Here is a 72,089-nt window from a genome sequence, read left to right as displayed (position 1 = left end):
TCGGCTGTGACCACGGGGACCTTTGCCCAGGTTCGCCTGGTGCACCAATTGCGACCCTACCTGAAACGGGAGGCCCTTCAGACAGTCACTCACGCCCTTGTGACCTCAAGACTGGATTATTGTAACGCGCTCTACATGGGGCTGCCCTTGAAGAGTGTTCGAAGACTTCAGTTAGTCCAGAATGCAGCCGCGCGAGCGATTGTGGGTGCACCCAGGTACACCCACGTCACACCTATCCTCCGCGAGCTGCACTGGCTACCCATTAGTCTCTGGACCCGCTTCAAGGTGCTGGTCGTTACCTATAAAGCCCTACATGGCATTGGACCTGGGTACCTGAGAGATCGCCTCCTGCCGATTACCTCCCATAGACCGATTAGATCTCACAGGTTAGGTCTCCTCCGGATTCCATCCGCCAGCCAATGTTGGCTGGCGACCCCCCCTGGGGAGAGCCTCTGTTGCAGCTCCAGCCCTCTGGAATGACCTCCCCGTGGAGATCCGGACCCTCACTACCCTCCTGGCCTTCCGCAAAGCCACCAAGTCCTGGCTGCTCCAGCAGGCCGGGGGGCTTGTGAAACATCCACCCCCACGGAAACTGTGAATGTTGCATTTTTTTAAAAAGTGTTGTCTTTGTCTAATTATATTCCCCTTCCCTTGTCTATTGTGAGCCGCCCGGAGTCCTTCGGGAGTGGGCGGCATACAAGACAAATAAATACAATACAATACAATACAATACAATACACTGAAAGATAAACTAATTCTGCAGTGATGCTAGCTTTAACTCAGTGTATAATATTGACTTCAATAGGTCAGGAAGAAGCTTTACGGTCAATAGGACAAAAAGTTAAGCAAGCTGGCTGTTGCTGACATTACCTTGAGTGCTGTTGATGGACTGCTGATCATTTTCTAATAGCAGTTAAACATGTCTGACTGATTCAGTGCTCTTGTCGACCTAGCCGAGGCAGCTCACCAAGGCATTTAAGGAACTCAATTTCTAGAAAGTGAGCAAACAAGAACAACAAAGGTTTGCTGGCAAGGGAAATGCATCTTCAAATGAAGCAGCAACATTTCCTTTTCATCCTCTCTCTCTCTTGTATTAACAATATATGTAGCCCACTCCAATCCTGATGGAGTCTGGTCAGCGAACAAGAAAGAAAAGAAAATGAAAAACAAAACAGCACAGTAGTCAAACTTTCTATGATAACTACAATCCACTAGGTTGAAAAAAAATGCAAGGAGGGTTGATTGATTTTATTTTATTTTATTTTATTATATTTATATGCCGCCCTTTCCCCCCGAAGGGGACTCAGGGCGGCTCACAATTCAAATCAGAGAAGGGGGGTACAGACAGAAAATAAAAAAGATGAAACATAACAATACATAATTTAAAAACACACAACAGTCATACCATTCGAAACAGGGGCAACAGCCCTTTAGCCCCAGGCCTGTCGGAACAGCCAGGTTTTAAGGGCTTTGCGGAAGGCCTGGAGGGTGGTGAGCGTTCGAATCTCCACGGGGAGTTCGTTCCAGAGGGTCGGAGCAGCCACAGAGAAGGCTCTCCTCCAGGTAGTCGCCAGTCGGCATTGGCCGGCAGATGGAACTCGGAGGAGGCCTAATCTGTGGGATCTAATCGGTCTAGTGGAGGTGATTGGCAGCAGGCGGTCTCTCAAGTACCCAGGTCCAATACCATGAAGGGCTTTATAAGTGACGACTAGCGCCTTGAAGCATATCCGGAGACCAATAGGCAGCCAGTGCAGCTCCCGGAGGATAGGTGTTACGTGGGTGAACCGAGGTGCAACCACGATCGCTCGCGCAGCTGCATTCTGGACAAGCTGAAGTCTCCGAATGCTCTTCAAGGGCTGCCCCATGTAGAGCACGTTGGAATCACTCCTACACACATATATTATTTTAGAGATTTCTTACTAGTTCTGCATCCACTATGTGTTTTTTTTTTTCTGTTTTCCCTCCTTTTTTTCTGAAACTCAAGCTTGAATTGCTAATATTAATGTTAGTTATCAGAACTTAGGACTTGTTCTTTCTGTGCCAACTCAGAAAGTTCAAATTGCCCAAAGAGCTGCGGATTCTGTTCTACAGAGGAATGATTGAGTCTGTCATCTGCACCTCTTTAACTGCCTGGTTTGGCTCTGCAACCAAACAAGACAGACACGGACTTCGGAGGATAATCAGAACTGCAGAACAAAATAATTGCTGCCAATCTGCCTTCCGTTGAGGATCTGTATACTGCATGAGTCAAAAAGAGGGTTGTGAAAATATCTACAGATGCCCCCCCCCTCACATCCTGGACATAAACTGTTTCAACTTCTACTCTCAAAATGATGCTATAAGGCACTGCACAGCAGAATAATTAGACACAAGTTTTCCCCCGAATGCCACCACTCTGCTAAACAACTAATTTCCACAACACTGTCAAATTATCTAAGACTGTATTACTATTATTCTTCTCTTCCTTCCTAGTAAGGATCTCTTCTAGTACCTATCTCTTTCCACTTATGACTATAACCATGTTGCTTGTATCTTTAAATTTTATATTGTTTTATTTGTTTTCTAGTATAATTTGATAGCTTATTAGTAACCTATGGCTATCACTAAGTGTTGTATCTTATGATTCTTGATGAATGTATTCTACTTTATTTTTCTTTATGTACACTGAGAGCATATGCATCAAAGACAAATTCCTTGTGTGTCCAATCACTCTTGGTCAGTAAAGAATCCTATCCTATCCTATCCTATCCTATCCTATCCTATCCTATCCTATCCTATCCTATCCTATCCTATCCTATCCTATCCTATCCTATCCTATCCTATTCCATCCATTCCATCCATTGCATTGCATTGCATTGCATTGCATTGCATTCTATTCTATTCTTAGCTAGCCCTGTTTGAAACTGCTCTCCAGCTGTAGGGTGCAATGTACTTTCCCCCTCAGCCTGAGTTCTAGTCCTTTTTCAGTCCTCCCATTTCTTCTTGCCTTATTGCTGGCTGGTATCCTCTAGGTATTTTGCAAGTTTCTCTTGCCTTTAGCCTGAGCTGCTGTGGAGTCTTTTGGATCTCCCAGTTTCAGCTTGAAGGAGAAGAAGTTGCCGTTGCTTTAAAGGTTAGCTGGGCTTCAGGGCTCTGCCCCTCTGCTCCGTTTGCAACTGTGTGCACAAACAAGCCACTTCTACCTTTTCTGTGTCTCCATTTGCCCATTATTCACAAGCTCAGTGACTTGGAGGAGAGGATTGAGGGGCTGCTTATCAAGTTTGCAGATGACACAGTGCAGAAGGGAGAGAGAAAATATTCAGAAAGATACAGATAGGCTTAAGCAATGGATTGAAATGAATATGCTGTGCCTTAGCAATAGTCTATGTAAAAAGGATCTGGATGTTCTTGCAGAACATGCTAAACATGAATCATTAGTATGATGCAGCTGTTGAGTAAAAAATGCATTTAGAGGACCAGAGTTAAGATCATGAGAAGTAATTGTTCTATTCTCCCCTGCTGCATCCAGTTCTGGGCACTACAATTCAAAAACATGATAAATTGGTGCAATGTCTGTAACAACTGAGAGTAAATATGATAGCAGTCTTCAAATATCCAAAATATCCCACTGTCATATATTGCTAACACTACAAGAAAGTTGGCTTGGACCAGAGGTCAGGAACCAAATTCTTGATTGTATTAGCCGTCAATAAAATTCTAAGTTGCCACATTAGCTGGGGTTTTCTTTTATTAGAGATCTTCAACAGAAGCTTGGTGGGCATCTGTCAGAGTCTCAAATGGAGATCTTATTAGAGATCTTATTAAAGATCTTCAACAGAGGCTTGATGGGCATCTGTCAGAGTCTCAAATGGATTCTGAAGTGTTAACCGTGACTGTTTCATGTGTGATGAAAAAAGTACCCACAAATTATTAAAATGATCTTATTTAATTAAAGTTAGTTGAATTGCAGTACATAAAACACAGTGTTAATTCTTTTTGCAATATTAGGTCTCATTCAGAACAATTACAATTTTAGCACAAGTGCCTCAAAGAGTTCCATTGTAGGAGTAGTATATAATATTAGATTTCCATAGGAGTATTTTCTTTAACAATCAGAAAAGGCCAGAGATTTCTGACTTACAGCCCTGGTTTGGTGCCAGTGTTCCGTTTCGCCATGTAGTATTTGATCTATTAAGTAAGAAGTGTCTGGAAAAGACAGAAGAAATGCCACATGCAGATTGACAGGGGAGACAATTTGTGTGTATGAAGTTGCGCTCACACACTACACTCCCATAAGGGCATTTCCCTCAAGATGATGTCACATGCAGAAAACCCCATGTATAAACACATTAAAGGCCTGCAAAATACTTGTAGGTAAATAGACTAGCAATCAAGGGAACAACATTTAATTCTTTAAGTGAGTACATGAATGTAATTGATGCAAAACAGTGTTTAAAGCAAAATTTCAGTTCATTTTCTCGTGCTGAATTTAGGTTAAACAGAACTCTGCCTTTAACAGATTATCTTATTGTGGCAAACCTAACAGGGTATCATCAAATACAGTATTAAAATGTGTGTCCGTCCATAAAGCTATTGTTGAGCTTTATTAAAATGTGTTGTAGTTTCAATCTCCTGTGGGATTGATATAAAACTCTTAACTCAGAATTGCTCTAATAAAAATCCCTAAATCTATATAAAGTGCATTTGGAATAAGAATTTATCAGGTAAGGAGGTTCAAAAATTGTCTAAAGTAAATCCAATAAAAATGCTGTATCATTGTTTTTATTAAAACCGTAAAGATGGCGAAAAGGCATCATTTCAAATAAACAGAAAAGTGCTCAGTGGTGTTATTGATAGCATGATGTTCTTTTTTTTCTCTACAGAACATGATTGTGTTATATCGTTTATACAGGAAGCTTTGCACAAATAAAACTCAGGCAAATGGAACATTACTTGAATCCTGAACATTGTACAGAGATAAAGCAAAACCACAGGAGATAAAACTCAAAAGACAGAAACCTTTTAAAAAACAAAGCCAAATATATGATCTGGATTAGAGAGAGAACACTACAACACGAATGACGTTGGGTTTTCTTTATTTCTAAACAGTAAGTCTTTGAGCTAAACATGATTCCCAGATTGTGAATGTCTAACCAACAGTTTTCCACTGTTTACTCAGAACCAGGTCTTTCTGTTGTCAGCGGGACACTTTAGCACACGTGTGGCAAAAACACATCTACAGGCATGTTCGCTGACTGCAACATGCTGTACAATGTATAGTGCAGGAGTCCAAAGCCTAAAGTTAAATATTTCTAAAGTTGTCGAACCATACTTATTATCTTACGTTATTCGGACCAAATTAATTTAAACCAAAATGTCTGGTTCTTCCCTATGAACAAAGTATAGTTTCCCAGTTTCAATAAAAGCAGTGTCCTTTTTTAATAAACAAGATGTGCTTTTATAATGGTAGTTCACCGCGTGACCTGACAAAAGGGCGAACGTCAAAACCGCGCCCAACTAAACCGCGTCGCTAAAACCGCAACATCATCAATGCGGCGACAACAGCGTGGAGACAACAGCGCGGAGACAGAAGGGCGTTTTACAACAGCGCTTATAACTTAAGGTAAGGGTTAGGTTTAGGGTTAGGTTAAGGGTTAGGTTTAGCGTTACGTTTAGGGTTAGGGGTTAGGTTTAGGTTTAGTTTTACAGCGCGCTTCTGTCACCGTACTGTTGTTGGCGCGATTCAGCGCTCATTCTTCGGAGCGCTTTAGAACACGCGGTTTTGTCACCACGGTTTAGTCGGTCATGGTTTTGTCGTTCGCCCTTTTGTCGGTGAACCAGTTCACCGTACCATGGTGGGAGCCGTGAGACAACTTATTACTGGGAAAGTGTGACTTATTCCAACGTGGAACAGCCAATTGGAGGCGGATCTGTGTTTGTGGGAGGAAGACAGGGAAGAGCTCAGCCTGTTGAGCAGGTAACAGGAGTTAGAGAAAGGAAAATGCTTGGAAAATCAGCAGTAGGCTAGCACAGGGGTTCCCAACCTCCAGTTCATGGAGCAGCACCGGGGCGCAGCATGCCAAAAATCAGGCTGTGCAAACAAGAAAAGCCCCATCCGTGGGATGCAGGCAGCATGCAAAATCACACACCTTGTGTCCACGGAAAACCCTCCATGGAACAAATTCCCTTGTGCCCAAAAGGTTGGGAGCCACTGGGTTAACATATAAGACAATTCAGAAGACAAAGGGAAGGGATGGAGAAGAGGAAAGAGAGGTGAGGATCACTAATCTTGCCCGACTCACCTCATAAGAACCCTCCAGATCAGTGTTTCTCAACCTTGGCGACTTTAAGTCCTGTGGACTTCAACTCCCAGAATTCCCCAGACAGCTGTGGGAATTCTGGGAGTTGAAGTCCACAGGACTTAAAGTCACCAAGGTTGAGAAACACTGCTCCAGATTGCATTTGATTGGAACCTGGAAGAATCAAAATGTTCAGACTTTTGGTTCTCTCTCAAACCACACTCTACCAAGAACCATTTGTCCAAACTCCCAAAATACTATGAGTTGAAAGCAAAGCTCTTTGTGCATGCATGTGTGATGCACACCTCTTATTACACAATGAAGTGTATTATTAAATGACAAAAATGCATATCTAGTAGTTGAAACTTGAATATTCCAGTACTAAAGGAAAATCATTATGCCCTTGAAGTGTCATGCATTCTTTGGGGATTTTCTGATTTTTTTTGAACCCTGCCAATGTCTCAACTTCCACCAAGATGTATATGAGGTGCTGCAGAAGAAAATGTACCCACCAAGCACAAAAATACTTCTTGATTTTTTTTTTTTTTAAAAAAAGGGAAATTGTTTCCTGGTCATTGCATTTAAACCAAGGGGTCAGACAAGGTCATGTTGTTGACGCAGTTATTTTGAATGCAGATCTCTCTACTGTAACCAATTGCATTTCCCCCCAATTAACTCTCACCTCTATTTAAACCTCTCTGCTTTAATGACAGTGGTTGTTGCAAATAAACCAAACCATGCTACTTAAAATACAAAATGTAAACACAATGAATTCTCAATATCAAAACACAAAAGGAATCAAAGCAGCATTTAATGAGAATAAAGGCTTTGCACTTGCCATCCCTATGCCCAGAATAGATATGTCATTCGGATACAACACGCAGAAGCTTAGGTGCAATCACCATCAAGGAAACCAATTTTTGCCTGCTGCAGTAGCAGCACTGTTAGAATCACAAGCTGGTCTGATCTTAATTGATGGCGAACTATGCAGGAGAAATCTGCCTCCAGAAATAAAGGGGGATAAACAGAAATAAACAGCTAAGATTCTAAAGCTTAAAAATCAATATTTGAAGTCTGCACTTGAATCACAACACTGAGCCAGCAAAAATTGAAAATGAAATGGCATCATTTTTTTTTTTGTGAATGGGTAGGAGTGTGGGTGCATGTAACAGAAAGAGAGGGGGGATGTAATGTTTGATTAATAACTTCTAATATTCCTTTATTTAAGGAACCTTGTATTCTGCTACCATTTTAGAGGCTTGTTTTTGCTAGAGATTGCTGAATGCCAGCACTGAAAGGCAGCCAGGAAGTGACAGAGTATGAAGCATTCATCGAGTTTCTTGGTTTTAACACCCCCCCTTTCACCCCAAAAAGTCTGCAAGCTGCTTCGTGGTATACATGCTTGGCAAGCTTGTCTGCCACATGTATATAATCTAAAAGGATCACTATCAAAGCAGAATTTGTACCAATTCCCCACCTCCGTGCCATATGTTTGAAAAAACATCTACTAAGCCAGATCCAAAGACAGGAATACAATTTTAATTATACTTTTGACGTTAACGAGACAAAATTCAATCTGTGTGTTTTTTAAAAATTTGCACATTTCAAAAAGGCAGCATTGCTTATATTGAACGAAGATCTTAAGAAACGGGGATCCAATACTGTTATACAGTGATGCATGTAACCTGCAAGCTTGCAGAGAGAAGGCCATCCAATCACATTTGGCATACAGCAGTCGGTGCTGGCTGGTAGGATGGAAACAACATTTGCAACTGTTTTTTTTGTTTCTGTGCATCAACAAAAGGGATGCAAATATTCTCAGCACAGGTCCACAAAACCTTTGCTGCTGGCTCACTGAATTCCAGTAATTGACAACGCACTGGGCGTTGGAGTCAAGCTTTCTAAAAGCGGCATTCAAATTCTTTTAACAGAAGATGGTGCCAAAAGCAGAATTTTCTGGAAGAGGAGAGGGAATAGAGCTTAAGAGTACATTCCTTTTTTATTTATTCTTTTATTGAAAATTTTAAAATTTTACAACCTAAGTGCTGGAGATGTGACTATGTTGATGCTACTTACTTTCACATATGGTGGACTCAGGGGTGGGTTTCTCGCCCCGTTCCAACCAGTTCGGTTGGAACGGGGCTGGCGGCGTCCTCGTGCACGCGCGCGGTGCACGCATGCGTACTAGCGTCTGCACGATGCTCCAGCTGCTCCTGATCGCGCAGGCGCTGTATGCGTCCTGTGCATGCGTGGAAGCACAGAACTCGTCAAAACTGGGTAAGGACTGCTGGCGGGCGGGCGCACCCTTCGCCGTTCCCGGAAGTTACTTACTTCCGGGTTCGGCGACCAACCGGTTTGCAGGGACCGCCGTGAACCAGTTGAAAACCACCCCTGTGTGGACTTGCAAAAAGGTTAAAGCATTCTGGATAAAAATATGGTGGATTATGCAAAATGATCTAAAAAAAAGGATAAAGTTTACCCCCTCAGTTATTTTTGTTAGGTATAATTACTGATTGTACAGTTGTAGAGTTTAACTTGATTTTGCATTTAATAACCGCAGCTAGACTCTTGGTGGTGCAATACTGGAAGAAGGAAGGATTTGCCTACGATTCAAGAATGGACATTGAAAGTAACAAACCTAGCTGAGATGGCTAAAATATCTGCATATCTTAAGGACCACTCAAACGAGAGATATAAATTGGACTGGAAAAGATGGATTGATTATATTCAAAATAAATAAGGGATTAAGAAATTTCAGATAGCTTATGTTTAAAGAAATTAAGACTGATACAATCTGTTTAGAGAGCCTACCAAGGAGGAGTTAAAGCTCAAGTGAAAGATGTTATTAACTTTTTTCTTTTTAAGCTTATTTAGGCATGTTTTTGTTAAAGATTTATACCTTGTATTGGTTCTGGGAAGTCTGGGGGGGGGGAAGGTTGGGGAGGGGTTGGGGGGGGGAAGGGAAGCAAATATTTGTAAAAGCTTGTTTTTTAAAATTTTAAATAAAAAAAAAAGAGTACATTCCTATTATCTGGGAGCCTATTTACTTTTTCTACTAGATTATGGGTTTCAGGACCGATGAGCTGTGTTTGCATTGCAGTTAACCCAGCCCAGTGGTGGGATTCAAATAATTTAACAACTGGTTCTCTGACCTAATGACAAGCTGGGTAGGCGTGGCTCGGTGGTCATGTGATCATGTGGGCGTGGCCAACTCAATGTCACTCACATCGATGGGCGCTTCGCCTTAGCTGTTACAATGTAGCAAGGGTTAACAGGCGAGGCAGTTTCTGTAAGCAGGGCAATAAAAACTAAGCTAGAAACAACACCAGAATGTTTCCTTCCTGCCTTCCTTACAGGATTAGCCCTGTAAAGTGGGAAAAAAAACAAAATGGGATTTCTTCCAACAACCAGTTCTCTGAACTGCTAAGAAAGTTACCAACCGGTTCTCCCTAATAGGTGTGAACCAGCTGAATCCCACCACTGACCCAGCCTAATGCTACCTTTTTCTGAACTTCTCTAAACCAGCAGTAGATTACCAGTCAGGCAATAAGTCTCACTTCAATAAGTGACAATCACTTCCTGCTTTTTTTAACTGCAGATAGGGTCCTTTATGTCCATTTTATACTACACAGTTGCAATCTGAACGTTAGGGGCAGATAGAGTAAAAATAAGAACAAATAATCATAAAGATGTACGTAGAATGTGCCCGGACAGCGCAGCCAGCATGGGGACATATTTAATCCTCTTTTCCATGGCCACACTACAAGGCTGGCTTGGAGCACCTGGTTTATGACAAAACCACTATGGGATAGGTAAGTAGGACCACCAGTGTATTATTTATCTCTCAACCACCACCTATATTACTATTGCTGCTTCCCCTCTTACTTTGCAGTTAGTTCTCGATTTACGATCAGAATTCCCATCACTAAGCAGGATGGTTTTTAAGTGAGTCATGCTCTCCACTTTATGAATTTCTTTTGCCACAGCTGCTAAGCAAATCACTGCGGTTGTTGAAACGAATCATATGGACGTTAAGCAAAGACAGCTTTTCCCATTGACTTTGCTTGTTGCTTGCTCGCACGAATGACTGTAAATGCAACAATTGCTGAGTACCCCAATTTTGATTGCACGCTCACAGGAATGCTGCAACAGTTGTTAAGTACGAGGAGAAGTTGCAAATCACTTTACTTGATGAATTTGTAGCTTCAAATGATTTGGTAAACAAATGGTTTTAAATTGAGGACTACCTGTAGTTTAGCATGTCATGCCAACAGTCCTTGAGCTTGTGGGAGAAAAGTGCTAACACACACATACAAGCTCTATCTGCGAGACTGCCTCCTGCCACATACCTCCCAACGGCCGATAAGATCTTATAGGCTGGGCCTCCTCCGGGTACCGTCGACCGGGCAATGCTGGCTGGCGACCCCCCGGGGGAGGGCCTTCTCTGTAGCTGCTCCGGCCCTGTGGAACGATCTACCCGCAGAGGTCCGGACCCTTCCCACTCTCTTGGCCTTCCGAAAAGCCACCAAAACCTGGCTGTTCCGGCAGGCCTGGGGCTGCTGACCCCATAAATGAGGTCGAGCCCCATCTAGGTTTGAGTGCATGGTGTGTTGTTTTTAAATCTGTTTTTCTCTTTTCCCTATATTTTAGTTTGTTTTTTTTTATTCTTGTATTTGTAAGCCACCCGGAGTCCTACGGGATTGGGCCGCATATAAATTTATAAAATTACAATTACAATTTTAGCTCTTTCCTGTTCTTAACCCAAACTAGCGTCACAAATAATCCCAATCACATAGACCACTATTTTATCACATCTCTGCTCTTTTCTCCTACAAGGTCTTTTGATTTGGGGAAGGATAATTAAACTGTATATATTAAGAGTGTTACGACTTTGATAAGAGAGCAAGGTGCTGCATCAGCCGAGAGCCCAGGGAAGGGGTGGGGGTGTGGCCGCCGTCATCCGGGAGTCGTTAGTTCCTCGTAGGGTCCCTGCTCCGGAGATTGTCGGGTGTGAGTCTTTGCTGTTAAAGTTGGACCTCAAGGGTCAAGTGGGGTTGCTGCTAACGTACCTGCCTCCCAACAGCGTTGCAGCAGCCCTCCCCTCGCTCCTCGAGTCGGTAGCCGAGCTGGCAGTTGAGTTCCCTAGGCTGATGGTCCTGGGGGACTTTAACTTGCCATCGCTCGGTGAAAACTCTGATGGGGCGCAGGAGTTCATGGCTTCCATGACAGCCATGGGCTTGACCCAAGTAATTCGAGGCCCAACCCATTCAGCGGGACACATGCTTGACCTTGTATTTCTCTCGGAGCAGTGGATTTACGATCTTGGTCTGAGGGGGAGCGACATCATACCCCTGTCGTGGTCAGACCACTGCCTACTGAGGCTCGACTTCCGGAGGCCAAACCCTCACTGTAGGGAGGAGGAACCGACCAGGTGGTTCCGCCCCAGGCGCCTTATGGAGCCATCAAGGTTCCAGACAGAGCTTGGGGTTATTCCTGACACTTTCGCCCACAGTCCGGTGGAGACTCTGGCTGCTGCGTGGCACTTGGCAGCGTCAGAGGCCCTCGACCGGATTGCGCCACTGCGGCTCCTCCGAGGCGGCGGATCCCGGAGACCCCCTTGGTTTACTGAGGAGCTCCGGGAGATGAAGCGCCGGAGGAGATGCCTAGAGCACCGTTGGAGGTCCGATAAGTCCGAATCGAACCGAGCAATGGTAACCACCTGCACCAGGGAATATACTAGGGCACTTAGGTCAGCAAAAAGATCACACATAGCCACCCTGGTTGCATCCGCTGAGTCCCGCCCAGCCGCCCTGTTCAGGATAACCCGCTCCCTGTTGAACAAAAGGGAGACGGGGGAACCCCTGCAGGGCAGAGCTGAAGAATATGCCCAATTCTTAGCGGACAAAATTGCTCGGTTTCGGTCGGACTTGGACTCCACACCTGCAGTTCCAGCCGAGGCACAGGGGGATCAAGTAGAACAGCTCTGGGTTGAGTTTCAGGACGTTACCCCCGGGGATGTGGACAAGGCCATGAGAGCTGTAAGTTCCTCCACCTGTGCTCTGGATCCGTGTCCCTCATGGCTGGTTGTTAACTGCAGTGAGGTGACACGAGGCTGGATCCAGGCGGTTGTAACCGCCTCCCTTCGGGAGGGGAACTTCCCCGCCGCACTGAAAGCGGCGGTGGTGAGACCCCTCCTGAAGAAACCATCCTTGGATCCAGCTGTCCTCAATAGTTATCGCCCGGTCTCCAACCTTCCCTTCTTGGGGAAGGTTGTTGAGAAGGTGGTGGCCTTCCAGCTCCAACGGTCCTTGGAGGAAGCAAACTATCTAGACCCCTTCCAGTCAGGCTTCAGACCCGGTTACAGCACAGAAACCGCGTTGGTCGCATTGATGGATGATCTTTGGAGAGCCAGAGATGAAGGACATCCCTCCATCCTGGTCCTCCTTGACCTCTCAGCGGCTTTCGATACCATCGACCATGGTATCCTTCTGCGACGACTGCGGGAGGTGGGAGTGGGAGGCACCGTGCTACGGTGGTTCTCCTCCTACCTCTCGGACAGGTCGCAGTCGGTGTTAGTGGGAGGGGAGAGATCGTCCCCAAGGCCCCTAAATTATGGGGTGCCGCAAGGTTCGGTCTTATCCCCCCTACTATTCAACATCTACATGAAACCGCTGGGAGAGATCATCCGCAGGCACGGGATTAGATACCATCAATATGCGGACGATACTCAACTGTATCTGTCCGCCCCGTGCCAAATCAATGAAGCGGTTGACGTGATGGGCCGGGGTCTTGAGGCCGTTATGGACTGGATGAGGGTTAACAAGCTTGTGCTCAACCCAGAAAAGACCGAGTGGCTGTTGTGTTTCCCTCCCAAAGATTTGGCAAACATTCCAACACTCAGGCTGGGGGGTCAAATTCTACACCCCTCAGAGAGGGTTCGCAACTTGGGAGTCCTCCTGGATCCACAGCTGTCATTCGACCACCATTTAACGGCTGTGACCAGGGGGGCATTCGCCCAGGTACGCCTGGTGCGCCAGTTGCGACCCTACCTGGACCGGGAGGCCCTCACAACAGTCACTCGGGCCCTTGTGATCTCTAGGCTGGAATACTGCAATGTGCTCTACATGGGGCTGCCCTTGAGGAGCATCCGGCGACTTCAGCTAGTGCAGAACGCAGCCGCGCGAGTGATTGCGGGTGCCCCCCGATTCACCCGCATAACACCTATCCTCCGCGAGCTGCGCTGGCTACCTGTCGATCTCCGGATGCGCTTCAAGGTGCTATTAATCACCCATAAAGCCCTACATGGCAGTGGATCTGGATACTTGAGAGACCGCCTTCTGCCAATTACCTCCCTACGACCTATAAGATCCCATAGATTAGGCCTCCTCCGCATTCCATCGGCCAGCCAGTGTCGGCTGGCAACTACAAGGAGGAGGGCCTTCTCAGCAGTAGCCCCGACCCTTTGGAACGAGCTCCCCGTGGAGATTCGTACCCTCTCCACCGTCCAGGCCTTCCGCATAGCCTTGAAGAACTGGCTCGCCCGTCAGGCCTGGGGATAAGAATTGCTACCCCGCCCGAATGATGAATGAATGTTGCTTACTATTTTTATTATATGTTGTTGTCTTAATATTGTATTCCCCTCTCCCTGGTTTTCTGTGAGCCGCCCTGAGTCCCCTCAGGGAAAAGGGCGGCCTACAAATGCTAATAAACCAAACCAAACCAAACCAATGTTTGCTCACTAGGAGGCCCTGTGACTTTGAAAAAGAATTTCCCTAGCTCTCCCAACGTCTTCTGACTCCTTTTCATTAATAGACTTCAACTTTTAGACATGTCACTCCTTCCCTGGGAATACTTCCTGGGTCAGAGGTGAAGAGAGGGAGAAGCAAGGGAACAGCGCGATTCCTTGTCACAAATTAGATTAGATTAGATTAATTTGGCTTGTATGCCGCCCTATTCCCGGAAGACTCAGGGCGGCTAACAATAAGAAGGGAAGGGGGGGGGGGGTACAAAAAAGATAAAAAACAACAATTTAAAATTCAACAACAGTCGTAACGTCTGATGGGGCTGGATAATTCAACAGCCCCAGGCCTGCCGGAACAGCCAGGTCTTAGTTGCTTTGCGGAAGGCCGGAAGGGTAGTAAGGGTCCGGATCTCAGCGGGGAGATTGTTCCATCAGGCCAGAGCAGCCACAGAGAAGGCCCTCCCCCAGGGAGTCACCAGCCGACATTGGCCGGCAGATGGAATTCGGAGGAGGCCTAGTCTGTGGGATCTAATAGGTCTTTGGGATGTGAAAATATCAACATGCTTAGAAGGTTTCTCCTTCAGTAGATTCCCACAGTGAAATTATGGGTAGGAATTTTCAGGAAGGCTGGGAGAGAAAATAAGATGAAATCTCCTAGCTGTAAAGGGCTTTCTAAATCCGTTCTGAAATTATAGCAAGGTCATATTTAAAATAGTGTTTCTCTGCCCTAGAAAAGCTGCATACACAATTTTTTTTTTTGGGGGGGGGTCTTTTCAACGTTTAAATTTTCCTGTGTTTTATACCATGGGAATGAAACCTCTCAAGTCAAATGATTCCCTCCTACCAGTGATTGCTCCAGATACTGAAGCAGTGGTGGATTTCAATTTATTTTACTACTGGTTCACTTGTGCACATGTGCATGAGTATGCGCAGAAGCATCTGGCTGGGTGGGCGCAGCCTCCCGCTTCTGCCACTACCCGTTTTCCCAATCCGGGGTGAACCAGCAGAAACCCACCTCTGTACTGAAGTAAAACATGGACGAAATGCTTACCTTCATTCTCAGAGGTGTGCAACTCCATGCGAAGAACAACAACAAAAAGGAAGGGGGATGAAGCGAGATAACAAATAATGGAAAGCAGAAAGCATGCAAGCAGAATACAATTTTATCCCATTTTACATTCGCAAGAATTTTGCTGATGTATCATTAGGGTAAATGAGTATTCCCTGTCCAACTTTTCATTTGGAATATCACACCTGAGCTAGGTTTTAGTATTTTATTTAAAAAAAAACATTTAAAAACTGTACTCTTAACAGTTTGGAATCCAATTTTTCCCACACTTCACTCAGTACACTGTCTTAGAGGAGACATCAAGAAAAATGGCAATAACAAAACTGTAAGAGTATGTTTGGAGGCTGGTATGCAAATGGTAGCGATTTGCTATTTTGCTGCATTTTCTCATAATAACCCAGGGAAATTAATTACGGCTCCTTATAGTCAAGCTTGAAAAAGAGCTGAATTAATATAGTTTGCCCGTTGTGATTCAAGGCTGTGCTTGACTTTAGCTCAAGTCTCTGCGGTCCACTTTCTGTGTTAAATAAGAATACAGCTAAATTCCAATTTTTAAGCAGTGGTAGGCACTCTATAAACATTAGCATAGTTATCGGCTGAAGAGACGCTAACTTTGGCTCCTTGGAAGTCTACCTTGCATCCATATTTTGAAAACAAAACCTTAAAATTAATTAAGAGAGTTTAAATAAAATACATAATAAAAATCAATGTTGGATTTTTATGCATAGAAAACAGATTCAAAGGAAGTTGGTTTTTTTTTCTTAGACTTAAGCAATATGCAGTTTTGTAAGCTTAATACATAGCTGGGAGAAGTACAAACCGTAAACAAATTAAGGACGCCACAACCCCGACAAGGCTAAGCTGTTGTAGCCAGCGTTGGATCCAGTACCAAAGATCTCTTGTTCCTGAACAATTTTCTACAAGTGAAAAACCATTGTGCCATATGCAGGTAGAAGATTTCATTCTTTATTTCTTACAGATGAGCTCGCCAGGTTTTTATCCTTACATATATTGTCTTGCATATCGGATGATATATTTGTTGAATCGTTTTTAGTCTCACATGAATCTTTTTCTATGTCTTCCAAATGTTTACAGTCCTGGCTAACGTTCTCCTTGTTTTTGCCTTTATGTTTCTTTAAATGAGAAATAGTCTCCTTCTGATTCAAAGGCTCAACAATGTCCATTTTAGTGCTGTGACAGTCAGCACTACTATTTTTCACCATACTGCTCTGCTTAACAACTTCAGGGGAGCCTGTTTTCTTACTCTGGTCGCTATCTGTACCGTTTTTAATATGCTCTGTCTTTTTCTCGTCGTTTGTTTTATTCCTCGAGTTACAAATTTCGGATGCGTTCTTGAGATCTTTTGTCTTTTTATGTTTACAAGTGGAGCTGTTGCGAAGGGACACTGGTGAAGCCAGCTTTTTATTTGGTTTGCTTCCTTCCACCTTCGGCTTCCTTGGTGGGCCCCATATGAAGTGGTCAGAAGGGGTGTAGTGCTGTTGGGCAAACCGCAGAAGTTTCCTCCTCTCTCTTCGATCTCTTATGGTGTACACAAAATATTCCAGAGCGCTCTGTTTAATGTTGGGAATGGTTTCTTCCACCAGAGCCTCGTGTAGAATCAATTTCACGAGAGGAGGCTTGAAACTCTCATAACCAAGTTCACCAAGACTCTTCAGAATCCGGGTGATTCTCAGATAATTATGTTGGGATCTGCAAAGAAAGATACATCTGATTCAAAATGACCGAAAGAAAAAATAATTATCTCAGAGGAGGAAAAAAATTAGCTGAAAAAAATCATCGCTTGTACCCTTGATGAAAGAAGGATTGAATGTCAAATATCAAGTGAAAGGTCTTCTAGATAAGTTGTAACCATCAGTTATATGTTATGGAATATAAATCCATAAGTGACAAAAGTATCATTCCTCTTCACTGATTGTTTGATGGCCAGAAACCAATAAACAACAAAAAGAGAACCACACAATAAACCGAATCTGAAACAATTGGTACTAAAAAGGGGATATTAGGTGAATTTCTGCAAGCTATGGCTGTTGTTAAAAAGTTGGCAATCTTCTTAGTGGTTACCATATTTGGTCTTGCAGAGGGAAATCGGAAAGCTATTAGTCAAATGACTAAGATTTCTGGCAATCAGGTTTTTGCCAAATGCTATGAGTGACTGAATAGACAATTTAAAGAATATAATTCACCGACTCAACCTCTATGTCTGAACATACACAAATATAGTTATCATACGGAAGACTATACCTGCCTCGTGTCATCCTAATAGGCGAAGCATCAATTTAGGCCAATGTAAAAAAAAAAAAAAAAAACCTACTCCAGTGAGAAACTTGTAAGATGTTATAAAAATATCTAAGGATAGTCCAAGAGGTATGAATGATAATGAAAATGAGTAAATGTAGCTCTGTCATTTTGAAGACCTAAATGCCAAATCCTCCAAAATCAAAACTTTGATGGTCCGAAGAATGATATACAATGTACCAAACAGTGGTGGGATTCAGCCAGTTCGCACCTATTCGGGAGAACCGGTTGGTAACTTTCGAAGTAGTTCAGAGAACCGATTGTTAGAAGAAATCTCCTTTTGTTTTTTCCCCACTTTACAGGGCTAATCCTGTAAGGAAGGCAGGCAGGAAACATTCTAGTGTTGTTTCTAGCCTAATCTTTATTGACCTGCTTACAGAAACTGCCTCTCCGGTTAACCCTTATTACATTGTAACAGTTAAGGCGAAGCGTCCATCGACCTGAGTGACCTTGAGTTGGCCATGCCCACCCAGTCACATGACCACCGAGCCCCACCTACCCAGATGGTCATTAGGGCAGAGAACCGGTTGTTAAATTATTTGAATCCCACCACTGGTACCAAATCAGAGTCAGGTTGCTTGCCTAAAGGTGCTCTCTAGAACATTATTTTCAATGAGAAAGAGACATGGCATTTTCTTAGGCTGGCCCCAAGTGAGATACAGCCATACACAACACTTAAGAGCTTTTGAGGTTGAGAGAGGAATATAAAGAACAGTTTTTGGAAGTCTAGACTGAACAGCTCCCAAGAGAGAGGAGGAGTAAACCCATACCTGGGCACCATATATCAGCAAGTCCACAATCTTGGCTTTATATAATTTAAAGGCTGCAGGGATGCAATTATTGATCTGATGGTTTGTATATTTAAGAATCCCACTAGGGGCCTGGGGGGGATTCTAATTCAGCATTCATGTAATTGATTATTCCAACAGTGAAAAGTTAGGAATGAATGCTTAAATAGTAACATGCCAAGTCCTTAATTTGGTCAAATGCTCTATTATTAATTATTAATTGAGACCAAAACTTATTTTTGAATAGTTAACTTCAAGTGATGTCCTAAAGCCAAAGATCTCCAGTGCTGCTATAGAGCTGGTATGTGTCATAAATAGAATGGCCACATAATCTGCATGATTGTTTCTTGTAAATAAGAATGGAAATTGATCAATGGGCAAGAGTTGGAGGACAAAAATCTAGCTCGGCAAAAGCCAGGACTATGGTATGAATACAGAAGTTAAACAACAAAGTGTATAGGTAGAAGCAGTTGAATCAGATGCTTCTGGAAAACATTCTGGTCTCGGAACAGACAGAATTCAGATCAGGTGAGGTCCAGGTTTTGTAAAATTTAGCTGAGAAATAGTTTAGTCCTTCTAACTTTTAAGCTACTGCTGAGTCAAGGACAACACTTGATTTTACTCTTCCTAAAAATTTTTGGAGAAAATTAGCACCATTGATTCGTGCATTCCATCTGAAAGGTATCACTTCTTGAAACTGCCTTCCAACATCTGTTTATTCTAGGAACAGCCAATGATGCATAGACAACCAAAAGCTATGATAGCAACATCACTGTTCAAGCCAAATATCATAATCAACCAATGAGGGACAAGTACACAGGGACTCCATTATGGAAACAGTCTCATGTTTCCTAAAAGTGCCTTTCTAGTCTCGTACAGATATTTAATATGTATCAGTGCTATATTCATTGTATTCTACCTCTTGTTAAAACTGATATTACATCTTTCTTTCTACTTTATCTCTTTATTAATGTGGGAGAGAATGTTACTAAATGAAAAGGAGGATATTGGACTCAGAAAAAAAAAGGTGTGGAAACAAGATAAATCTTGCCTATTATGTATACTTTTCCTGCCTTTGATATCATTCAGCATCTCCATACATGTATTTGTCGACTTACGACTCTTTAAAGTTTTAACCTTGAGGCTACTGGATTTGAAGTTTGAAAAATTGTGTTACCCCCATGATCACAGGACCAAATTTTTGGCCATTCAGCAACATGTCCACATTTATGTTCATTTGTAGCATTCCAGTCACATTAGTACATTTTTGCCAAAAAATCGGCACTTAAATCCAGTTTTCAGCAAAACTGTGTCCGTAGTGAATCAGTGGTTTGCTTAATGACCACCACAAAAAAAGGTTGTAAAATTGAATTGGTCACATGACCACCCTATTTTACAACTATCACAACTTATAACCAAGAGGGAAGGAAAGCATGGTAACTGCTTAGAACAGTGTTTCTCAACCTTGGTAACTTGAAGATATCCGGACTTCAACTCCCAGAATTCCCCAGCCAGCGAATGCTTTCGCTGGCTGGGGAATTCTGGGAGTTGAAGTCCAGACATCTTCAAGTTGCCAAGGTTGAGAAACACTGGCTTAGAAAAACAAATCTGGAGAGAATTGTCTGGCTTTCAGTCCTCAAGCATTTTCTGAAGATATAACTTACTCATTCAAGTGTTGGAATCTTTCTTGCCAGTTAGCAGCTCGTGCTACATTCCCAGTTTTATCAATTAATTTTATCCCGAAAAACTCCAGCATCATTTTGTAAGCTAACAGGAATCTTCGAATGGCTTCTTTCGTTTTTTTGAACTCCTGTAACAGATTTTTTTTTTTTTTACAAAAACGCACAAACACCAAGAGCATTAAATATACAAAATTATTCTAGTTTAAATGATTAAGTATTAGCATTACATTATGAATTAGATGCTTTACCTCAATTTCACAGGTTGTTAATTCTTTTGCATAGAAATTCAGTCCTTGCTCTCTGAGTGGAAACAACCTACATTCAAAACAGATGTACAAGTTTTTTCCTGAAACTGAAATGGCTTTAACCAGTTTACTACAAAAGAAATTAAAAAGAATAAAAGGCACCAACCATTGTATGTAAGTGTGATTGTGTTCCAACTTTTCATAATCTCCTTTCCATTTATTCAGCACCTCTTCAATATAAACCCCTATAAATATACCAAAGGAACATAACTTTCTAAATACCATTCAGAAAGGAAGTATAAATATAAGTATAAAAATCTTTAAAAAGCATTTTTAGCATTAGTATTGATGGCTAAAATGAATACATTAATATTTTTTCTATAGTTGAAGGATAAGGAAATATATGAGGTTAACTGTTGCCAAAGATCAAACAATAAGTTCTTTGTCCTTCTTTACTGGTTGAAGACCTCCAAGGTCTCTTCCACCATCTATGATTAAATGATTCTAAGTACATAGACTGTCAGTGGTGCAAAGCTAACTTCAGAATCATGGTGTCACGAAGACCTTCAGAAGGGCATGAAATTTCCTGAGACTTCTAGGAAACCTAAGCTGAATCACACTGGAAGGATTTTTGAGCTCTTTCCTCCATTAAGTAGGACAGCAAATCCTCACTGCAGCCACATACATTGATGTTCTAAGTCTTAAACTCAGGGTAATGCCTCAAGGACCTATTTTGGGGGAGAAAATCATGATGAGAATCCTGGCAAACCAGATGATATGTCAGATAATATGTCTTACTTCTATGTCAATATGCATAAACTAGAGCTATAAAGTTAAATGCAAAGTGGAACTACTGTGGGCCATCTGATTTATATAGATCTGAAACTGAACCAGGGACGTGCAGTCAGGGGAGGCAGGGCCTCACCACTGTCATCATGAAAAGAAAAGAAAAATGTAAAAGATAAAAGGCTGAGGTAGTTGCTGCCAGAGTCAGTGGATGACTCTGCTTAGTGCTTAACTGTTTAAAAAAGCCTCTAAAAAACTACAGGAGGAGGCGGGAGAACGAGGTGCCTCATCTAGTCTGACTTTATGATCACTCGAGCAGAGCTAAGCAAGGGTTAAAAGCCGAAAAATTCCTGACGTAATGAGGCACGTCATTCTCCTGCCTCCTATAGAGGGCGGTTTTTTTAGAGGCTTTTTTAAACAGTTAAGCAGAATCATCCACACGGTGACTCTGTCAGAAACTAGCTCAGCCTTCAGCTCTTGTCTTTTTCCTTTTACATTTTTTTTCTTTTCATGATGGCAGGCAAGAGCAGAGTTGAAATCCTCTCTGAAACAGCTGGAAAAGGTATGTGATTGCATGCAGAGCCACGTTACCTTCTCTCTCTCTCTCTCTCTCTTTCTCTCTCTCTCTCTCTCTCTCTCTCTCTCTCTCACACACACACACACAGCTGGATAAAAGTATATAAGCCCAGCTTCACTGATTACAAGTTTGAAAAGGCAACGTGGCTCCACCTGCAATCAAAGGCTCGGATCGGAAGACAGCAGGGGAATTGGGGGAGGGGTATTGCAGAGGAGCTACTTTCAAGCCATTGGAAAATATATCCAATCCAACTTCTGTGTTTGTGTTTGTTTGAGATTGAGTGAGTGAGAGAGGGATCCAACTTCTCTGTGCATGTGTCTGTTTGAGAGAGGGGGAAGGGAGGGAGAGGGGGAGGAAGGAGAGGGAGGGAGAAGAAAAAGAATAGTGGAAAACTTTTTCGCAAAGGAGAAAAACAAATGCTGTCGCTTTAAATCGGAACTGAGTATGCCTGGTTGTGGAATTCTGGGAGTTGAAGTCCACAAGTCTAAAAAAATTTGAAACCCCTGTGTCAGTGCCTCACCAGCCATAAACCTCACCGCACGTCACTGAACTGAACTATGTACAAATGATACAATAATCACAGTACTGATTACTTACCATCAGGTTTAAAGGGAATTTTGTTCTTGTAAAAGCGGAGGTTGCATAAATCATTCTGGTATCTCAGTTCTTTAAAGTTCTGCTGAGCAGAAAGGAAGACAAATGCAACAATACTCCGTAAGAAATAGTCTGGAACTGAAATTATTACAGGTATGGTTTTTACATAATCCAAAATACAACTTTGCTAGACTAGAAACAAGATAAGATGGATAAAAATGGAACAAGGTAAATGGATTAAACATTTTAGAAAATTCATCGATATCACAGATAAGCCAATAAAATATAGTAATAGTAAATGTATAATATGAGTTACTAATAGAATATTTGTGGCTCAGGGTCGAATTGTGGGTTCCTTGGTGCTCTCTGGGCTTGGTGGTTTTCTTGTAGATGTTTAATTACTCAACTAGGTAACATCATCAGTGCTAGGAGGGAGAGGGGCTTGCTCTCTGTTTATATGCTCGTAGCATTTCCTGTCTGTTGGTGGGTATGCTCTTGATACAGGATATTGATCAGGGTATTTACTGCTTGATTGTTGGTCTAGTATTAATCTTGGAATATAGTATGAGCAGGGACGTGCAGTTACTAGAGGCAGGGGAGGCATGGCCTCACCAGTCATGAGAAAAAGGAAAGAATTTTAAAGAATTTTTTAAAAATAGTTAAAGCCAAGGTAGTTGCTACCAGATTCACAGTGACTTGGAACAGTGCTTTGTGTTAACCATAGGAGGAGGCCAGAGAAATGGGGGCCTCCTGTGCATAAGGAATTTTTCGCCTTTTAAGAGATAACCAAGGGTTAAAATGAGAAGAATTCCTTATGCAAATGAGGCACGTATTCTCTCGCCTCCTGTAAAGGGCATTTTTAGAGGCTTTTAAGAGTTCTCTGGGAGCAACTAGCTCAGTCTGACAGAGCTCTGGCCTTTCATGAGGGGAGGACAGGGCAGGGCAGGCAGAAGCAGAGTTGAAATCGTCTCTGAAACAGCTGGAAAAAGGTGCGTGTATGGGGAGTGGGGAGGAATTCAAAAAGTTTGATCGGAAGGCAGCAGGGGAAGGGGGGGTATGGCAGAGGAGCTGCTTTCAAGCCTTTGGAAAATATATCCAATCCAACTTCTGTGTTTGTTTGAGAGTGAGTGAAGGATCCAATTTCTCTGTGTACGTGTGTCTGTTTGAGAGGGGGGAGGGAGGGAGAGAGGGAGGAAGGAGGGGGAGGGAGAAGAAAAAAAATGGGAAAACTTATTTTGCAAGGGGGAAAAATGCTGTCGCTTTAAATCGGAACTGAGCATGCCTGGCTGTGGAATTCTGGGAGTTGAAGTCCACAAGTCTAAAAAGTGCCTCACCAGCCCTAAAACTGACCGCACGTCACTGAGTATGAGTTATTAGGCTACTATCCTATAGTCCCTTATTTAGAAGTGAATCTGAGTTGAGCAAGACTGATTTTTGAATAGTCACTTACAGTGTAGAATTGCCCTGTTCAGCTTTAAGTACAATCTCTTAAACAATGTCAGAAACATAAGAGTATATCTATGTGGTTGCTATGAGTTGAAAACAACTTGATGACACATAATCAATCAATCAATCAGTCTTAGACATGTTCAGGGAATAAAGAAAACCACCGAAGTTAAAGAAATCTTGCTGTCAAGTAAGCATATATTTCAAATAGCTGATACATAAAATAAATGGTAAAATGATTACAAGCTCTTTTCAGCTTCTCTTTTTTTTTAGTTTGTCATTTTTGGGATTTCCATATGATATGTAAAAGAAGCAAATTAGTAATTGCACTTTAAAGGTTGTGTTATATATATAGTTCATTTCATTTCTTAATTTTAAATCATGGGCTTTTCTGCAACAAACTTTTTTTTAAAAATCAACATGGAAGCTATAGTAAACTTTTGTAATTCAAAACCTAAGAAATTGTAACTGTTCCCCCAGTTGAGTTCTCTATGCAGTTATCATTAATAAAAACAATTAATGAATAAACATTTGAAATCAAATATAGGTGTATTTTAATAACACCTATCAAAATGGCAATTATAGGAGCCGGTAGAATTCACTAATATCTCCCATTATCCATCTTCCAATGCCACTATATTTTTTTCTAAAAAATTAAGAGTCTCCCATGGAACTGCAGCAGGACATAAGTTTAATACTGCTTTATTTTAATAAACGCTCCCCGAACACAAAATGTTCTTACTGGATATTGATGACGATATTTATATAAGTCTCTTGCAGCATAAAAACTTCTCTTTGGTTTAGCTGTCACATCAACTGAATCATCCCCCTGAAAGAACAAAAAAATCTCAGTGAGAAGCAGCAGAATGAGCATAACCATTTAATTTAAATCTTCCTACCAGGTAACAGAGGTGGGTTCCTACCAGTTCGCACCTATTCGGTAGAACCGGTTCGTCAAATCTACCGAACCGGTTAGAAGAGGTTCCACCAGTGGACCCGGAAAGCAGGCCACACCTACAGAAGAGGTTCCAAAAAATTTTAAAACCCACCACTGCCACAGAGAGAGAGAGAGAGAGAGAGAGAGGGAGAGAGGGAGAGAGAGAGAGAGGGAGAGAGAGAGACAGACTGAGAGAGAGAGAGAGAGAGAGAGAGAGAGAGAGAAAGAGAAATAAATAAATAAATAAATAAATAAAAAAGAAAGAAAAAGAGAGATGAAAGAAAAAAAGAAAAAAGGGACAGAGACAAAAGGAAGGAGAGAAAGACAGAGAGACAGAGACAGATAGACTGACAAAGAGAGAGAGAGAGAGAAATAAATAAATAAATAAAAAAGAAAGAAAAAGAGTGAGAGTTGAAAGAAAAAAAGAAAAAAAGGGACAGAGAGACAAAAGGAAGGAGAGAGAGAGAGAGAGAGAGAGAGAGAGAAAACACATGGCTGGCAAGCCACTCCCACTAGGTCACATGGCCAGCAAGCCACTCCCACAAAGGAGGCCACACCCACAGAGTAGGTTCCAAAATTTTTTGAAACCCACCACTGCCGGGTAATCTTCAATTTGCAATCACAATTGGGACTAGAATTCCCATTGCTAAGCAAGATTGAACCTGATTTGATGACCCTTTTTTTGCCATGATTGTTAAGAAAATGCTGCCGTTGTTAAGTGAATCACATGGTGACTTGTTTTTGCTTGTAGGAAGCTACAGCTAGGAAGATCACAAAGGTGACTCTGGAACAACCACAATCATCATAAACACAAACCAGTTGTCACAAGTCTGAATTTTGATCACATGAGAGTAGGGCAGTGTTTCTCAACCTTGTCAACTTGAAGATGTCTGGACTTCAACCCCCAGAATTCCCCAGCCAGCGAATGCTGGCTGGGGAATTCTGGGGGTTGAAGTCCAAACATCTTCAAGTTGACAAGGTTGAGAAACACTGCAGTAGGGAATACTGTAGCAAGCTTAAGTGTGAGAATCGGTCATAAGTAACTTTTTTCAGTGCCATTGTAACTTCAAACAATCACTAAAAGAATGGTTGTAAATTGAGGACTACCTGTATATGGCGGCATGAATTTATATTATTTCCACATCTCTATTTGAATTATTTGGATATTCCATTCCACTCCGGGTTTTTTTTCCTCTTGCTTTTGAGATCCTCTCCAACCATGATTCTTACATCTTCCACCCCAGATCTCCTGAAGCTTAGAAGATCTTCCAAAAGAACTCTACTTAATGTTTACCAGTTCCAGGTATGACTGCCACCGAAAATGTTAATGAATAACACAAATAGGCAACATTGAAGTTTTACAGCCATATATATCAGTAAGCTTTTTCAAGGAATCTTATTTGTCTTCAAGACTAAGATTTGATGTTTCCCATTTGATGGATCTGATAACAAGCAATGACACTATTCAATCAGGTTACCTCTCTCCAAAAATTACTCGAATGAACTACCTTGGGTTAAGTTTACACATTGTGTTAAGTCACATACAACGCTTATAATCCAGATTGTAACATACTAAGGTAAACACTATAACAGAGTCTTTGATTGAGATGGATGGTTATAGAAACTGAATAAATAATTGTTTGAGAACAACTGTCTCAATCTAGGGGGGAACTTAAGCAGGGAGTTAGTCCGGACTCATTATGTAAGCACAAAAGGCCAATATATATATATCTCTCTCTCCTCCCCCCCCCCCCCCCCCACAAACACATCTAAATGCATTTTAATCTTATTCCCAATGAAAGCTGCCAGGATGGGGAGATTCCTCTGAAATAGTCATAAAACAATAAAGTAGCTAGACAATCAGATATGAGGGTCTGTTTTTTCACGCCTGACATGAACCCAGTTTTTATACAAACCCAGTTTGTATATAAACAAAAGTATAGATGTAAATGTTATAGGTTTTATTGTGATGTTCCTACTTTTTGAAACAATTGTCATTACGGAAATGAGAGGGCCTATATGAATATAATTAATATAGTAAGAACTATCACATAGACATTGTCATATAATTTTCATATAACTCTGAACTTTGCAGGCAATCCTATAAACTTCTGTGATGATTAAGTTGGAACAACTACCATATGATATATAAATACGCACGATTTTTGAATCATCACTGACCAATTGTATTAAAAGAATGAAACCATTCTGTATTGCAAGTTAAAAAGCTAAGTTTGCAAAACTGTATCTCAGTTTAAAAAGCAGATAAAGTTAAGATCAGTAGGAGATAAAAGGGGTTTTTTTGTGCCAGTCAATAGCTAGAGAACAGCTAGACGTTTGTAAAACAATATTCAAATATATAGAATTGGCAGTGAAATCTCAGAGCAATCTTTGGAATGTCACTGTGTACCATATCAGCAGTCACTAATAATCATGCCTCATAGTCTGAGCAATACTTTAAAAGTGTTAGAACTGTTCACATGCAGAGAAAGCTATTACATGAACCTTGAAACACAGAACTGCAATATACCTCAGTGTACCTGTTCCCCTACTCAAAGCTAACTTGAATAAACTATCACATAAAACATAAAACAACGGGTAGAAGTAGTTTTACTGTGGACAGGTAGTTCACACAGGAGTATTTCATTTCCTTATGATACTGGAGAATCTCATTTTAATATGTACAGTATGTTGATGAGTGTAGGATTGAAACATTGGACCAAAACATTAACTATAGCAATTCCAAACCAATTCAAATGTTCAAAAATTTCCTATTCTATACACACACACACACACAATTACCTGTAACTTCACATTAATTTTTGTAATTGTCCTTGGGATCACCAAATATTTTCTTGACAGTACCTATAGAACAGGGGTGTCAAACTCCATGACCCGACAAAAGGGCGAACGAAAAAACCGCAACCGACTAAACCGCGTCGCTGACGTCATCAACGCGGCGACAACAGCCAGCAGGGAGAAAGAAGGGCGCTTTAAATAGCGCGTTGAAAGAAAGCCGATTCAACTTAAGGTAAGGGTTAGGTTTAGGGTTAAGTTTAGGGTTAGGTTTAGGGTTAGGTTTAGGGTTAGGTTTAGGGTTAGGTTTAGGGTTAGGTTTAGGGTTAGGTTTAGGGTTAGGTTTAGGGTTAGGTTTAGGGTTAGGTTTAGGGTTAGGGGTTAAGTTTAGGTTTAGGGTTTACAGCGTGCTTCTGTCTCCGCGCTGTTGTCGCCCTGTTGATGACGTCAGCGACGCAGTTTAGTCGGGCGCGGTTTTGTCGTTCGCCCTTTTGTCGGTGAACCGTCAAACTCAAGGCCCAGGGGCTGCATCCAACCTGTGGGTACCAAGCTCTGTTTTCATGGCAGAGGGTTGCAGGAGGTTGTGGCAGCCGAAAATGGAGATTGGGAGCCTGCTTCTTCTGGCAGAGCACTTGGGTCACCACAGGCACCTCTGACATGAGTGACATCGAGCTGGCCACGCCCCCCCGAGGTAAAAAACAACCCTCAATGAAATCAAGTTTGACACCCGTGATAGAGAATACAACATTATAAAAATAGGTATTTTTAAAATCTTGTATTTGTGAGAATCTGCTTAACTATGTGATGCTACTGCAATCTCCTGTACTCAGCTGATATAGGCAGGATTGGTCAGGAGATCACTAAAAAGAAACAAGGTTGTAGGCTAGATTGCAAACATTAAAAACCTATCCAAGAAAACAACCAATGGGAACCAAATTATGTTCAGTTGCCAAGAAAATTGCATTAATGTGGCTATGAACTTGCCAGTGGAATTTGATTTGAAGTAACTTTTCCTCTTAACAAGAATGATGTTGCCTATATTTTATCCAGCAAGAAGAAAAGATCTCTAAACAAAGTAATGTACCATAAATGTTCTAATGACTGAATCCATCTCTTTCCCTATCTTTCATACCGAGCATGTGGGACTGATGATGAAACAATCAAAGTAGGTTTCCTAAACTACAGGTAGTCCTCAACTTACAACCATTTGTTAGTGACCATTTAAAGTTACTAAAAAAAGTGACTTATGACCGTTCTACACACTCACGACCACTATAGTATACCTGTAGTTAGAGGACCAAAATTCAGGCACATGACAATTGGTTCATATTTTTGTTATAAGAGCCGAGGTGGCGCAGTGGTTAGGGTGCAGTACTGCAGGCCACTTCAGCTGACTGCTATCTGCAGTTCAGCAGTTCTAATCTCACCGGCTCAAGGTTGACTCAGCCTTCCATCCTTCCGAGGTGGGTAAAATGAGGACCCGGATTCTTGGGGGCAATATGCTGACTCTGTAAACCGCTTAGAGAGGGCTGAAAGCCCTATGAAGCGGTATATAAGTCTAACTGCTATTGCTATTGCTATTTAGGATGGTTGCTGTGTCCTGGGGTCAGTCATGTATCACCTCCTGAATGTGCTGACAAGCAAAGTCAATGGGGAAGCCAGATTCACTTAATAAGTGTGTCACTAACTTAACTGCAGTGATTCTCTTAGCAACTGTGGCAAGAAAGGCAAGAAATGGAGCAAAACTGTTTTAACAACTGTCACGCTTAGCCAGAGATATTTTGGGCTCAACTATAGTTATAAGTCAAGGACTACCTGCATTAGCTATTCTGATGGTTGCAAGACAGTGTGTGTGTGTGTGTGTGTGTGTGTGTGTGTGTAAGTCAAATCTGTCCGGTGACTTAAACTCGTGACCCGTCAAAACCGCGGTCCACAAAAGCGCGATCGACGAAAGCGCGCATTTGACGTCATCACAGCGCGACGAAACAATTAAAAATTGAAATAAAAATTAAATTAAAGCAAGCCGATTCACATAAAGGTAAGGGTTAGGTTTAGGTTTAGGGTTAGGGTTAGGTTAAGGGTTAGGGTTAGGTTTAGAGCGTTAGGGTTACGTTTAGCATTAGGTTAAGGGTTAACGTTAGGTTTAGCGTTACGTTAATGGTTAGGTATAGGGTTAGATTTAGGGTTAGGTTAAGGGTTAGGTTTAGGGTTAGGTTTGGGGGGGTTAGGGTAAGGTTTTCACTTTATTTTTACATTTTTCGATCACAGCGCGATGTTTTCGTCACGCTGTGATGATGTCAAATGCGCGCTTTCGTCGACCGCGATTTTGTCGTCCGCGGTTTTGTGGTGGAACCACTTAAACTAACACTAATCCAAGAAATACTTTTGAGTAAAATATTTGTAAATATTAAACGAACTTGAATGAAGACTTTAAATGATCAAAATAACTATTTATGTTTAAGGAAGAACCTGCAAACTGCATATCCAGAATCAGGGCTGATGTTTTCTGATGTTTAGTAGCATTCATATAAACTTCAGCTGGGGTTTGGTTCGGAGCTGCAGATTAGGAAATAATAAGCACCCTTACAGTGCAATCCTACATTCGGTATATCTATTCAGAAATCAGTCACATTGTTTTCAAGAAGGCTTACTCCCACGTAAGTGCACACAGGCTGGCATCCATTCTGTTTTAGTGGCTCTTCTTTTCATTAGTCATACTTCTATTCTTAACCACATTGTATTAGATAAAGCACTTTAATCATTATCCATCATTTTGAAAGATTGGAGCCTCCTAGAGCAGTGTTTTTCAACCTTGGCAACTTGAAGATGTCCGGACTTCAACTCCCAGAATTCCCCAGCCAGCATTCGCTGGCTGGGGAATTCTGGGAGTTGAAGTCCGGACATCTTCAAGTTGCCAAGGTTGAGAAACACTGTCCTAGAGTACCCTGAATAAAGCTGAGAGCGAAATTTGCATCTCTGCATCTCAACAATATTCATCTAATTAGGAACTTTACCAACTACATAAGAAGATACTCAGGCAAACTAATAACAATGGCATTGTTACTTTATTGTATATTGCATTGCACTTCATTCTTACTATTTCTGTAATCGTTTTATTATACTTCCTTTATAATTAACACTAATTATTTTTCTCATTATCTAGAGTTGGGCAACACTGAATTAAAATAACTAATGATCTATCTGTCTATCTCAAACACCTTGGAATGAATGCTTTTATGCATGTGTTTTAGACACTTTCTTGGGGATGCATCTTTTTAGGAATATATAGCTTTTGATAAAGACATAGGTAATACCAATCGTTAGCTATAAACTGTATTTTATTTTCTCTGGGCAATGGTTATTTTCAGTGGTCAGGTTTCTACTAGCATACAAACTAGTATGTAGTAAATGAAATAAATGACTGAGGTTTACAACAATATGATTCTAGGACCATTAATATTACACAAATGGATTTAAAATGATTACTGAAATACAAGCATGTGCCAGGAGAGAGGTAGCAAATTTATAATGCTAGACTAAGTTTTGCCTGAATAATCCCAAAGTCCTTGAGCCTAATGCAAATTCCAGAAATTCCAGAGGTCCAGAGATTATTTGCTATAGTCAACTCAAGTCAAATGCAAGTTGAGTTCAAATCTTGAAGACTTTGTTCACTCATCTAGGAAATTTTCTCAATAGCAACTCTGTACGTCGATATACATGTATATCCTGCCTTTCTACCTATGACCAAAAGGTGAACTATTTAAAGCATCTATAATGTTAAAAAAAAGAGGACGCAGTAACTTAAATACACTGATGAGAGCTAGGAAAAGTAGTTGCAAAGGAAATCATAATTCAGTGCAGAAGTTATATTTTCAAAATTACATTTTCTTACACCTAAAATTCAAATTTAGAAACTACATTATAGTTTGAAAACTGTGTATTATAATTTTCAAGTTTAATAAAAACAAAAACCAAAGTAGATGCACAGAGAAGAGACAACTGCTGGAAAATAATTATTAAATAAAAACAGTGAAGAGTTTACAGTATAGTCTTTATAAAATGTTTTTCTTTCCATATTTTAAGAGAAAATGGTACTCTGAATTTTATCAACACACAAAATAATACAGATTTATTACTATATATTTTGCCCTTTGCTAAATTTCAGAAATGTTTTAATTAAACATACGTATATATCTCTATTTAAAGACATCATTTATGTGTATGTCCATTAAATTTAGCGGGACTATCTGTTGGGATATATATATAGGATTGCACTGGAAAACACATTGGAATGATTTCAGAAAACAAATCCAGGCATATGTTAATGTGCAAACAGAAAACACACACACACACACATACATCTTGAATGGAGTGTGTGTGTGTGTGTGTGTGTGTGTGTGTGTGTGTGTGTGTGTGAGAGAGAGAGAGAGAGAGAGAGAGAGAGAGAGAGAGAGAGAATGAATGAATCAATCTTGAATGTAATGGAATGATTTCAGAAAACAAATCCAGGCATATGTAAATGTGCAAACAGAAAACACACACACACACATCTTGAATGTTGTGTGTGTGTGTGTGTGTGTGTGTGTGTGTGAGAGAGAGAGAGAGAGAGAGAGAGAGAGAGAGAGAGAGAGAGAGAGAGAGAATGAATGAATGAATGAATGAATCTTGAATGTAAAGCTCTCTGAAATTTGGCCCTGTGTCCTAACTCCTATACTTTTACAGGAGTCATTCTATGGTAGCATACAATACTACCGTCAAAACAGTCAAAATGGGCACATTGCAATGATTTTTTCTTTTAACACGATATTAAGCTTGTGAATTGGAAACAGTATTGAAAGCTGATCTCTGGCTAGAGAGTTTCCCAGAAGAGAATAAAAAATATATCCATTCTAAGTTTTTTTTTCCCTAAAGAAAAGAAACCATCAGAGAATTGGATAAAAGCAGAAGTAGGGTACAGCAATACATCTATTTCTTGAAGCCTCTTCCGATAAGTTATTTCAGTTGTAGACAGGGAAACTCCTGCAAAAGCCTAGAAAGGGTTGCTCTCAATGGGACCCTCAAGCAAATCTACTTCTGAAAACGGCATTTTTTGCCTTCAATCGCGTCGTTCTCTGAAGCGGAGGTTGCAGAGGGAAAGCAACTTGGATTAGGCAAGTCTTGTGATTCTTAATGTTAACAATCATCACAATCTTTTCGAGAGAGAACACCAGGCCGGCTTGTTCAGTCTGCCAAGGAGGAATGCAACAAACCCCAGCCTTTCTTAACACAGCTCCGCTTTCTCCAACCATGCCCCGGACGCAACAGGAAAGGAAAAAACCAAACCGAGGCGGGATGACTAAGCCGGGGCAAGAGGTGGCCAACTAACCCGCTGCTCCCGGTGTGTTTCCCTCCACCTCGCCTACCCGTCCAGCCCGTTTTCTAACACCCGGGGTGGGTGGGGAGGCCGTAGTAGGCACGCCTAGCTTCCAACTCACCAAAGCAGGGAAATATTGAAAGGGGTGCGGAGGGAAGGCAGCGAAAGGGGGGCAAAGCCAGGGCCGAGGGGGGAAACGGAGCCAGAAACGCTTTGGTAACCTTGGCTTCCACCAGCCTCCCATCTGCGCTCCCGTTCCAGGAAAGCCAGGCTCAACCTTGGAAGAGAGCGCGGCGCTGGCCAAGGTGAGCGCCGACGGTCCCGTCCAAGAGATCCCGCACGCCCCCCGCCCCTAGCCCGCCAACCTCCCCGGCAGAAGTTTGCAAGGGGTCCCGGGTTACCTGTTCGGGCCCGGGGGCTTCGCTCTCTCCCTGCTCCTTGCCCTCCGTTTCGTCTTCTTCGTTCAGCCCGTCTCCTCCTCCTCCTCCTTCCTCCTTCTTTTCCTCCCCCTTCTCCTTCTTCTCCTCCGCCACCACCACCTGCTCCTCCTCCGCCTCCTCTTCCTCGGCAGCCCCTTCGCGCTTCTCGGCGGCGGTGGCGGCGGCTTCCGGCCGGCCGCCTGCCGCAGGGAGCGGTTCCTCTGGCGGCGGCTGCTGCTGCTGCCGGTCAGCCGCTGGGTCGTCGCCGTCGTTGCTGCTGCTGCCACCGCCCGCCTGCTCCAACGGTGGCCCTTCTCCCCCGCCGGGGTCCTGAAGCTCGGGCTCGGGCTCGGAATCCGTCTCCCAGGTCGAGTCACAGTCCTCCACCGTGGTGGGCTCCTTGAAGCTGACTCCGCTCAGCAAACTGCCCATCGGGGAAGCGCTGCGGGGACCCGAAGATCCCCCCCTTCCTTGCTTTTTTTGCCTTCCCCCTCCCCGAAGACGCAAAGGGGGTGTAGATCGTCCGGCTCGGAAGAAGGCTGCTCCTGGAGGCCGGCGGTGGGTGGGTGGGTGGGTGGGTGGCCGCGCCGGGACGCCACAGCCCAGCGGCAGAAAGCGACGAGGAGGTCGGGGAGGAGGAGGAGGCTGGGGAAGGAGGGGGGGGGCGGTCAGACGCAGAAGGCAGAAGCGACAACAGCCAACGCGCTCCGCTCCTTCCTCCCTTCCTCAATCCCCAGCCCGCAAAACACGCGCGGGGGTGGCGGAGGAATCGAGAGGAGGAGCTGAAGGCTCCGGGATTTCCACAGGAAACACTGAAGCCGGCCCTCCCTTTGGCCGCTGCGGCAGCAGGTGCCGCCAGAAGGAGGAGAGCCGAACGGAGCGCCTCGCCCGCCGAGCAAGCGTGGCGAGTTTGGCCACACGCGTGCCGCCGTGTCCGCCTTCAGGAACTTCTCTTCCGCGGCTGTTGCCTTCAGGCTGGGGTTGTAGGCCTCTGCTAAGCCTCGGAGAGCCCGAGAGAGGAAGGGAGGGAGGACGGGAGGAGGCGGCGTTGCCAACACCCATCAGCCCCTCAGCAATAGCAAGAGCAGTTAGACTTATATACCGCTTCATAGGCCTCTCCAAGCGGTTTACAGAGTCAGCGTATCGCCCCCAACAATCCGGGTCCTCATTTTACCCACCTCGGAAGGATGGAAGGCTGAGTCAACCCTGAGCCGGTGAGATTTGAACCGCCGAACTAGCAGTCAGCTAAAGTAGCCTGCAGTACTGCACTCTAACCACTGCGCCACCTCGGCAAGCTGGCTCCCTCCTCCTTGAATCGCGTGGATTTTTAGCAATAGCAATAGCAGTAGACTTATATACTGCTTCATAGGGCTTTCAGCCCTCTCTAAGCGGTTTACAGAGAGTCAGCATATTGCCCCCAACAATCCGGGTCCTCATTTTACCCACCTCGGAAGGATGGAAGTCTGAATCAACCCTGAGCCGGTGAGATTTGAACCGCTGAACTGCTGATCTAGCAGTAGCCTGCAGTGCTGCATTTAACCACTGTGCCACCTCGGCTCTTTAGGAAAAGACCCACGGATGCCGCGCAGAGGGGAGCGCGGGGGCGCCTAGTGGGACGCTTGATCCTTCGGGTGGTCGAGTTTTGAGTGGGGGGGTGGGGAGATGCTGGGAACTGAAATGCAGTTTAACTTTGGAGGCAAAAAGGCAGCAGGAGCCCCTTTTTATTGGCAAGGGCTCTTCCCGCGCCTCCCTCTAACTCGGTGGGTGGGGAATCAACAGGTGCGTCTTCGTGCTCGGGAAAGAAGAGTTGGTTGTTAACCTACAGCTGGTTAAAATGTGGGGAGCTCTGCGTGCCTCCCAAATATTGCCTTTTAATTAATGGCCTGCTGTAACTGACCCGCTACTCCTTCAGCAGCAATAACAATTCATTACAAAAACTGGAGTGGGTTGAGTCTGTTCCAATATGCAGATTTTTCTCCCCAAGCCTTGTCACGCAGGAAAAGGGAACTCTAGGAAGATTGTGGAAATACGGGCACCCTTTATGATACTCCTGGGTTCAAAATAGCTGGCAAGTCAGAAAGGTATTTAAGAAATTGGGCAAGATTGGACTAGATAGATATTTGGACTATCATCTAATCCCAAGGTTGGGTTGGAAACTAAAAAGACCCTCCCCCTCCCCTTTCATTGGTATGCCCGTGAAGCCGCCAGATGTCAAACTATTTAGTAGGCAGCTGCTGGAATGCCTGTTAAAACACAGAAAGCAGATAACGTTTACCTGGCATGATGATAATGGAGAGTTCCACATTAAGAAATCCTCACATCAGCTCTGAATACCATCTTCACTACTGCTGATGTGGCCTAGAATCCATCGGTAACCTAGAGAGTATATAAGATGACCTTGATGGAAATCTGTAAAAAAAACTGTTACCTAGATAAACAGGGCTGAAATAGTTTGTACATCCAGAGCAATGAGGTTAGTCTCTGTTCTCAAAATTACATTTTCTTACACCTAAAATAAAATGTATAATTCAGTAAATATCTAACCTTGCTTTGACCCCTGTCTTCTGTTTTCCTGCCTAGAGGAAGGATGCTATCGTATGGTTTGTGGAAGAACATGCCAAAAAAAATATGATAATTTGGATATCTTTTTCTATAGGTAGAGAACAGTGGTAGGTTTCAAAAAAAATTTCGAACCTACCCTGTGGGTGTGGCTTACTGGCCATGTGACCTGGTGGGAGTGGCTTGCCGACCATGTGTTCTCTCTCTCTCTCTCTCTCTCTCTCTCTCTCTCTCTCTCTCTCTCTCTCCCCTTCCTTTTGTCTCTCTGTCCCTTTTTCCTTTTTTTCTTTCATCTCTCACTTTTTCTTTCTTTTTTATTTATTTCTTCCTTTCTTTCTCTTTCTCTCTCTGTGTGAGTCTCTCTGTGTGTGTTTTCTTTCTCTCTCTCTCTCTCTCCTTCCTTTTGTCTCTCTGTCCCTTTTTCCTTTTTTTCTTTCATCTCTCACTTTTTCTTTCTTTTTTATTTATTTCTTCCTTTCTTTCTCTTTCTCTCTCTGTGTGAGTCTCTCTGTGTTTGTTTTCTTTCTCTCTCTCTCTCTCTCCTTCCATTTGTCTCTCTGTCCCTTTTTCCTTTTTTCTTTCATCTCTCACTTTTTCTTTTTTATTTATTTATTTATTTCTTCCTTTCTTTCTCTCTCTCTCTCTCTCTCTCTCTCTCTCTCTCTCTCTCTCTCTGTGTGTGTGTGTGTGTGTGTGTGAGTGGTGGGTTTCAAAAAATTTTGGAACCTCTTCTGTAGGTGTGGCCTGCTTTCCGAGTCCACTGATGGAACCTCTTCTAACCGGTTCGGTTGATTTGACGAACCGGTTCTACCGAACTGGTGCGAACTGGTAGGAACCCACCTCTGGTAGAGAAAGAGAGATCTACCAACCTTGCAAGTCTCTTCTGGAAGACTTGAATCTGGAAGGGAGGGAGGGAGGGAGGGAGGGAGGAAAGAAGGAAGACATTGTCTTCTACAGATAATATTTGTCTTGCTTGAAACAATGAAACAACATTTCAAAAACATTGCGCTACAGTTACAATTCTTCCACTTAATTTATTCAGTTACTAGATATTGTGTTTTATATAGATTAGCAGTTCCTTAAATGCTAAACAATAAAATGAAATCTGAGAAGGAATATATGGTTTGTAATGCTTAGGAACAATTTGAGATGTTATTAAGAAGCTTTTGTAAAGTCAGGGTAACTATGAATCAAATAAGATCTTTAAGTTACATTTGGACACCTACTGTTAGCTTTGTGAAATCTGCAAAAGACAGGGATGTCCCATAGTTGTTTGGAAAATCAATGGCCATCGTTATCGGGATGCTTGCGTTTTTATTGGTCTTTATGTTGTGAACCAATAGTACCAGGAGTCATTTTTATTGAATTTGTTAATATAGAAACACAATGAGTAAATAAAGAAATAAGTGTGTACACACAGCGGTAAGAAGTAGATGATTATACAATAAAAAATTATATCCATATGAAGGAATAGGGAGACAATAATACATTGTTAAATATGTTCATTTAAAAGAAATAGTCTCCAAGTCAGGTTTTTTTTTTTTTTTTTTACTCTGGATGACTGCATGGACAAGTCCTTGAAATTTTCTTGGCAAGGTTTTTCAGTAATGTTTTTCCATTGCCACTATTCTGGGGCTGATGGGAACGAGTGGCCCAAGATCATTCAATTGGTTTTGTGCTTAAGGTAGAATTAAAATTCATTGTCTCCTGGTTCCTAGCCTTATGCCTTAAACACTACATCAAGCTGGCTTTCTAGCATGTGCTCTAACCTGATAGAATTTGTTAATACAATTTTTACACAATTGCGAGAGATACTAAATGCAGCACTAAGAAATGATACTGTATTATGATAGATAATTACATGCAAATTTTGGAATAATAGAAGAATTTTTAGTCACATAAACATTTGGATAGAGCCAATGCAACAACGCAGGCAGTAAGTCATTAGAATTTTATTAAGATTATTCTTTATCATAGTAAATATTTCAAACAGTGTAGACAAACTGTACACATGAACATCACTAAATGACATTAGAATCAAGATGGATATATAAAAAAAACAAGTGAAGAAATTCAATCCATTCAGCTAAGACGCTTCCAGGGCACTAGACCATGACTTGCTAATGTAAAAATATTTAAGTTAAATTAAGACGTATCTGGGGGCACACGTGTAGTCAATGTGTAGAGCCCTACTGGAATATTAAAACAAAATGTGGAATATCACTCACAAAAAATGATAAAGTACTATAAGAAAATAAGATTAAAAAATAAGTGGTTCAAAACAAAGAAGGATGCATATTGTTTCCACATCTTGGTACCTTATTGCAGTAAACATAAGAATCACAAGTTTGGAAGAGATGACAACTTGAATCAAAATTAGAGGTCAAAAATATAATTATTGGGAATACATAAATGACATCAGCTTGTTATCTGAAAATAAAGAAGAATTAGAGAAGCTCATTAGGTAAACAATGAAAAGTGAAACCCCGAGATTAATATTAAAAATTAAGGTGACAAATGTGATGTCAATCAGCAAGCTTAGTCGATTCACAGTTGACAATGTGGGAATGAAGATGCTAGACAATTTTGTTTTTAAGATGCTAGACAATTTTATTTTCTCGAGTCAAGAATGTTAAAAAATGGACAGTATGTTAAAAAAGGAAAGAGAAATAATTCCTTGAGGAATCCAATGACAGACAAGATAATAGATGATACAATGTTTAATTGGCAGCAGACAGTGTTTAAAGTACTGATTTTTCCAATGGTACCATATGGTTGTAAAAAATGAACATTGAAAAAAGAATGAAAGAAAGAAGATAGGATGTCTTTAGATTATGATTTTGGAGACACTCACCAAGACTACCATGGACTGCAAGAACGAAACAATGGCTAAGATGAATCCATTGAATGTCTGGAAGGACTGTGAGTTATTGTTAGGGAATACTATTAAGTATTCAGGTTTTGTAGTATCTGCAATCAATTGCACATTGTGTATTTTTCAATAGTTATGTTCTTATCCTTTTTTTTTTTGGTTCTGTTCTAAGGTAAGATTACCCTTTATTTCCAAATCACAAATAGTTTTTTTAAAGGAATAAAACCTTCATCTTCCTTTTGGGTAAATGTTGTATCCTGAGGTCGTCTGGTTGCAGTCTTTGCTTTTTAAGAAATAGAAAATAAAATAAATTTTAACTTGATCTTGACATATCCTTTTTGATGGCTGGGTTCGCTCAGCCTATTGAATTCCACTCATGTCCATCTTCATGTCCACCCAAACTATTGCGTGAATTCGATATTTTAATATGACACGTTTTCATTAAATTGTTATGATCTCATCTCCAGCGCACAACTGAGCCAGATTAAAGTTTTCAACTACCATTTTTTAAAATACCATTTTTTAAAATATTGTCTCATGCAGTTTTTGTTGTCAACACAATCTAGCATGCTTCATCTACAATGTGATTGATGATGCAGTAAGGAATTGGGATCTGCCTAGTTCTATTTGTCATTCTAGGCTACTGTCAGCTCTTGAGGTAGGCCAAGTCGTGGAACAGACAATGCATGGACTACCGGAACTCTCTAGGGATGTGTGATGGCTCAGCAGTTTAAAGACACAGAGTTTGTCAGCTGGAAAGTTGATAGCTCAGGTTTGAGACACTGTGAGACATTTACTTGACTCAGCTTCTGCCAACTTAGCAGTTCAAAAGTATGCAAATGCGAGTAGATAAATAACTATCACTTTCAGAGGTGGTATTCAGCAGGTTCTGACCAATTCTGGAGAACCAGTAGCAGAAATTTTGAGTAGTTTGGAGAACCGGTAAATACCACCTCTGACTGGCTCCGCCCCCTTCTAGTCTGCCTCCCGAGTCGCAGCTGATCGGGAGGAAATGGGGATTTTGCAGTAACCTTCCCCTGGAGTGTGGAAGGAATAGGGATTTTACAGTATCCTTCCCCTGCCACATCCACCAAGCCACACCCACCAAGCCATGCCACACCCACCAAAGCCACGCCCACAGAACCGGTAGTAACATTTTTGAATCCCACCATTTTGGATAAACCACTTTGGTTGGAAGGTAACAACATTCCGTGTGCTTTGACATAGAGTCATCCTAACTACATGACCATGGAAGCACCTTTGGACAATGCTGGCTTCCTTCACTAAGAAATGGAGCACCATCCTCTATAGTCGGACACAAGTGGACTGGAGAATCCTTTATTTGAACTCTATTGTTATAGGGTACAGTAACCAAGTCTCAAAAGCCTGCCAGTTTTTCTTGCCCCCTCTGAAACCAAACAGAATCAAGGTCTGGTTATTCTAAGTATTTTTTCTCATTTGCTCTCGGTATGGAGTTGTCATTTATCCCAAAGGTGCTTTTTCAAGAGCCGAGGTGGCGCAGTGGTTAAATGCAGCACTGCAGGCTACTTCAGCTGACTGCAGTTCTGCAGTTTGGCTGTTCAAATCTCACCGGCTCAGGGTTGACTCAGCCTTCCATCCTTCCGAGGTGGGTAAAATGAGGACCCAGATTGTTGTTGGGGGCGATATGCTGACTCTGTAAACCGCTTAGAGAGGGCTGAAAGCCCTATGAAGCGGTATATAAGTCTAGCTGCTATTGCTATTTCAAGAGGCAACTGGACTTTCTGCTTTTTCTTTGAATACGTTTCACTTCTTATACAAGAAGCTTCTGCAGTTCTGACTGGATGGTGGAGGAATGGAAGGATTTATATTCCTTGCAGACAGCTGTCCATTTGCATTCTTTTAGAGAGTCATTGAGGCCACATCTGTGTCCTCAGGGTCACCTGGGTGATGCAAATGAGCTTTCTTGGAACTTCTGAAAGGAGTGTGTTATAAAGTGGAGATAGATGATATTGTGTCCCCCCCCCCTTCTGTTCAGAGAGGGCTGTTCAATTTTGACATAGATGGCCTCTGACCTATCTTTCAAACCAGCAGTCTTCTCTCTCCAAAATGTGACCTGTGAACCAGAGGGTAAAGAGGGTAGCTTGGTAGCTCTAAAGGAGTACAGAAATATGCAAAATGTGGATAATATCATTTTATCTTAAAGTTCATTGCATGGAAAGCCAGAATGTTCAGATTGGATTTGGCATTCTTATCACCTATTAAGGGCTTCCCAAGAAACTGGTATAAGCAGATGTTGATGTTTGCTAGAGGTATTGTTGCAGGATGTAAGCTGTTCCAAATAAAGCTGCCTTTTGCAATTAATTTAATTTAATTTAATTTATTAGATTTGTAGGCCGCCCAATCCCGGAGGACTCAATTGATTGACGATGAATTTGACAATGCAAATGGTGCACTATTATTATTATTATATATGATTGTTTCCATGCCATATTGCTTGTTGCATGGAGTAATATACACATTAAGGTGTGGTTCATCTTTAAACTGCAACCTATTTTCCCCCCAAGTTTGACAGCTAAATACTATCTCTGCCATACAAGGTTAAACCAAACAACTGATTATTTTTCTTATTAGTAAGTAGAAGGAAAAGAAAGTTGGGAATTCATCAATTGTTTTTCTTCCTTGTCCTTCATTAAACAGTAAGAATGGAGCCACCCAGAAGTCTCAAGACATAGGAGGCGTTGGCAAAGAGGGCACCACAATTTATTTTGGCATAATTTTCTGCCAGTGTACAGACCAAATGAGAGCATTTTAACAGAAGCCAAATGGCTGCACCCTTAGATGACATAGAGAATTAAAGCATTCCATTCTGTTGATTTCTTTATTTGTTGTGAAGACATAATGAGTTGTGGGTTTATTTAATCTTAGATCATTTTCAGGTTGTATTTATTCCTGCTTATGTGCATCTGTATAAAGTATGTGCACATGTTTATACTGTAAATGAAGTTACATTGTTTTGTGTTAGCAGTTAGATTTACTGTGTCACTATTGCTAATTAATATGCAAAGATTAATTTCCAAATGAATGTATTTACATTAACCAAACCATTACTTAAAAATAAAACATAGCAAGAATGAATTAATCGTATTAAGCAATATAATCAATGGCTTATTCTCTCTGCGTGCATCTGAGCCTCTGTGTGGGGGGGTTATTTACACTGCAGCATCTTCTCACAATTGTTTAAAATTACCCCAGGTTCCTCAATGATCATAAAACCATGTAGAGTATTGAACAATTGCTAAGATACAGTTAGTCCTTGCAGTGGTGGGTACCTATCGGTTCAGACCAGTTCGGCTGAACCGGTAGTGGTTTGGCAGCCTGGGTCGGTGGAACCGGCAGCAACCCAGACCTGCCATTCCCCCGAACCGGTTCTCTGTAGGCATCTTGTTTTTTGCTTCTGCGCATGCATATTATATATGCATGCAGAGCACGCATGGCGCACCAACGAGCAAACTGGCAGTAGTGACTGCCGGAATCCATCCCTGAGTCCTTAGATTACAATGGCCATTGAAAGCAGAATTTTCATCACTAAGCAATACGGTCATAAAGTACAATGGCACATGACCACAGTGGATAGCAACCGCATCCCCGTTACTGTTCTTATCCCAAGACTGTGCAGGCCTTTAAGTGGAAAGACATGGGAGTACCAGTCAAGGAGGCTGACAGATGCAGAGGTGCTGCAGGCAAGCTCTATAGAGCACATGGGCAAGTGTGTGGGTATTGTGAGCAATTCTGTGGGGAAAGCACTACAGAACATAGGTGGGCAAAAAAAAAAGTTGGGAAGGAGCCAATGTCACGACGATACATCATGTGGACTCAGTCTGTCTGCCGATGACACTTTTGCCCCTGGACAGTCCGGTAGGACCTAAACCGTCCCGAAGAGACGGTGACTAGGAAGACAAAACCTTGCTGTCGCAGGGACACAGCAAAGTCCTTGGTCGACCCAAGGAAAGCGCTTCCAACAAGCAGCCCCCAGGCTGACATAGTTGGAGATGGCTCCGGAAGGAAAGAAGAAGTGAAAGTATTCCATCTGGTGGGGTTTTTTTTTTCTTTTACTTTCAGAAGATTGCCCTAAGAAAATGTTTTTCTTTTAAAGATATTAGTCCTCTAAGTAAGAATAAAACGGCGAATTTAATCCTTATTGGACTGTCTTAAAAAACTCTTTACTTTTGCTTGTAACAATCTTTTGTGGATTGAAGTGATTGCAACATTTCCTCTTTCTCCGCTTAAAGTGAATGGACTGCTTTTTTCCTTATTTTTTACTACCTTAATTCAATGATTTCTGACTTCCTGCCATCTTCTTCATTGACTTTACAGGTCGTCCTTGGCTGACGACCATTCATTTGGGATATAATAGAATAGAATTCTTTATTGGCCAAGTGTGATTGGACACACAAGGAATTTGTCTCTGGTGCATATGCTCTCAGTGTACATAAAAGGAAAAAAAGAGAGGAAAAAATACATTCATCAAGAATCATAAGATACAACAATTATTGATAGTCATAGATTATTAATAAGCAATCAAATCAGACTAGGAAACAATGGAACAATATAAATCGTAAAAATACAAGCAACATGGTTATAGTCATAAGTGGGAGGAGATAGGTAATAGGAAGGATGAGAAGAATAATAGTAAATTATTATTTATAGTAATAATTACTATAATATATATATATATATAATATAATAAATAATAATATAATACTATAGTATAATTATAGTATAGTAATATATAATAAATAGTAATAGTAATTATTTAGCAACCGTTCAAAGTTATACACTATAACTTAGTGGCACTGTAGAAGGTGACTTACATCTGATCCTCGTACTTTTGACCATCCCAGTGTCCCCACTGTCATGTGATGAAAATTCGGGCACTTGGCAACCCACTCGTTGGTGGGTTGCAGCATCCTGGGTCACAAAAACTCCATTTATGTCCTTCCCAGGGGGTTTCCGGCAAGCGAAGTCAATGGTGGAAGGCCAGTTTCACTTGTTTGTTTGTTTGTTTGTTTGTAGTTTATTTATAGGCCGCCCTTTTCCCTGAGGGGACTCAGGGCGGCTTACAATCAAAAAAGGAAGGGGAGTGTAGGACAATACAAAAAAAGAAATGTGCACAAAGTAAATTAAACAATAAAACTCAACATTCACTCAGCATTCGGGAGGGGCAAAATAAGATTATCCCCAGGCCTGACGGGTTAGCCAGTTCTTGAGGGCTGTACGGAAGGCCTGGACGGTGGTGAGGGTACGAATCTCCACGGGGAGATTGTTCCATAGTGTCGGAGCCGCAACAGAGAAGGCTCTCCTCCGAGTAGTCGCCAGTCGGCACTGACTGGCGGATGGAATACGGAGGAGGCCAACTCTATGCGATCTGATGGGACGCAGGGAGGTAATTGGCAGAAGGCGGTCTCTCAAATAGCCAGATCCACTACCATGGAGCGCTTTATAGGTGGTGAGTAAGACCTTGAAGTGCACCCGGAGACCAACAGGTAGCCAGTGCAGCTCACGGAGGATCGGTGTTATGTGGGCGAACCGTGGTGCGCCCACGATCACTCGCGCGGCCGCATTCTGGACTAGCTGAAGTCTTCGGATGCTCTTCAAGGGCAGCCCCATGTAGAGCACATTACAGTATTCCAGCCTAGAGATCACAAGGGCTCGAGTGACTGTTGTGAGGGCCTCCCGATTCAGGTAGGGCCGCAACTGGCGCACCAGGCGAACCTGGGCAAATGCCCCCCTGGTCACAGCTGACAAATGATGGTCAAAAGTTAGCTGTGAATCCAGGAGGACTCCCAAGTTGCGGGCCCTTTCTGAGGGGTTTAAATTTTGTCCCCCCAGCCTGAGTGATGGTATGGTGGTCAAATTTTTGGGAGGGAAACACAACAGCCACTCGGTCTTGTCTGGGTTGAGTATCAGCTTGTTCGCTCTCATCCAGTCTTTAACGGCTTCCAGTCCCCGGTTCATCACGTCCACCGCTTCATTGAGTTGGCACGGGGCGGACAGATACAACTGTGTATCGTCCGCATATTGGTGATATTTTATCCCGTGCCTTCGGATGATCTCACCCAGCGGTTTCATGTAAATGTTAAATAGTAGGGGGGATAGGACCGACCCCTGCGGCACCCCATAGGTTAGGGGCCTCAGGGACGATCTCTGCCCCCCCACTAACACCGACTGCGACCTGTCCGAGAGATAGGAGGAGAACCACTGCAAGACAGTGCCGCCCACCCCTATCTCCCGCAGTCGTCGCAGAAGGATACCATGGTCGATGGTATCGAAAGCCGCTGAGAGGTCCAGGAGAACTAGGATGGAAGCATGGCCTCCATCCCTAGCTCTCCAGAGATCATCAGTCAATGCGACCAAAGCGGTTTCTGTGCTGTAACCGGGTCTGAAGCCAGACTGGAAGGGGTCAAGATAGTTAGCTTCCTCCAAGGTACGCTGAAGCTGGAGAGCCACCACCTTCTCAACAACCTTCCCTACAAAGGGAAGGTTGGAGACTGGACGATAGTTATTAAGAATAGCTGGATCCAAAGACGGCTTCTTCAGGAGGGGTCTCACCACCGCTGTCTTAAGCGCGGTGGGAAAGTACCCCTCCCGAAGAGAAGCGGTAACAACCGCCTGGATCCAGCCTCGTGTCACCTCACTGCTGTTGGCAACCAGCCAGGAGGGGCACGGGTCCAGTATGCAGGTGGAGGCACTCACAGCTCGCATAGCCTTGTCCACATCCCCAGAGGCAACTTCCTGAAACTCAACCCAGAGATGGTTTGCCAAGTTTTCTCCTTGTGTCTCGGCTGGATCTACTGGGGTGGAGTCCAGGTCCGCTCGAAACCGGGCAACTTTGTCCGCCAAGAACTGGACATATTCCTCAGCCTTACCCTGTAAGGAGTCCCCCGTCTCCCTCCTATTTAGGAGGGAGCGGGTTATCCTAAACAGGGCGGCTGGGCGGGACTCGGCGGACGCTACCAAGGAGGCAATGTATGTTCTTTTTGTTGTTCTTAGGGTCCGAATATACTCCTTGGTGCATGCTGTCAAAAGTGCCCGTTTCGACTCGGACCTATCGGACCTCCACGAGTGCTCTAGGCAATGAAACTTAATGAAATTCGTGTGATTCATTTAAACAATTGGGACGATTCGCTTAACACCTGTGACAAAAAAGGTCATAAAATTGGGTGCACCTCACTTAGCAACCGCTCGCCTAGCAATGGAAGTTCCAGTCTCTATTGTGATCATAAGTCAAGGACTCCCTGCACTTGTGAGAAGTTGGCAGAGAAGACTGGAGATTGTGAGTATCTAATGATCACAGTTTGCCGCAACTCAACAAACACTGAGTGTCACATAACTGCAGAGATGCTGCGATGGCTGGGACCACAAGGACTGGTTGTAAGTCCCCCTTGTTCGACCCTGATGTAACTTTAAACAGTTTCTAAATGAATGGGCATAACCCAAGGACCACTAGTGATGTATTCAATTACAATACATCTAAGAGAATCGTACTGATTTAAGCTACATGCTTTGCTTATTTCACCATTAATAAACTTGTCAGTTCACAAGTATCTATAGAAATAAGGATAACTGACAAAATCATTTTCTGCATGATTAATTTATACAAGGCTCGGTTAATATGTCGTTCTTTGATAAGATGGTATAGCATAAAGGTTTGTAATGCATTTCATATTGAATATAGCAGTTCTCCTGGGCAAGCTAATAATATTCGTATTTGATGGAGCTGCTGTCAAATAGATACAAAATGGGAGTAAAATTAAACAGTGTAATTATGTATTGTGCACTGACTAGTTGAAAGATGTCAAATGGGCTTCTGAAAAGAATATCAAGGATCACTGATTCATTAACAACGTGGAAGGTGAAGAGAGGAATTGCATGGATCCAATAATAAAATGATAAAAAGCTACCGATAATGAGAGATTCCATGAAGGGTAGGAGCAGAATACAACGAATTTGGAGCAAATTGGAGAAATTCAATATATCAAGTCTCGACAGAGTGAGATTTAATCAAGCTCATGCAAATTTACTTCTAAGATACTAAAATACCAAGCTCTAAGGCATGTTTGATAAACCGTGTAGAGTTACAAAAAGAAAAAAAATGCACAAGGGCTATTGTAACTCACTTTATCTTAGAAGCAGTAATCTGAAGGATCATCATTCTCCTCCTCCTCCTCCTCCTCCTCCTCCTCCTCCTCCTCTTCCTCCTCCTCCTCCTCCTCCACCACTACCACCTCCACCTCCTCCTTACCATGTCTGTTTTCTGCACATAGTACAGTTTACATACATGAATACATACATGCACACACAACTATAAAAAATACATGCAATATTTCAGCAGAAATATTGTAATTTCTTTAAGTTTATAATTTGGTACTCAGATATCTTCTGTTTTCTGTTTAAAAATTTGCAATGTTTTAAACACTCGATCTGAACCCTAGGAATAAAATATTCATTTTAAAAAATGAATGAATATTTATATCCTACTCTTGTTGAGTCTACATCTGTCTCTAGCACAATTATTACATTGCATTGCATGAAAAAAAGGGTTATGACCATGTTTTACTATTTTAAAACTGACCGGAGGTTTTCGCCAAATAGCAATGCTTAATTTAACTTTTATTTACAAAGATTTTCACTGCTAATTGGACTTGCAAATTTTTAATCTTACTAAGACTGTAAGAGTGAAGGAATAAAGCAGAACAGGTGCACTTTTTCATCTCCATTCTGAATGCAGCATCTTATGACTTAACTGGGGACTTCACTTCCAAAAAGTCACCCTCCTTCGTTCCTCTGCTCGGCAGGAATGAAAAAAACATGTGAAACAATGAACTTCATCACAAATGTAACATGATCATTCAATAATTGTCAAACAATAGTTTTCTCCAAAATGATGCAAAGCGTAAGTCGAATATCTCAGATCGCTTTCACTGAGGATTCTGTTCCTTTGAATTCCATATGATACAAATATAGGTAGGCCTCAGTTTATGACCATTGTTTCAATGATGGTTTGATTTTGCTGAAAAATAGAACCATTGCATCATCCTTGTTAACTGAATTCTCAGCTGCCTTCTGACAAGCCAAAGCATGGGGGGAAGCTAGATTCAGTTAACAACTGTGGTAAAAATGGTCATAAAATCAAGTCTGATCACATGAAGAATCACGTAAGCACTTTGCTTAGCGATTGTGGAATGTGAAAGTAATCTGGAATACTTTGAATATGGCCGTTATTCTTTTGGGATAAGAATTCTCAGCTGCATTATAGTCTAGATGATTTTTCTATATTCCTGTTGTCATATTCTGAAATATTTCCCTCAGGTCACGACATCATTTAAAATATTTCTCCATCAGAGGCAGCCCATAGAGTGGAATACAGTATGAAGCAGTTAGCCCTCGTATTCTGAATTAACTGGAAACAATGCTCATAGATGTTACAACAAGGAAAATTTACTACTGAAATGCCATGTTGGCATTATCCGTTTGCAGCAAAAGTGGTGGATCCCCTTTTTAATCCATTCCTTCTAAGGAATTGAGCAATTTGGCAACATCACGTCTTCCGTACTTCAGAAAAACGAATTCATCGAATTTGCATAGCAGCTATAATTGGGCAGAATATGCAAACAAAAAAAATATGATTTAGCAGAAAATTTAAACAAAAAAATGGACAGATGGCTTCCCAATTAATATTAACATTTTCATAAATATTTTTTCTATTGAATTGTTTTCTGACATATAAGAAGAAACAAATGTTATGACATGTCGCCAAAATGTAATTGGCAATAGTGTTTAGGACACTATTTTCCCTTCTGTATTAATGATACTTTTCTGCTCTTTAATTCCCTGAAACTGATTATTAATAACTGGACCACCCTTGCCCTGTTGGCTTCAGACCCGGTTACAGCACAGAAACCGCTTTGGTCGCATTGACTGATGATCTCTGGAGAGCTAGGGATGGAGGCCATGCTTCCATCCTAGTTCTCCTGGACCTCTCAGCGGCTTTCGATACCATCGACCATGGTATCCTTCTGCGACGACTGCGGGAGATAGGGGTGGGCGGCACTGTCTTGCAGTGGTTCTCCTCCTATCTCTCGGACAGGTCGCAGTCGGTGTTAGTGGGGGGGCAGAGATCGTCCCTGAGGCCCCTAACCTATGGGGTGCCGCAGGGGTCGGTCCTATCCCCCCTACTATTTAACATTTACATGAAACCGCTGGGCGAGATCATCCGAAGGCACGGGATAAAATACCACCAATATGCGGACGATACACAGTTGTATCTGTCCGCCCCGTGCCAACTCAATGAAGCGGTGGACGTGATGAACCGGGGACTGGAAGCCGTTAAAGACTGGATGAGAGCAAACAAGCTGATACTCAACCCAGACAAGACCGAGTGGCTGTTGTGTTTCCCTCCCAAAAATTTGACCAACGTACCATCACTCAGGCTGGGGGGGCAAAATTTATACCCCTCAGAAAGGGCCCGCAACTTGGGAGTCCTCCTGGATTCACAGCTAACTTTTGACCACCATCTCTCAGCTGTGTCCAGGGGGGCATTTGCCCAGGTTCGCCTGGTCCGCCAGTTGCGGCCCTATCTGAATCGGGAGGCTCTCACAACAGTCACTCGAGCCCTTGTGATCTCTAGGCTGGAATACTGTAATGTGCTCTACATGGGGCTGCCCTTGAAGAGCATCCGAAGACTTCAGCTAGTCCAGAATGCGGCCGCGCGAGTGATCGTGGGCGCACCACGGTTCGCCCACATAACACCGATCCTCCGTGAGCTGCACTGGCTACCTGTTGGTCTCCGGGTGCACTTCAAGGTCTTACTCACCACCTATAAAGCGCTCCATGGTAGTGGATCTGGCTATTTGAGAGACCGCCTTCTGCCAATTACCTCCCTGCGTCCCATCAGATCGCATAGAGTTGGCCTCCTCCGTATCCCATCCGCCAGTCAGTGCCGACTGGCGACTACTCGGAGGAGAGCCTTCTCTGTTGCGGCTCCGACACTATGGAACAATCTCCCCGTGGAGATTCGTACCCTCACCACCGTCCAGGCCTTCCGCACAGCCCTCAAGAACTGGCTAGCCCGTCAGGCCTGGGGATAATCTTATTTTCGCCCCTCCCGAATGCTGAGTGAATGTTGAGTTTTACTGTCTAATTTACTTTGTGCACATCTTTTTTTGGTATTGTCCTACACTCCCCTTCCCTTTTTTGATTGTAAGCCGCCCTGAGTCCCCTCAGGGAAAAGGGCGGCCTATAAATAAACAAATCTAAATCTAAATCTAAATCATTGTTTCAGAGATATTATCTTAGCAGATTCCTCAATGTGTTTCAATGGCGAGAGTTTCTGGTGTACTGCCTTTTGCAATGAAAAGAACTTAAAACATTTCTGGAGATGTTCAGAGATGTATCTGACTTGAAAATACCCTATGTTGAACTGAATGCTATAGTACAGTGATGGCGAACCTTTTCGGCACTGAGTACCAAAAGGCGTGTGTGTGTGCGCTCATCACCCGTGCAACCTGGAAGAGGAGCTGCAGAGGGGGCATGTGTGTGCATGAGCCTGCCAGGAAATGAACATCTGGTTTCCAGCGCGCACATGCGCACCAGTCACCTAGTCAGTCAAATTTTTTAGAACCTCTTCTGTAGGTGTGGCCTGCTTTATGGGAGTGGCTTGCCAGCCATGTGACTGAGCGGGAGTGGCTTGGCAGTCATGTGACTGGGTGGGCATGGCCCAACTTGTAAAATGTGGTGAAACTCACTTAACAATGCTCTTGCTTAGCAACCAAAATGTTGGCTCAGGAACTCTGGCATTGAAGTGTGCAAGTCTTAAAGCTGTCAAGTTACAAGACCCTTGCACCCCCAACCCTTTAGGAAAAAAACCCAGCGGTGTTCAAACTTGACAGCTTTAAAACTTGTGGACTTCAACTCCCAGAATTCCTCCTCCAGTCATGTTGGCTCAGGAACTCTGGCATTGAAGAACTCAAGTCTTAAAGCTGTCAAGTTACAAGATCCTTGCACCCCTAACCCTTTGGGGAAAAAACCCAGGGGTGTTCAAACGTGACAGCTTTAAGACTTGTGGACTTCAACTCCCAGAATTCCTCATCTTGCTCTTTATCTTGATGACGTGCAGACGGGCGGCAGGGGGGGGAGCTGGAACCGGTTCTAAACAGCACTGTAGATTTGTGGAACCTCTTCTATAGAAGAGGTTAGAACTGGCAGGAACCCACCCCTGCACCTAGTCTTCCAGTTACTGGCTCGCATGCATGTACCCCAATCAGCTGGTTGGTGTGCATGCTGCCAGCACTACTGCAAGCACAAAGGCCAGCTGATCATCGCATGCACGTGCGTGCCACAAACCCGGAAGAGGAACAGACAACACCATGTGTGCTAGGCGAAATGGCTCCACGTGCCACTTTGGGCACGTATGCCCTTGGTTCACCATCACGGCGATAGCACATATAGTATTGAACTGTACACAGCAGCTTTAGTTGGTGTGGCCACATTTGGTTGTTCTTCATTCTTGGTTCTAAATCTGGAGGTCCAAAGGAGGTGTCAATCATAGATTTAACAACAATGGGCACTAATTGTAATTTAGGAACTCTTCTGTAATCTCAAATCTAATTTATAGGTGGTATCCAGGTTTGATGGTTTCTAGGGGGTTAGGTGGCTTTCCAAGTTTCCTAAATCTCATCATACTACAATATATCCAGTTTAAAACACTCAGATGCCTCTCTTAGCCCAGGATACTGGACAGTTACTGACCAGCAGGAAAGGCATTACTGGCCAATACATATATCAGTTTCCTTTGTTCTCCTTGAGAGCAAGATATTTTATTTTCATTTCCCCCCTCTTCAATTTTATAAATATGACTTGTTTTTCTCCTGAAAGTTTCCTCCTTAAAAAAAAAGAAAACCTGCTATGTTGGAGAAGTGATAGGAGGAAATTCAACTTCTAAAATTCTATGAGGAGCATAGGAAGTCTGCCCGGGAAGAAATGGCTGCGCTGAAGAAGTTTATCTGGTGCAGCATATTGTGCAGGGATGAGAGGTAATTTATCAGTAAAGGCCTTTATCGGTGAAGATATGCTGACCAGACGCTTTGTTAATAAATGGGTTAGCTTTTCTTGACTTTGTTGAAGTAGTATTGTATTGCTCCTAGCATTCAAACCTTGCTTTGAAATATAAATGATTGGTATATGACCGTATATCCCTAAATATAACACAGACTTGATATATAATCATGGTGAACTCAGTGCTGTGAGTATAGAGCCAACGCGGCAATTCAGTCTGGATGATGGAGAAAAAGCAGGGTTATAAAGAACAGCCGGGAATCTATATCGGAGTTGAACAGCTTGGCTCAGATTGAGAATTACACTCGGCTGTTTGGATAGCATGCAGAGAACTGCCCTCCAAAACTTAAAACAAAGCCAGGACAAAATGCAATTTACATGTAAATTAAACTAATACAGCTAATATGATTACTGTCCATGTAGTTTTTATCACAATAGCAATTACCGCTTGGTGGTAACATTTGAAGGACTCTGAAGGCTACATCCAAGGCTTTGAGGAGCTATTTCTGGACTATGTAATGGGAAGAGATCTCTCTAATTAGCTGGTGATCTTCCTCAAAGACTACAGGCTACGCCTCAATAGCATCATCTACCTTCTATTCCAGTGGTGGGATTCAAATAATTTAACAACCGGTTCTCTGCCCTAATGACCATCTGGGTAGGGAAGCCACTCAACATCACTCAGGTCGATGGGTGCTTCGCCTTGGCTGTTACAATGTAATAGGAGTTAACCGGAGAGGCAGTTTCTGTAAGCAGGGCAATAAAGATTAGGCTAGAAACAACACCAGAATGTTTCCTTCCTGCCTTCCTTACAGGATTAGCCCTGTAAAGTGGGGAAAAAAAACAAAAGCAGATTTCTTCCAACAATCCCACGAGGCCATGCAAAGGTAACTTTGTAGGTTGTGTTTTGAGTCCCAAGCTTGGTTGAGCCTTGCTGGTTGAGGATGTAATGAAGGGGCTTTGAGTAATTCCTCCTATGGCTCTGCCTGAAGGAGATAGATCTTCGTTATGTAGAATAGACTGGCCTAGGCCTTAATAAGCCATTGGCAATGGTGGGGGTCGGGGCTGAGTTTCTGCCACCCTTTTAGGGAGAATATTCTGTCCTTTTAATAATTCCTAAAATATTTCATTTTTCTAGGAGAGGGGTGGGTGCTAACTTCCCACAAATGTTTTAATTAATTAGGATGGATTTTTTTTAAAAAAAAATGAGATATGTACTGATATTAAGGTTTAAGTTAGTTTTGCATTTATAAAATGTGTGTATATGTATATGCATGCATGCCGGTTCTTGAAGTAATGCTGAATAATATTTCAAAGTTTGTAAAATATTATGGACTAGAATTGAAAATATGAGAATAAATGATACATTAATCTCCCAAAACGAAGAGAAACAGAGATTGGTTAAACGGATTCTTTTATCCAAATAAGAGATTATATTTAATTTTGTCTCTATTTTGAAATTGCTTCTGGATTTTGTGTTTGCAAGGGGAAAAAACCCGAAACTTTGATTTTGATTTTGTGAACTAGACAGGCTTATTGTTTTAGAAATGGCTTGTACATACTATTGTGTAAAAGCAAAAAAGGTGTGGTTGTCATTGTGTTACTTTCTACTGTGATAAAGAGAGTCAGAAGTCGGTGCCTTTTTCTTTTTTTTTCTCCCATTACACTATCTCCCCTCTTTCCCCCTCTTCTTTCTTTTCAATGTTTTTTGCCTTGTATTTTATACTTTGATAAACTAATAAGAAGTTAAATGAGAAAGAATGTGAGTAACTTGTAACTAGTCCAAAGGGCCCTGGAGGATTATCTGCCTCTATCAGTTTGGATTTAGGCTGATATGTATGTATGTATGTATGTATGTATGTATGTATGTATGTTTGTACGTTTGTACGTTTGTACGTTTGTACGTTTGTACGTTTGTATGTTTGTATGTATGTATCAGTGGTGGGATTCAGCCAGTTTGCACCTATTCGGGAGAACCGGTTGGTAACTTTCTAAGTAGTTCAGAGAACCGATTGTTGGAAGAAATCTTTTGTTTTTTTTCCACTTTACAGGGCTAATCCTGTAAGGAAGGCAGGAAGGAAACATTCTGGTCTTGTTTCTAGCCTAATCCTTATTGCCCTGCTTACAGAAACTGCCTCTCCGGCAGGGGTGGGTTTCAGGCGGTTCGTGGCGGTCCCCGCGAATCAGTTGGTCGGCGAACCCAGAAGTAAGTAACTTCCGGGAACGCCGAAGGATCCACCCGCCTGCCCGCGTTTCTTACCCGGTTTTGACGAGTTCTGCGCTTCCACGCATGCGCAGAACGCATACAGCGCCTGCGCAATCCTCCAGGAGCAGCTGGAGCATCGCACAGGCACTAGTACGCATGCGTGCACTGCGCGCGTGCATGAGGACGCCGCCAGCCCCGTTCCAACTGAACCGGTTGGAACGGGGCGAGAAACCCACCCCTGCTCTCTGGTTAACCCTTATTACATTGTAACAGCTAAGGCGAAGCGCCCATCGACCTGAGTGACCTTGAGTTGGCCACGCCCACCCAATCACATGACCACCGAGCCTCACCTACCTAGATGGTCATTGGGGCAGAGAACCGGTTGTTAAATTATTTGAATCCCACCACTGGTATGTATGTATATCAATCACACCCACAGCACCCAATCATAGTGTCAATAGCCTCAGCACTCTCCAACCAATCAACTACCACTGGGTATTCAGGCCCAATTTTACACTTTACTGTTCCAGCTACTAAATTAAATATCCCAGCAGTGCATCGTCGTATGCCCATGTGGCACCATTACTTCGCAAGCTGCACTGGCTACTGATAAGCCATTCAAGCTACTAGTTACATGGCACAGGATGGAGTTATCAGCAGGACTATCTTGATCTGCTTATTCCACATGTTTCTGATAGAATAGGCATGTTACCTGAAGAGACTTAAGTGGGGTGGGTGCCTCTTCCACTATAGCAGCAATGGCGAACCTTTGTTGGCTTGTGTGCCATATGTGGGGGGAGCGCAGCGGGGGTCGTGTGCAGGCATGCCATACCCATAATGCAATGTGCAACTCCCCAGTGGGCAGGAGAGGCGCTCTCCATTTTTTGCATGCTTTTTTTTGTCCTCCGCAGACTCCAGAGGCTTTATAGGAGCCTGGGGAGGGTGAAAACAGCCTCTCCTCCCCTCCCGGAGGCCCTCCAGAGGCTTCAGGAACCATCAGGAGGCTTCCCTGAAGGCTCTGGAGGACTAAAAATGACCCTATGAGCAAACCGGAAGTGACTTCCGGAACTTCCGGTTTGCCCATAGGGCCAGGTGTTAGATCGGCAGTATGAAGAGACGGAGGCGTCTGAGGTAACAGTAACCATTTATTGTAACAAGAATGAATAGCAACAGTAACTGTAGTAGATCGGATAGCCTCTGGAGTTGTGTGAGGTAGATCGGATAGCCTCCGGAGTTGTGCAGCCTTTTATACTCGGCTGTCAAACTGTTAAGCCAATCAGCTCGCGTATGACAGCCCGGCAACCGGCAGGCGCGTCTGATTGGCTAAGATGCGCCTGGCTGCTGCCGAGCTGTCATTCGTAAGTGTGAGGACTTACGAGGCTATTCAACACCAGGGTTTGTTTTTTTTTGCTCCAGAGGCTTTAGGGAAGCTCCTGAAGCCTCCGGAGGGCCTCTGGGCGGGAGAAGCTCTTTTCACCCTCCCCAGGCTCCTATAAAGCCTCTGGAGCCTGGGGAAGGCGAAAAATGGCTTTAAAAAAGGCTGAACTCAGCTGGCCCACTGCGCACATGCGTGCTGGCCAGTTGACAGGGCAACGCCTCTCGTGCCCTGACAAATGGCTCCGTGTGCCACCTATGGCATGCCTGCTATAAGTTCACCATCTCGGCACTATAGCATCTGCCTTCAGGAATGATCTTCCTCCCCACAGGTCCCTGGTTGGCCCTAATGTTTTGGGCCTTTAGAAGTGCATTAAAAACTTGATTCTGCATGTCGGGATCAGGATGATAGAAGTTCTGTTTGCGAGTGCAATGCAGTGGTGAAATTCAATTTTTTTTTACTACCAGTTGTGTGGGTGTGGCTAGGTGGGCATGGCAGGGGAAGGATACTACAAAATCTCCATTCCCAACCCCCTCTGGGGCCAGCCAGAGGTGGTATTTGCTGGTTCTCTGAACTTCTCAAAATTTCCGCTACCTGTTCTCCAGAACTTGTCAGAACCTGCTGAATTTGCGTCCCTACCTGAACCAGGAGGCTCTCACAACAGTCACTCATGCCCTTGTGACCTCTAGGCTGGAGTACTGCAACGTGCTCTACATGGGGCTGCCCTTGAAGAGTATTCGGCGACTTCAGCTAGTCCAGAATGCGGCCGCGCGAGCGATTGTGGGTGCACCTCGTTTCACCCACGTAACACCTATCCTCCGCGAGCTGCACTGGCTGCCTGTTGATCTCCGGGTACGTTTCAAGGTGCTAGTTGTCACCTACAAAGCCCTTCATGGTATTGGATCTGGGTACTTGAGAGACCGCCTACTGCCAATTATCTCCACTCGACCAATTAGAGCCCACAGATTAGGCCTCCTCCGAGTTCCATCAGCCAGTCAATGTCGACTGGCAACCACGCGGAGGAGAGCCTTCTCTGTGGCAGCTCTGACCCTATGGAACGAACTCCCCGTGGAGATTCGTACCCTCACCACCCTCCAGACCTTCCGCATAGCCCTCAAAACCTGGCTGTCCTGACAGGCCTGGGGCTAAAGACCTCACCGTACCCGAATAGTATGAATGTTGTGTTTTTTTAACGAAGTACTGTCCTATATGTAACTTGGTTTGTCTCCCCCTCCTTCTGAATTGTGAGCCGCCCTGAGTCCCCCCAGGGAAAAGGGCGGCATACAAATATTAATAAATACCAAATACCAAATACCAAATTTCACCTCCGGTGCAATGCATATTGTGAGTTTCTGATTATTAATTGTGGCTGCTGTGATTTTAACCGGAATTATATTTTTGTTTCTTTCAGAAAACAAACTGGGCAGCCCTATAAATGTCTTAAATAAATTAAATTAGTAAATGCTTGGAGAGTCAAACCCTCGTAGGCTACCTCATTACACAGCTGACTTTGTAAGCAAAAGATAACTGGTTGCCTCTGACATGTTCCATTAAATAAAAGGAACAGCTTATATGTTGCATTGTGGCATATATGTATATTATTAGACTTAGGATGGGTCTTTAATTAAGTTAATTAAACAATTATTGTTTAAGCAACTGAATGAGGAATTATAGTCTTCTGGTTGTCTTGTCACTTGGGGAAATATATGCTACAGATTGTTTAGTGTATGTCTGAAAGCAACTGCAGCATACTTATTATTCAAAGGATTAAATCCCCTTCAGATGAATGCACAAATTTGTGTACATATTTTTAATATGGAGCATACAGGCATTTTTGGTAATCTGTCGTATCTAAAGCTTAATAAATAACATTATGAAAATTGATTGCTTTAAGGAATGTGGGCGCAATGTTCAAGCGACAGAAAATAACGATGTAATTTCCATTTTATTTTTAACTGAGCAGAATAATGTCTTTTGATGTGCACGATAAGACTTAGACAAACCAACTTCTTCTTTTTAAACCAAAGATATACTTTGAATTCTCAGTAACGGCAGATGTATAAAAGATGAGAATATTTACATAATGGAAAGAAAGAGAAGTTGCATTCACATATCAGGCAAATGCAAACTAGAACCTAAATACACACGATTAATCTTATACGGATGCATTTCTGTGCAACTGTATCTAATAACTCTATTCAAAGAATCTTGGAGATGTAAGCTAGTGCAAACCAAGAATGGTATCTAAGGTAAAAAACAAGCTATAGCTGGGCCAAAAGGTTTTAAACGCCATTAAAACGGCTGTATCATAGACTTGGTTGACTGCGTTGAAACAACCAAGAATAATTGTCTCACTACCTAATAATAAGCTGGGCCACACTTCATAAACAGCACAAACAGGAAGAAAGAGGATGGGGAAAATGACTAGAAAGTTAAGCAACATCTGAGGCCGGATCTCCAGAATTAGAGCCAATCCATATTACAGAGAGATATCCTGCGTGACCCAACAAATGTGCACACGACAAAAGCGCGCCGATGAAACTGCGGCGATAAAACCGCGACGTCATACACGCTCCCACAACAACGCACCGACAAAACCGCACCCACAAAAGTGTGATTTAAGTTAAGGTAAGGGAAGCGCGATTTAAGTTAAGGTAAGGGTTAGGGTTAGGGTTAGGGTTAGGTTCAGGGTTAGGTTCAGGGTTAGGTTTAGGGTTAAGTTCAGGTTTAGGTTCAGGTTTAGGTTCAGGGTTAGGTTCAGGGTTAGGTTCAGGGTTAGAGTTAGGGTTAGGGTTAGGTTCAGGGTTAGGTTACTTATTGTTCGTTGAAGGGGCGCTTTTGTCAGCACACTGTTGTCGGTGCACTTCTGCGCTCATTCGTCGGTGCGATTTCAAACACGTGGTTTTCTCGACGCAGTTTCATCGGTCGCGCTTTTGTCGAGTGCGCATTTGTCAGTGAATCGATATCCTGGACATCCCATAATGCTTTTTTAAAAAATTGCAGCCAAAAGAATTGTTGCAGGTGTCCGGAACCTTTAAAGTAAGGGTGTCCAACCTTGGCAACTTTATACCTGTGGACTTCAACTTCCAGAATGCCACATCCTGGCTGAGGAATTCTGGGAGTTGGAGTCCACAAGTCTTAAAGTTGCCAAGGCTGGACAGCTGTGTTTTAAATCATTGTTTCCAGAATCTGGAAGAAGAGAAGGGGTGACTCCAACTACAGCTTCCCCAGTGGTCTTGTTGCTGCAATTCAAAACAAAGCCAGCCAAGTTGCTGTCCTCTCAGGAGGTTCAGGTTGCCACCAGTTGCTATGAGGGAGATGTGGAAGTAATGGGAGGCGCAGGGAAGAGAAGGGAAATTAGGAGAGTGAAGGAACTTCATCAGAGGTGAGTTTCTGCCAGTAGTGGCGGCGGTGGGAGTCTTCTGTGCACGAGCAAACTGGTAGTAAAATAAATTGAAACCCACCACTGATCTTCATCCAGTTTTTTTCCATTAGCATAAGCAGAAACTTACTAAAGAAGAGACTAACCAAAAAGCAGGGCTTGATGGTAGGAATAGTAACTGTTCTGACCCCCTCGTCCTACACCAAAGCACGCCGAGACAAAGATACTTCAAGGATTTATTAACACACAGACTAACTTTGACAGCAATCCAGCCTGCCAAGCTAGCCTCAAGAGTTCTCCAGCTCTAGTAAAAATGTTGATTCCTGCAACGAGCGTGTGGAACATCATTCCTTTTATAGTCTTGAGAGGAGCCTAATTACCACCAGCTGAGTTCAATTATCTCCTGTAACTGCGTAACTGTTCTTTATGCTTATTAGCCCTCCGTTGCCGGCCATCCAGGACCAACTCCCTTGTCTCCTCCCCACTGCTCCAATGCATGACATCAGGATCACACTCCCTTGTCTCCTCCCCACTGCTCCAGGGCTCAGGTGCCTCCTGGTGGCCAACCAGCCTCTCTGCGCCCTGTTCAGAGTCGGAACCCTGTCCAGGGTCCTCCACATCCTCCAGAGCCAACTCATAGGGCCCCTCGCTGTCGGAGTCTGGTGGCAGCTCTAATGGCTCCTGCTGGGCTACAACACTAACCCTGTGGATTACTTCTACAACACCCTATTCCTGCTAAGATGAACAAAAAGAAAGTCCTAGTTGGCGGAGAGGTTTTGTTCTTCATAGCAGCCCAAGCAGAAATGGCCATGGAGGTAGAGACCACCGCAGCCAAATAGGAGAGGGCAATCTCACAGCAACCATGCAGGCCACTCTTTTCCTCAGGCTGCTCCTCCAGATGAATCAGAATATTTTCATAGATGCTTGCTGCATGTTTTCCAATTGAAAACATTGCTTTCCTGCAGCACCACTGTGGCAGAAGCTAGCTTCTATAATAATTCTATGACATATCTTCCACAAGTGGTTAGGAGGCTGCCTCAGTGCCAGTAGAATTTGTAGATGAAGTTGTAGAGCCTTGGAGTGAAATTGCTGGTAGGCAAGTGCTTCAACAGATACATATTTCCAAGGTTTTGTTTAAAGCAGAGGGATTTTTCTGAGAATTGCTTATTAATAGGGTTAGGGGGGCATGTTGGAGAAGAAATGGAAATTTTATTTCAGAACAAAAGTACCTTGAAAGTTTTCCTGACACAAAATATACCGCATTTTTCTCACTATAAGATGCACTGGACCATAAGATGCGCATTAGCTTTAGAGGAGGAAAACAAGGGGGAAAAAATCTGCTTCTGCCTCCCAGCATTCAGTCGGTTCATCTGGCTAGTTCCTTGCAGCAAACAGCAAATAGCCTGGTCAGCTTAAGCATGTTATCACAGTCCTAGCACATGGCTCATTAGGGCTCTGGTCTGTTGTGCTCACCACCAATCAACTGAGCTGAACTGCCGCCGCTGCCAGGCAACACTGGAGCCTTCGCTGCTGAGCAGCTGATTGGTGGTTGGATCAGCCTCACAGAATACTGCTGATCAGCTGTTCTAGGCGGCGGGGATCGCTGCCTATTGTTGCCGCTGCCTATCGCCGCTACCTATTCGTCACCTATTGCTGCCGCCGCCTATCACTGCTGCCATCTATCGGTGGTGATTGGCAGCAGCGGTGACGCCAATTGGCAGTGGCAGTGATCCCCGCTGCCTAGAACAGCTGATCAGCGGTATTCAGGGAGTCCACTCCAACTGCTGATCAGCTGCTCGGCAGCAAAGGCTCCAGCATCCCCCCAGCAGCAGCAAAGCCAACATCAACAGCGGTGAGAGGTGGTGGCAGTGACAGGCTGCCTTCGCACCAACCCCCCTCCCCCCCCACAGTATTCTCTCTATAAGACGCACAGACCCACTTTCCATCCACTTTGAGGGGGGAGGGGAAGTGGGTCTTATAATGCGAAACATACGGTAATCTTTATTTTTTTTAAAAAAGAATCCCTCTCAAATTTGGCTTCCTCCATACTTAAAGCCTTAAAGACTTTGCTAGTTAGCTCTGGTGATTTGGGAATAAATTCTGTCAAAAGGGTGGTGTGGTACCATATGCCTTTGGAAGCCAACTTTTTCTTGGAAGCCCAATCCTGATTTCAATCCAGTAATATAGGGAATTGGTCCTTACAGAAATCCATATAACACTGGTCATACCCGCACTAGGCTGTCTTCTTTTATTTGCATAGGCCCAGGCCTTGGTGATGAAAGAAATGTCCTTCTGGGTTCGGCTCCAAGTGGGGAAAAAGACACTGGAGACATGGAGGCTGCTTGGAAAGATGGTTTATTGTTGGACGGGGCCACATGGCTTGAGTCCTGAACAGAAAAGGTGATCACATGCTTCAATGTTGGTGGAGAAGAAGAGAAGGGAAGAAGGAGGGGCTTGCTAGGCTTTTTATAACCTGTTCAGTCCCACCTCTCTGTTTCCTGTTCCTGTGTAAGAAATGTATTCTGATTGGTTGTCAGACTCCCATCGGGCCATGCAGGGGCAACTCTCTAGGCTGTGTTTTGAATCCAGGTTTAGTTGAATTCTCAGATGCCATGTGGTCAGTTGAGTAAAGGGCCAATATTATCATGCCTTTACTCCCATCCCCCCTGGTACTGCAGTGGAGAAGTCTTTATTATGTAAGTGGACTATCTTGGCCTTCTTAATCGCCCATTAACAGTGGGGATGGGCAGGAAGCTACAGGCAACTATTCTGTCTTTTAAAACATGTTTCTTTCTTTTCATATCCAGAGAAATATTCTGCCTTTTCAATATTTCCTAGGATATTTCATTTTTCTGGGAGAGGGCTGGGTGATAACTTCCCACATTGGAATTAGAATGCCAGAGGGGGCTGCATGGGGAAGGAAACCCAAGCATTGATGATAAAATAATAGAAGCAAAAGCAAGTTAAGGATGAAGATTATGCTAGAAGCTGGCATCTGCTTTGCAGCATATCTCCCTCCCACACCACATACAAGAGAAAGACCAAATGGGAGACATTGTCTCTGTGTAAGAGAGACAGAGACAGAAGGACCGAGCATGGGATTGAGAGAATGGGAGGGTGAATGAGAGAGAGGGGGGGAGGGAGGGAGGGAGAGAGGGAGGGAGGGAGCGGGAGAGGGAGAGGGAGAGAGGAAGAGGGAGGGAGGGAGAGAGACAGAGTTGGGAGCAGAGGTGGGTTCCTACCAGTTCGCACCAGTTCGGTAGAACCGGTTCATCAAATCTACTGAACCGGTTAGAAGAGGTTCCACCAGTGGACCCTGAAAGCAGGCCACACCTACAGAAGAGGTTCCAAAATTTTTTGAAACCCACCACTGGTGGGTGTGTAATGTCCCGCAGTTATCTATGCATTAATAATGATCTACTAATATTTCCTTATACATGTTAGGGACCTTTCCTTACATAATTGATCTTTTCTTTCATACTTTTAGATTTCTAATTTCTGTTTCTGTTAGTTGGCAATTGCTAAAACCAATCCCACCTGAAAAAGTATTCAAAGCCTTCTTGATTTTAATTGTCAATTTATTTATTCCTGCACATTGTAATATTTATTCATTTACATATCTCTGTTTTTCCACTGTAAACACAATTCCAGCAGCTGCTAAAATGTGTAAAAGTAAATATATATTATACTCCCTTTCAAAAATATTTCTGGTTTTAATTCCATATCTTGCTTTACGATTGCTTCTAACCACTAACTTCTGAATAGCCACTTGGACCGACCTAAGTACTAATTCATAATTTCATATCCAGTCACATGGGCGGAAAGCCACTCCCATCTGGTCACATGGGTGGCAAACCACTCCCACAAAGGAGGCCACACCCACAGAGTAGGTTCCAACAATTTTTGAAACCCACCATTGGTTGGGAGGGTGTGTGTATGGCAGAGGTCCTCTGCCTAATTCAGGGGTTCAAAAAAGCAGAACTCCCTACCCATCCTGTGGATCAGGTCCGTGTAGACATTACCCGCAGTGATATACAAAAAATAGGAACTGCATTATAACTTTGCATTAATGTCAGAGCTCTTTTTCAATTTTACTTCTAGCCATTTATTGTAAATAATTATATGTGAAGTTACTTACTGTATTTGTTCAATACTGATACAGTCCCACCTTCATAGCCGCATTGAAAAATAGCCAGCAGTCATTGATGCCTTAATAATGGTAGTGTATCTTTGCTCTTCCCACAAATGTGTGCATCCCAATGTAGAGAGATTTCCGTATTCATGAAAAAAATATTTACAATCTTTGATTTCACTGCATGTTTCGGAATCATGGAATAAATGGAAGAGAAAATTCCCAAACGTGATTATTGTGTAAGGAGCTGACAAATAACTTGACTTTTCGGAGTTTATTGTTGAAAATATTTTCTTTAGTCTCTGTTATAGAATATTTTTGACAATAATTTCATACATTTCAAGTTTCCATGGAAACAAGGAAAAAGCATTTGTTCTTTAGAGAGGGTTATTTTCTATAGGAGGAAGATGACTTTTTCCTGTAAATTAGTCTTGTAATTGGAACTATCAGTTCTTATGATTTCATCAACCTGAAGGCTGAGATTTTATTCTGGAATTAAAAAAAACTATGCTGTTTTTGCTTTTTGTCAGATTAAAGTAAAAAAATAAATAAATACCTGCCCACAATTCTGTACTGACCAGTCTTCTAATTCTAAACTATTTTTCTGGCCATTCATATAAATAGTTTTGTCGCTGTTCCATATCAAAAAAACTACAAGCAAGTTTGGAAACCTAGTGGAATATCATTCCCATATTTTTTTTTCTACTAAGGGGGTGAAATAAAATACAAAAACAATGAATGTTTGTGGTGGGTGGGTGGATGCACGCACACACACACACACACACACACACACACACACACACACACGTGTATATGGTACCATAATTCTAAATCCGGACCCTCACCTCTCTCCAGGCCTTCCGGAAAGCCGTCAAAACCTGGCTGTGCCGGCAGGCCTGGGGTTGATGAGTTCCCCTCCCCTCTCGACTGGTATGGCTGTGTGATTTTCGTGTATTTTAATTATGTGTACTGTTGTTTATGTTCCCTTTCCCCTTTGAGTTGTTCGCTGCCCTGAGTCCCTCCTGGAGAAGGGTGGCATACAAATAAACCAAAACTAAACTAAACTAAACTAAATGATTTTAATGAAAGACTATAGAATACCACAAGATTTTAATCAATCTCAGTTATAGAACAGATCTGGATTGCAAAAGGGAAGCTTTTCCTGAAGGTAAATTGCTTCATTTTGCTAGCTAGCCCATCTTAAATGACAACTTCCAGATACTTAATGATGCCTTACATCTTCATCCTGGTCACTCTTGATCATAATCCCAAGAGGTTCATTTTGTGAATGTGTGAGTGTATTGGACAGATAGAATTCGTTAAGTAAGAAATAGCATACACAAATTAAGTAGTTTGAAAGCATTCCAACCATTTCCAGAATAAAATGTCTTTAATTATTTTAACATTAATATTCTAATTATTTTTAGAGGAGGAGGAGGAGATCTTAAGATGCCAACATAACTTCTACTAAATTAGTTTTCATTACAGCGTAGTTGCTTGCCTAACATGAAATGATTCATTCAACTATCAATTCAGTCCTTCTGTTGGATTCATTTTGACTGGAAGAAGCCAAATAACTGATAAATATCAGGCTCCAGCAGGGGAAATGTATTAATCTATCAGTTATGCCATAAACATAAGTGGGTGTCTAGAAATGCAATTTGCTTTTTGATTGCAGTTCAAGATTTATTGTTCTTGTGCGGGTGACATTGTAGATAAGGCTCTGTTTTAGCAGGGTACCACATCCTGTGTGATGGTTTGACATGAGGCACGAAAGCACACTTATGCATACTTGCTGTCTACAGGAAGGTGTATCAATATGATAGGGCAGGGCTGGGTTTCTCGCCCCATTCCAACCGGTTCGGTTGGAACGGGGCCGGCAGCGTCCTCGTGCACGGGCGTGGCGCATGCATGCGTACTAATGTCTGTGTGATGCTCCAGCTGCTCCTAGAGGATTGCGCAGGCGCTGTATGCGTCCTGCGCATGCGTGGAAGCGCAAAACTCGTCAAAACGGGGTAAGGAGTGCGGGCGGACGAGTCGGCCCTTCGCCGTTCCCGGAAGTTACTTACTTCCGGGTTCGCCGACCAACCGGTTCGCAGGGACCGCCACGAACCGGTTGAAACCCACCCCTGTGATAGGGGCTACCTGCCAACACCAGCCTTATGACTATGGGACATTAGGCATATTATTGAGGAACAAGTCAATGATAATATGGGACACTTTTGTCCTGATGAAAATAATGTAGAAAACACAGGAAACTGTAATGGAATTCTTGGAAAAGAATAAGATAACACTTGCTGTGGATTCTCCTTTTCCATTTCCATATTCAGAGACTGAGGCCCATTTATTATGAAAAATACTTGGTAAAACAATATTTAATTTACATGATGACTAATTAAGATTTTTTTTATTACTAATATTGGGATGAATTTATTGTCCAACATATGGTTCTATCATTTAGATTTTCTTCCACTATTTGGTATGTAATTTGGTTTTGGAAGGAAACCAATTCCATCTATTCAGTGTTCATTTATTAAAATAGGATGATTAACAATTGCTCTAACTAGAAAGTCACCCTTAACTTTATTATAATCGCAGAACAGGTTCCTAAGAGAGATTTAAATATACATTGTATGGAGTTTGATTTGTGTGTAACAATCAAACCACATCCCTTCCTTCATCACCTCCCCCAATAGCCTTCCATTGATAAATTGAATTAAAAATAGAGATACACTGGCTGAATTTAAATAATGTGCTAAAGAGAAATATTTTAATGTTGGCTTCTTGAATGAACAAGGATGGGCTGGATTACAGGTAATTGGATGTTGCGTAAAAGGGTCTTGTTCCCACTCAGCCTCTCAGGCACCTGAAAATTGTGGGCATGTCCTTGCATGGTTTTCGGAGGCTCCATGGGTGCCATGAAAGTCTCACATGACTTTCAGAGGGTTTAGGACAGGGGTGTCAAACTCGATTTCATTGAGGCCTACATCAGGGTTGTGTTTGACCTCGGGGGGCTGGGATGGGTGTGGCCAGCATCACATCACTTGTTTTAGAGGCACATGTGGTTGCCCAAGAGCTCTGCCAGTCAAAACCGGCACCTGAGCTCCATTTTCGGCTGCGACAGCCTCCTGCAACCCTCTGCCAGTAAAAACATAGCTCTGGGGGAGGGGGGCACACACAGCCCTCCCAAGCTCCGTTTTCACTGGAAGAGGCACTGTGGGCCAATCCTTCTCTGTTTTCAGCTCGGTCCGTGGGTCAGATCTAAGCAACCTGTGGGCCGGACACAGCCCGTGGGCCTTGAGTTTGACAACTCTGGTGTAGGAAGAGAGTTGAAAAGAGAGAAGAAGCTGGAGCGGGTGTGTGTGTAAGGGGACGGGGAGGGAGAGAGCCAGCAGAATCAAAAAGTACGAATTTTACGAATGGGTCCATCTGGCACTGTATTGTCAATCATTTATGGAACATCATTTATCCATGCGGTTTTCTCAGTGAAATACAGGAGTGGTTTATCATTTGTCTTCTCCCTTGTGCGATTAAATAAAGCTTTTGCTATTGTCACCAAAATGACCTTCTGCCAATAGCATCTTCCTGTATCTCTGCTGTCTGATATAGGCAACAGATTGTTTTAACATAACAGCTGGGATAATCTTCACAATTTGGGTGACCCTGCTGGCATTTATATACTCAGCCTATTCTTCCAGCATTTCCTAGGAACACCCCCTTGGCATAAACCCCTTGGCGTAAACTAGAGAATACCCCTTCCCCACAATGAGGCAGCACAGCAGGATTTGGGAGGGGGACAGGGTAGTAATAGGTTATTCAATAAAAAATTATTGCACCAGCCATGTGTTAACATGATATGCTAAGTAGATCACAGCATGTTATCCCATGTAGAGCAGTGGTGGGATTCAAATAATTTACCAACCGGTTCTCTGCCCTAATGACCAGCTGGGTAGGCGGGCTCGGTGGTCATGTGATCATGGGGCATGGCCAAGTCAATGTCACTCAGGTCGATGGGCACTTCGCTTTAGTTGTTACAATGGTAATAAGGTTTAACTGGAGAGGCAGTTTCTGTAAGCAGGGCAATAAAGATTAGGCTAGAAACAACACCAGGGTATTTCCTTCCTGCCTTCCTTACAGGATTAGCCTTATAAAGTGGGAAAAAACAAAAGGAGATTTCTTCCAACAATCGGTTCTCCGAACTGCTTAGAAAGTTACCAACTGGTTCTCCCAAATAGGTGTGAACTGGCTGAATCCCACCACTGATGTACTGATATGTGTACTATTGTAGAAACACCGGCTTAACAAATATATCCCTTTCCAAGTCTCCTAGTCTACTGACTCACAGTTCATTTTGTTTGAGATTTGTGAGCCATGCCAAGTATAGCTTACAGGTCTCAGGTCATATTATTTATTTATTATTATTTATTGAACATTTATAGGCCGCCCTTTTCCCTGAGGGGACTCAGGGCGGCTTACAACAATGAGGGAAGGGAGTGCAAGACAAGACATAAAGAAAAACGTGAGTAAAAAAAATTAACCATAAAACACAACATTCACTCAACATTCGGGCGGGGAGAGAGTAAAATCCTATCCCCAGGCCTAACGGGATAGCCAGATCTTGAGGGCCGTGCGGAAGGCCTGGACTGTGGTGAGGGTGCGGATCTCCACGGGGAGGTTGTTCCATAGCGTCGGAGCTGCAACTGAGAAGGCTCTCCTCCGCGTAGTCGCCAGTCGGCACTGACTGGCGGATGGAATTCGGAGGAGGCCTACCCAGTGCGATCTGATGGGACGCAGGGAGGTAATTGGCAGAAGGTGGTCTCTCAGATAGCCAGATCCACTACCATGGAGCGCTTTATAGGTGGTAAGTAGGACCTTGAAGTGCACCCGACGATCAACAGGTAGCCAGCGCAGCTCACGGAGGATCGGTGTTATGTGGGCGAACCGTGGTGCGCCCACGATCACTCGCGCGGCCGCATTCTGGACTAGCTGAAGTCGCTGGATGCTCTTCAAGGGCAGCCCCATGTAGAGCACATTGCAGTATTCCAGCCTAGAGATCACAAGGGCTCGAGTGACTGTTGTGAGGGCCTCCCGGTTCAGGTAGGGCCGCAACTGGCGCACCAGGCGAACCTGGGCAAATGCCCCCCTGGTCACAGCTGACAAATGATGGTCAAAACTCAGCTGTGGGTCCAGGAGGACTCCCAAGTTGCGGACCCTGTCTGAGTGGTATAAATTTTGCCCCCCCAGCCTGATTGATGGAACATTAGCCGAATTTTTGGGAGGAAAACACAACAGCCACTCGGTCTTTTCCGGGTTGAGCACCAGTTTGTTAGCTCTCATCCAGTCTTTAACAGCCTCAAGGCCCCGGTTCATCACGTCCACCGCTTCATTGAGTTGGCACGGGGCGGACAGATACAACTGTGTATCGTCCGCATATTGATGGTACTTAATCCCGTGCCTCCGAATGATCTCGCCCAGCGGTTTCATGTATATGTTGAATAGCAGGGGGGACAAGACCGAGCCCTGCGGCACCCCATAGGTTAGGGGCCTCGGGGACGATCTCTCCCCCCCCACCAACACCGACTGCGACCTGTCCGAGAGGTAGGAGGAGAACCACTGTAGAACAGTGCCGCCCACCCCCACCTCCCGCAGTCGTCGCAGTAGGATACCATGGTCGATGGTATCGAAAGCCGCTGAGAGGTCAAGGAGAACCAGGATGGACGCATGGCCTCCATCTCTGGCTCTCCAGAGATCATCGGTCAATGCGACCAAAGCGGTTTCTGTGCTGTAACCGGGCCTGAAGCCAGACTGGAAGGGGTCAAGATAGTTAGCTTCCTCCAAGGTACGCTGAAGCTGGAAGGCCGCCACCTTCTCAACAACCTTCCCCACAAAGGGGAGGTTGGAGACTGGACGATAGTTATTAAGAACTGCTGGATCCAAAGACGGTTTCTTCAGGAAGGGCCTCACCACCGCCGCCTTAAGCGCGGTGGGGAAGTGCCCCTCCCGAAGAGAGGCGGTAACAACCGCCTGGATCCAGCCTCGTGTCACCTCTCTGCTGTTGGCAACCAGCCAAGAGGGACACGGGTCCAGTATACAGGTGGATCCTAAGCAAGCTAGAATTCTTATACCAATGCATAATTTTTTGACATTATTCACGTCTTTTCGTATGCATAATTTTCTTTACGCCTGGCAGATATGATTCCGGATTAAGATGCAAGCAGCATCCCTTAAAACTTATCACAACTGGTTTTTTTTTTAACTGAATTGTGCTGCATAGTGCCACCTAATTTTTTTCTGTGTGTAACAGTTATAGGACTGAAGGTGCAGAAAGAAACCAGATAGAAAATGTGTAAAGTTGGCAATCACTGATGACACCATCTGGGACTCTGTGATTTTATATTCACTGGCATAAGACTGCTTGAAAAAAGTTGGCTGAAAATAATAACCCAAAAGTGAAAAGCCTTTAAGGAACATTGGCAGAGGTTTGGCATAAGTGCTACCATGCCAGCTTTTTTTTTTTCCTGTTAAAATGTTTTTATTTTTCATTTTCATACAGTCACATATATACTGTGCATAACCGGGGCCATACAACATTAAACAATAATCACAGCAATTCCTCTTGTCAACAATACCCCCAGAAATATAAATAAAATAAAACTCAAACTCAAATAGAAACCCAATATACCTCTTCCGCTCTCCATACACCTCTTTCTTCCGCCCCCCTCCAACTTTCCATCTTCCCTCCATCATTCCCCTCTACCCTACTTCCCCTCCCCCTCTACCACTCCTCTCTCCCAGTCCACTCCCTCCCCTCCCCCTCTACCTCTCCCAGTCCACTCCCTCCCTTCCTTCTCACCCTCCCTCCCATCCCCTCTCCCGCCCTCTCTACCCCTCTTTCTTCTATCCCACTACTCCTCCCCTTGGTGTATTTCTACTATATGTCAATGTATTCAGCTTGCCCTATTTTTACAGAGAAATTAAAGAGAAACAGTATACATGTGAAATCGCATTACATTGAAATCTAACACATAGTATATATCCCCCCTCCCCCACCCTCCCCCCTAACACCCCACCTCCCTCCCCCCCCGACTTCCCTGAGCCCGTACATGGTATAGATTTTTAACAAACACAGTCTAAAATATATTGAGACAAAAGAAATAAAAAAAAGAGGTTAATAACATCTCGGCGCGGACTCTGTATTCTTGCTGCCTAATCTTGATCCCTTTTAGACCATCCAAGCCCCGTATTTTATTCAACAATACTTCCAAAGTTATAATAAGCCAGCTTTTAAACATGCTCAATGGAAGCTTGACTGTTCCGGTCAACCCCATGGAGCAGCTGACACCCTTTTGGTCAAGAAAGCAAAAGCTTGTAATGGCAACTTAAACTTGTTATCAGGCAAGAAAGATTGATAAAAGGTCTGTATCACTGTGGTTGAGATCATTCATATTTTTGAGCCATTGTCTCTCTAAAACTGCAATTCATCTATAGGGAGTTGAATTCAAACCAAGCAGATTTGCTATTTGCATTGAGAAACAGATGAGTGGCAAGTTTAGTGTGGGGTCTTTCTATGGACAGATTGGCATTCATTGGTTTTGAACTAACCTGCTTGTATACTTTGTAAATAAAACAAACGCCTACATTTCAAGTGGTTTTATTCTAAAGAACCGTTGCGGAATTCAGGAGCTATTAGCAAGAAGATTTTAAAATCCTAGAATGGAAGATGCCATGATTCCATAGATTTCTTTACAGAAGCAGTCTCGTAACGCCTTTTTTTTAACCTAACACATTTTATAAAAAGGTATAAGAGTTGCAGCTTTCTTCCGATTGCCTTTCTGGAATTACTGGTGGTATCTTAGCAGCTAACATAGCACAAAATATACCTTATAGTGAGGTACCACATTAATTATCAGTCAATTGAATGAGAAAGAAGAGTTGAAAGTGAGTCTCTGTGGCTGCAGATGGAGTAAAAAAATGGATCCCTCTAGTGTCAGTCAAATACATTAATCACTATACTTTAGTCTTTTCCCATCCTGCTTCATTTTTCAACTGCTTCCTACTCTGAAACCAGGGACGTGCAGTCAGGGGAAGCAGGGGAAGCAGAGCCTCACCACTGTCATCATGAAAAGAAAAAAAAATGTAAAAGGAAAAAGGCTGAGCTAGTTGCTGCCAGAGTCACAGTGGATGACTCTGCTTAGTGCTTAACTGTTTAAAAAAGCCTCTAAAAAAAGCCCTCTACAGGAGGAGGCAGGAGAACCATGTGCCTCATCTAGTCTGACTTTATGATCACTCAAGCAGAGCTAAGCAAGAGTTAAAAGCCGAAAAATTCCTCATGTAGATGAGGCACATGGTTCTCTCGCCTCCTGTAGAGGGCGTTTTTTAGAGGCTTTTTAGAGGCTCTGGGAGCAACTACCTCAGTCTGACCTCAGAGCTCATGCCTTTTTCCTTTTACATTTTTTTTTCTTTTGATGATGGCAGGCAAGAGTAGAGTTGAAATCCTCTCTGAAACAGCTAGAAAAAGTACGTGTGTGGGTCGGAGGGAGGGGGAGGAATTCAAAAAGTTTGATTGCAGGCAGAGCCACGTTGCCTTTTCAAACACACACACACACGGACACACATACAGAGCTGGATAAAACTATATAAGCCCAGCTTCACTGATTACAAGTTTGAAAAGGCAACGTGGCTCCACATGCAATCAAAGGCTCGGATCGGAAGGCAGCAAGGGAATGGGGAGGGGGTATGGCAGAGGAGCTGCTTTCAAGCCATTGGAAAATATATCCAATCCAACTTCTGTGTTTGTGTTTGTTTGAGAGTGAGTGAGTGAGAGAGGGATCCAACTTCTCTGTGTCTGTTTGAGAGAAGGGGGAGGGAGAGAGGGAGGAAGGAGGAGGAGGGAGAAGAAAAAGAATGAAGGAAAACTTATTTCACAAGAGGGAAAAATGCTGTCACTTTAAATCGGAACTGAGCATGCTTGGCTGTGGAATTCTGGGAGTTGAAGTCCACAAGTCTAAAAGAATTTGAAACCCCTGTGTCAGTGTCTCACCAGCCATAAACCTCACCGCACGTCACTGTCTGAAACTAAGTAGATTGGTCTCTCCTTCAGCCACTGAAGATCAGGTAGATTTGTCCCACCCTCACCCCCTCAGGACATCAAGTGATCCTGTTTTCCAAACATCTCCGACAGTTTCTTACAAACTCAGTAGATAAACCAGCAAGGATTTTAAAGTGAGAATAGAAACATACAACATTGTGGTTAAAAAAAAATTAAAAGGAAATAAAGCATCATTAGCATAATTATGCCATGTGGCAAAAGAGGGGAGGAATGTCACAGACAAAAGAGATGATACCAAACATTGGGAAGTGGCAAGGAGGTGGAGAGATGAAGAAACGGAGGATGAAATGGCTGTATAGCTCCAGAATCACAAGGAAAGGTACAGAATGAGG

At 43.1% G+C, this 72,089-nt stretch overlaps 1 protein-coding gene across 1 annotated transcript; it reads right to left on the bottom strand.

Moving 5' to 3' along the window:
- Window positions 1–14,957: 14,957 nt before the first annotated feature.
- Window positions 14,958–33,530, bottom strand: OGFRL1 (opioid growth factor receptor like 1). The gene is made up of 8 exons (XM_032216593.1): window positions 33,202–33,530; window positions 33,010–33,045; window positions 24,265–24,351; window positions 22,080–22,158; window positions 20,286–20,364; window positions 20,123–20,189; window positions 19,857–20,002; window positions 14,958–16,798 (listed from the first exon to the last, which is right to left on the bottom strand). Exons 1-8 carry the CDS (start codon window positions 33,457–33,459, stop codon window positions 16,048–16,050), a joined length of 1,503 nt encoding a protein of 500 aa, XP_032072484.1. The 5' UTR covers window positions 33,460–33,530; the 3' UTR covers window positions 14,958–16,047.
- Between the last annotated feature and the right edge of the window lie 38,559 nt (window positions 33,531–72,089).

Source organism: Thamnophis elegans, chromosome 4 (genome assembly GCF_009769535.1).
Source record: "Thamnophis elegans isolate rThaEle1 chromosome 4, rThaEle1.pri, whole genome shotgun sequence".
Lineage (NCBI taxonomy): Eukaryota > Metazoa > Chordata > Lepidosauria > Squamata > Colubridae > Thamnophis > Thamnophis elegans.
The sequence above is the reverse complement of the archived record's forward strand: the minus strand, read 5'-3'. Positions and strand labels throughout refer to the sequence as shown.

Coding starts and splice junctions, on each gene's coding strand:
- OGFRL1 (XM_032216593.1), bottom strand. CDS start 33,459: ATGGGCAGTTTGCTGAGCGGAGTCAGCTTCAAGGAGCCCACCACGGTG. Junction 33,046..33,201: donor GGCCGGAAGCCGCCGCCACC/GCCGCCGAGAAG, acceptor ACGGAGGGCAAG/GAGCAGGGAGAGAGCGAAGC. Junction 24,352..33,009: donor AAGCCCCCGGGCCCGAACAG/GTAACCCGGGAC, acceptor TTGTTCTTTCAG/GGGGATGATTCAGTTGATGT.